At 36.8% G+C, this 50,955-nt stretch overlaps 2 protein-coding genes across 2 annotated transcripts; both read left to right on the top strand.

Annotated features, from left to right (window-relative positions):
- The first annotated feature begins 2,373 nt into the window (after positions 1-2,373).
- Positions 2,374-12,652, top strand: LOC121414375. Its single transcript, XM_041607535.1, has 3 exons — positions 2,374-2,517; positions 8,323-8,707; positions 10,645-12,652. The coding sequence occupies exons 1-3, from the start codon at positions 2,444-2,446 to the stop codon at positions 11,536-11,538; spliced, it is 1,353 nt and encodes a 450-aa protein (XP_041463469.1). The 5' UTR covers positions 2,374-2,443; the 3' UTR covers positions 11,539-12,652.
- Positions 12,653-18,543: 5,891 nt separating this feature from the next.
- On the top strand, positions 18,544-26,241 carry LOC121414386 (macrophage mannose receptor 1-like). Its single transcript, XM_041607546.1, has 6 exons — positions 18,544-18,648; positions 19,194-19,258; positions 20,314-20,495; positions 21,612-21,828; positions 24,298-24,503; positions 24,961-26,241. Exons 2-6 carry the CDS (start codon positions 19,198-19,200, stop codon positions 25,201-25,203), a joined length of 909 nt encoding a protein of 302 aa, XP_041463480.1. The 5' UTR covers positions 18,544-18,648; positions 19,194-19,197; the 3' UTR covers positions 25,204-26,241.
- The last annotated feature ends 24,714 nt before the right edge of the window (positions 26,242-50,955 follow it).

Raw genomic sequence — 50,955 nt, forward strand, 5'->3', positions numbered from 1 at the left:
TTGTTTTCCAGCTTAGCTTTTGGCTCATTCCATTACATTTCACACTTTTGTTTGCCATTTTGTCATCATATTTTAATTCATTTCCCTCCTTAATCTTAATATTTCGGATGGTTTGTTCTTTCTAACATGTTCTTCTTTCGATCCGTTTTCCATTTTTATGTTTTTCTTTCTTTTATTTCATTTTCACTTTTGTCTCTTTCCCTTTTTTCTTTCCTTCTTTCCACTTCCCCCTTTCCTTACCCTTTCCCTAACTTTCTCCCTCCCTTTTCTCTTTTTTTTTCAGGTGAAACCCGTCAAGGGGGAGGGGGCTGCCCCCGCCTATTACGCCACTGCACAATAATATTGTGGCAGAATAAGACTAGAAAATACGAGACTCATTACAAAAGGAATGCGAGGTTAAGGATATTCATTCGAAACAATCCATTTATTTTCAGTTTTATTCGTTCAATATACCGAATTTACAAAATGCATCCATACGATCCGACAATACAGTGAATCAACAGGATGGGCATTTATTTAAATAAATTTGAAAAAAAATAAGGAAAAATGTATGCTCTTTTTTTATTATTATTATTATTATTATTTTTTATCACGAAATCGGCGGAAATACATCAAATAATATAGAGGATCATAGTTTTTTTTTTTACATTTTCTTAAAGACTAGATATAGCCCGTTCATCTGGTATAGGTCCCATGCTGGAACACTCGATCTAACTCTTATTGTTTACGATCGAATCTACGACAAAATCCATCATGTCCATGAGAGATAAATTGCAAATTGTGGAAAATACTTATTTTGCTCAATGTTGGCCATTTTGGCCAGGTCAATGGTGGGGCGAGAGACCCGAAAATCTGTTCGAAATCGATTTTCTTTATTTCTTGTATATTAACCCACTTGGATTATTTTTTGGTTTATTGACCCATGCATTTGGATGCTAGAAGACCCCTGAGGGCGAAGACGGCTGGTTTTTGGAAAATTTATATTTTGCTTAACTTAAAGTTTGGCCAATTTGGCCATCAGGTCGCCGGTGGGGCGAGAGACCCGAAAATCTGTTCGAAATGGATTTTCTTTGCTTTTGTATATTAACCCACTTGGATGCTAAAAGACCCCTCGGGGCAAAGACGGCTGGTTTCGGGGGATTTAGGGGCAATTTTGGAATTTTTTTATTTTGCTCAATTTGGGCGAATTTGGCCAGGTCGCGGGTGGGGCGAGAGACCCGAAAATCTGTTCGGAATTGATTTTCTTTGATTTTGTATATTAACCCACTTGAATGCTTAAAGACCCCTCAGGGCAACGGCTGTTTTTTTTTTTTTGGGGGGGGGGGGTTGGGGCAATTTTGGAAAATACTTATTTTGCTGAATTTTAATGGCCAATTCGGCCAGCTAGGTCACGGGTGGGGCGAGAGACCCCAAAATTCGTTCAAAATCTTTTTTTTTTATTTCTTGTATATTAACCTATTTGGATGCTAGAAGACCTCTAGGAGCGAAGACGGCTGGTTGGGGGGGGGGGGGCATTGGCGGCGGAAGCCAAAAATTTTTTGACAAGCAAAAAAAAAAAAAAAAAGAAAGGTCATCAACAAATTTAGGGGTCCCCCCTCCTCAAATCTAGGGGGGGACACGTCCCCCCGCTTCCGCCGCCTATGGGGGGATTTCGGGGGCAATTTTGGAAAACCCATATTTTGCTCAATTGGTCAGGTCGGGCGAGAGACCTATTATAGCTGAAAATCCGTTTGAAAATTGATCTTCTTTATTTTTTTTATATACCCCCATTTGGATGCTAGAAGATCCCTCAGAGTGAAGACGGCTAGTTGGGGGCGTATGGGGCAATTTTGGAAAATCCATATTTTGCTCAATGTTTTGGCCCATTTGGCCAGGGCGGCGGGTGGGGATCCTCTTTTTTGTATATTGACCAATTTGGAAATATACCATTCAGTCCCTGAGGAGTTTTTTTTCCATATAGGTCAATATACAAAAAAAATGCACTGAGGGGTCTTTTTCCAAATGGGTCAATATAGGCCTACAATAGAAAAACAGAGGATCCATTCCATATAGATTTTGGTGTGTGTCTTTGCAAGGACCGTCTTTCGTGTCGCCCATCTTTTATGATGCGCCATGTGATACGCATTTTAAATAAATCATCTCCAAACATATTTCATTCGTCCTTTAAAATTAACAAAATATTTGTTTATAAAATGATATGATATATCATGAAATTGTATAAAATTTGATTTAAAAGCAAGCTAACAAATCTTATTCTTTATCATAAATTTCAGAAACACCCCGCTTACAGCGTATCATAAAAGATGGGCGACACGAAAGACGGTCCTTGGATGGAAAGACCCAGGGCCTATATATATATAGGCACCGTTTTACTGATCTGATTGCCGTCGATAAAGCCTGAGGCGTATTTTCGGAGTGACTGTACAATTGAGAATGCGTGAAGATGCCCAAATGCTGTGTTCCTATCTGCCCAAATCACACGGATCGTGCGGTTGTACCTGGAAGATCATGGCATAGGTAAATTTTACATTTTAAACCATGACTATCGAGTTTACTGTTACCAATTAACAGTTACAGCTGCACTACCATGCATGATTGATAGATCCATGTCATGTGCCGTAGTCCCATATATTATATAATATTGTGTTGTACGGTATGCATGGTATGTATAGTCATGTATTGTATCACCGGACACTATCATATTTCCGGACGCGCATATTACTGCGTACGAAATCAATTTCGTACAGTAAGACTTCCGCAGTTCAATTTTACAGATCAATTCAAAGAACAAGTTTGCGAAAAACAAGGAGAAAAAATCCAACTTTTACCTTATTTTTCTTTAAAAATTAAAATGACAGAAAATGCCTAAAATATCATTCATATAACATAGTTTTGCATTAACAAATGATTCAATTGATCTATTTTCTGATGGCAATAGGGACCTAATTTCGGGCCTGATTCGCCGAATTTCAATCTCGTCCGCTCCATCGATCAGATCGTCGACGGCTAGTTCTCAATACAAGGTATGTACTCCGGCCGTCCGTGCGCGAGGTAGATAGAGAGCCGTCAACGATCGTCTGTGCATCGATAGAACTTGACTGAGGGTCACGATATGTGAACGAGCATTAATACTGGAAAGTGCCATATTGAACACGCGATCAAAATTTTTTTTCAAAAATTAAATTCGTTAGCAAACACCAATTTATTACAAAGATCTGCTCAAAATCGATATAAGAAAGCAAACAAAACTTAGAATTTACTCATGAGATGATATATCATGAAAAAAATCACACCAACTCTTTCTTACATCTTATAATCAAGAATATTTTTACCCGTCCGGCGCCCGTCCGGAATTATGATGTAATTTGTCACGCACGAAAATAATTGTTTTGCGGAGGGGTATGCGGCAAGTGCAGTGCAAAGAAAACGGTTGGAAAATATAAAATATTTTCTTCATATTCATAATTTTCAGAATATTTGGAATAGCAAGGTATAATTTTTCTTCATTGTATTTCCTCTAGTTGTCATTTTTAAAGCACTGAAATAAAGGTGTCCGGCAATTGGATACACTGCCATACTCTTGAGAGCCGAGTTCCGGCCCGCAAAGCGGACCGGAGGCGCCCACGACTCGTCCGTGGAATACGAGGCAGACATGGGTAATCTCCAAAACAATAGGGTAGAATTGGGTTGCAATAGTAATCCTAATAAAAGGGGGAAAAATGAATTGAATTATGCACTTACCGGTCTTATCTTCAATGACTTCATCACTGGGCACAAACTGGAGACACACACATATCGCATTTTATCAGCAATCTATGAATCCATGGTTGGTTGGAAGATTTTCAAAAGAAATCTATTAATTGTTTGTGATGCGAAAGGGTGCAAAGTTTCTCACTGAACGGTGACTTATTTTGACCACACGTTTTCCCATTGACACAGTAAAAACTGACTGAGACACTTTTTTAAACGACAAAAATAGTCTTTCTCTTTTCTCTCCTGCACTCATTCAATGAACAAGGTTATAATATAACCTTGTTCTCAGTTATATCTCCATGTGTGGCAAAATAAGGGTGGCAATGTTTGGCTTATTTTCTCTTTTTCTTTGGGGCAAATGCTTGATTTTTTTACACTGACAGTTTCCATTACACCTATTATTCATACAACTTGGCTCTTATTTAAATTTGATTCTTTAAATCATTTTTTTCTTGATTAAAAATAGAGATCAAAAAATGAAAATTTTCTTGCCATATTACTTTCCACCAATAGAGGGCGTACACAAATATATGCCCAAAATTCAAGTTTTTGAGCGCTCTGGTGAATGAAAAAATTATTCCCAAGTTACTAATTAAAAATAAATTGCAACTGTATGGAAATTAGTAATTTTGGTCACAAAAGTGATATTTTAATGATTTTTTTAAAGTGTGTGCTCTGTACAACATTGGCATACCATAGTCCTACCTCTAGATTCCCCACAGGCAGGGTGGTAGCAGTAAACAAGTGCTCTCCTGTGGCTGTAGGCCCCTAGTTGAAGTTGATGAAACAAATCAAAAACACTAGGCCCTAAATGAAACAGAATTAACCAACACCATTTAACTGTTTAATTACTCCCCCTGATTGAGTGACTTTTTGAGTCCCTTTCCCATGTAAAACTTGTTACAGTAAAACATTTCCAGAGGAGAGGACTCGTACTCGGCCCGGGACTCTGATAACGAGTAATAGCAATTTCCCATAGGAGGGGACTCGGATAACAAGTAATAGCATATTGTTATCCGAGTCCCTTCTTATGGGAAATTGGCAGTCTCAACACGGAAAGAGGACTCAGACCACAAGGAGTAATAAGACAGTTAAATAGTGTTTTTAAAGTGATTTTCATTGATTTTAATGATTCTTATCGAAAATATTCATTCATCATCTCTATCAAACTGTTTATAAGTGGCAGAGTAGTTTTGAAGAGGAGGGAATTGAGAGGTAGATGAATATCAACGGGTTAATTGCCATTTTTTTGTCTCACCTGCATATAGCAGAGTGAGACTATTAATAGGCGCCACTTTTCCGACGGCGGCGGCTGCAGCGGCGTCAACTTCAAATCTTAACCTGAGGTTAAGTTTTTGAAATGACATCATAACTTAGAAAGTATATGGACCTAGTTCATAAAACTTGGCTATTAGGTTAATCAAGTATTACTGAACATCCTATTAGAGTTTCATGTCACATGACCAAGGTCAAAGGTCATTTAGGGTCAATGAACTTAGACCATGTTGGGGGAATCAACATCAAAATATTAACCTGAGGTTAAGTTTTTGAAATGTCATCATAACTTAGAAAATATATGGACCTAGTTCATTAAACTTGGACACAAGGTCAATCATGTATCACCAAACATCCTGCTTGAGTTTCAAGTCACATGACCAAGGTCAAAGGTCATTTAGGGTCAATGAAATTTGGCCGATTGGGGGTATCTGTTGAATTACAATCGAAAGTTTTTTATCTGATTCATGAAACTTGGACATAAGAGTAATCAAGTATCACTGAATATCCTGTGCAAGTTTCAGGTCACAGGATCAAGGTCAAAGGTCATGTGAGGTCAATGAATTTTGGCCACATTGGGGGTATTTGTTGAATTATCATCCTATCTCTGTAAGTGTATTGGTCTAGTTCATAAAACGGGGAAATAAGAGTAACCAAGTATCACTGAACATCTTGTGCGAGTCATAGTAGTTTTCAAAGTCAGCAATGCTGCTACATGTTGAATCGCGTGATGCAGGTGAGACGGCCAGAGGCATTCCACTTGTTTTGTTTTTAGGAGAGGGGACTTGGATCACGAGGAGAAGACAGTGAAATAGTGTTTTTAATGTGATTTTCATTAATTTTAATGATTCTTGTTATCGAAAACATTCATTTATCATCTCTAGGAAACTGTCTTAAAGTGGCCGAGTGGTTTTGAAGAGGAGGGAATTGAGAGATAGATGAATATGAACGGGTTAATTGCCGTATTGTGTTTTTATGAGAGGGGACTTGGATCACGAGTAATAGCAGAGATGCCAACCCTCCCGATTTCATCAGGAGGCTCCCGAAAATTCATCCCAACTCCCGCCCTTACGATTACCATCCTTATCCTCCCGAAATTACAATTTTTTTGCATTGATCAAATTGGATTGGAAGTACATGTATCGTCTGCTAACTTTAGCATGTATTAACTCCATTACGTTCGCTGTTACTAAATTCTGTGTGAAAGGCAGACAAATAAGGAGCAGCGAAAAGCTGGTGCATGTGATATGCCCAACAGGAATCCACTGTGCATGCACCAGGCCGGTAGGCCCAGCTAGCTTCATGAGGCATGTGCGCTCGCGGCCGCTGGATTTGTCGAGTCGTGCGGTGGAATATCGGTGTGTGATTTCGGCGTATTGATGGGTTGATTTTGACACGAAATGGTGGAAAATCAACAAAAGAAGACCAAGAAATGGGCTCAGAAGTATAAGACTGAATACAGTCTCCAGTACCCATGTATTCGGAAGTCGGAAAGAGAGATTTACCATGCATTTTGCACAATTTGCAGCGTGGACATTTCAGTTGAGCATGGACGTCGTGATGATAATTCAGAAGCACTTTGGAAGCAAACGGCATACGGACATTGCGAAGACAAGATCTTCGAGCTCCACTTAGTACCCTGTTGACTTATTTCACCAAGCAAGGGACCAACTGGCGCACATAATTTGGTGTCGGTTGCAAATCCTCCCTAATTCTGATTTCCAAAAGTTGGCATCTCTGGTAATAGTACTCCTCGTTATCCAAGCCCCCTCCTATGGGAAATTTGACATTTTTAACACGGCGAGGGGACTTGGATCACAAGGAGTAGACAGTTAAATAGTGTTTTTAATGTGATTTTCATTAATTTAAATCATTCTTATTATCAAAAATATTCATTTATCATTTCTAGGAAACTGTCTAAAAGTGGCATAGTGGTTTTGAAGAGGAGGGAAGTGAGGGTTAGATGAATATCAAGGGTTACCAGTAATTGCCGTTTTACTTGGGGACTTGGATCACAAGGAGTAATAAGAATAATGTTTTTAATGCTATCCTTTTGATTTTAATAATTATTATTATCGAAAATATCCATCTGTGCTGTGCTGGAAAACCGTTCTGAAAAAGTGTGACCTAACTTTGCAGACCAAAGTTTTTGTGGAGATTTAAAGTTAAACAAAAACTCAAGCTCAAAAGGTGAGATATTTATATCAGATTGACGACAAAATGCTATAGAATCAGCCGGTACCACATTGAACTCACATATTTGATGATATCGTGATGATTGTTTAGAATATCAGAATTCTTCGGAACGTGTCATGGTAGTTTTAACTGTGTCTAAATTTGTAATTCATTTATGCCTGATTCTTTGATTATTTCATAAAATATTGGCGCCAATTTATGCAAAACTTTCAAAAAGGTGATTGTAGATTATCATTGCTGATGATAGCACTACTTTCTAAAAAATATTTTCAAGAGACAAAATTTTTTTTTTTAAATAGTAAAATCGGTAGTACAAGCGTTTGTTCGTTTGTCAACAAATGGTATACCGAAGTCTATACAATGAAAAGATGGGATATTTTACCTACTTCACCTAACGCTTTGCATCGATTTGTGTTTTTAATCTAAGTGCCTAGTCTTTCTCTTGTAGTGTCTTAGATATAAATATAACTCGTGCACCCTCTTTGGGCGAAAAAATTCCTATAACCAAAGTGAATTTCAACCCTCGTCAACTTTTTTTGCAAATTTTTTTTTAATTTTGCACACAAAGCGAGAGAGGAACAGAAAGAAGTAGGGAAAGTATATCCTTCTGTGAGTTTCATAGAAAAAATAGCATGTTTCTTCCAGGTCATAGAATTTTTTTTTAATTGTAATAAGACATAAGCCCATGAAAGTGTTGCATGTGCTGTGCCTGTGATTTTCATGTGCATTGCACATGTAATGTTTCAATGGGTGAACCATACGTTGCATTAAATCTGACTACCAAAATACAAGCATTTAAATGATAATGCAGTTCTTGTATAGTGCATATTTCATGTACATAACGTCCCTGTGGCTTTGCGCCTTCAAAGGACTTTGATAATTATTATTACTCTGGCTTTAGCCCCACAGCCTTTTACAGTGCAAAGGCATTTCAAGGATTATTTTCCTGCCAAGTACCAATCCACCTCACCTGGGCTGAGTGCAGCACAATTTGGATGAATTTCTTGCCGCAGGAAATTGCGCCTCTGTTTCAAAGTCAGAAGACTAGTCCACTGGGCCATAACACTCCAAATTTATATGCTTTTTATTTCTTTTCAGACTGCCCTTACGTAAACCTGATTTGCTGAGTGTATGGCTTTCGCAGATCGGAAGAGAAAAAAATTGGATACCCACGGTTAGTAAAGTCATCTGCTCGGATCACTTTGAGGAAAGATGCTTTGACAGAACGGGGCAAACGACAAGGCTCCGGGAAAATGTAGTTCCAACAATTTTCAAGTGCGGTAGTTACCGAGCATCATCAGCAGTAGCACCTTCTGCAGGTCCCCAGTCTGAAGAAAAACAGTCTGAGAAGAAAATACAATCCAAGGAGGAAAAACAATCTGAGGATGAAGAGCAATCTATGGAGAAAAAACAAACTAAGGAGGAAAGGCAAAGTATGAAGGAAAAGCCAGCTAAGGAGGAAAGGCATACTAGAAATAAGAAGGTAATTCATTATTTGTTTTTTTTTAGGGGGGGCAACTCTCTCTGGGGGCCATTCCACATGAAAAAAAACATGGCATCCCTAAAAAAAGAGAGAGAAGATACATATTAACCCTAAATAGACTGGGCTTTTTCGACGCCTAAGAAGACGGGGGGGGGGGGGCTGATTCAGCCCTCCCCTTTTGATCTCGGCCGTCGACCGCTCGATCGTGACGAAAATTGGCATGGACGTTACCCATGGCATTATCTACAAAACTATAATATCAAATTCTGCAAAAAATCTCAGTGCTCATTAATTATGCTAATTTATGCGTAAAATCATAAGTTTGCTTTAATTAATAGAATGCCCCTAAAATGCTAATTTTTGTTTCACTTAATCTAAATAGGCATCTGATCAAATTTTTTTTTTTTTTAATTCAACATCACATTTATTCATATGCTGCAGTTGGAGGTCACATGGTAAGGTCATTTCAGTTCAACGTTGAAGTTTACATGCAAGACTCTCTTATGACACCTAACTCCGCAACTATAAGTCACTTTTCAACAAAGCTTGGATGGTAGATGTACTTGGGGACCTGCATATTAGGCTGCAGTCGGAGGTCACATTGTAAGGTCAAAAATCATTTCAGGCCAACATTAAAGTTAACATGCAAGGCTCTTATGACAATTGTTATTCCATCCCAGTCATTTCACAATGAAGTTTTGATACAATTCTGTTGCGTGCCCTCGCAAATCACAATATTTCTGGTTATTTTCATAAGTGGGCGAGACACAAAATCGCTATTTGCCTTGTTTTTGGTTGTCAACATTCCATTCAGCTTGAAACCCTCCCCCCTTTAAAGAATACTGCGTATGCTACTGATGGTCATTCTTTCATACCTCATGGCTCATAATATGTCGGAATTAAGATCTATATTTAGAGCCTCCCTCCATTTTTGTCTCACCTGCATAGCAGAGTGAGACTATAGGCGCCACTTTTCCGACGGCCGCGGCGTCAACATCAAATCTTAACCTAAGGTTAAGTTTTTGAAATGTCATCATAACTTAGAAAATATATGGACCTAGTTCATGAAACTTGGACATAAGGTCAATCAAGTATCACTGATTATCCCGCATGAGTTTCACGTCACATGACCAAGGTCAAAGGTCATTTACGGTTAATGAACTTTGGCCGAGTTGGGGGTATCTGTTATATTGCCATCATAACTCTGAATGTTTGTGGATCTGATTCATGACACTTGGACTTAATAGTAATCAAGTATCACTGAACATCCTGTGCAAGTTTCAGGTCACATGATCAAAGTCAAAGGTCATTTAGGGTCAATGAACTTTGGCTAAATTTGGGGTATTTGTTAAATTACCATCATAACTATGAAAGTATGTTGGTCTAGTTCATTAAACGTGGACATAAGAGTAATCAAGTATCTCTGAACATGCTGTGCACATTTTAGGTCACATGACCAAGGTCAGAGGTCAATAAAATTTGGCGATAATGGGGGTATCTGTTGAATTACCATCATAACTTTGAAAGTTTATGGATCTGACTCATGAAACTTGGACATAAGAGTAATCAGGTATCACTGAACATCCTGTGCAAGTTTCAGGTCTCATGATCAAGGTCATATGTCATGTTATAGGTCAATGAACTTTGGCCACGTTGAGGGTATTTTTTGAATTACCATCCTATCTCTGTAAGTGTATTGGTCTAGTTCATAAAACGTGGACATAAGAGTAACCAAGTATTACTGAACATCTTGTGTGAGTTAGAGTAGTTTTCAAAGTCAGCACTGCTCCTATATTGAATCGCGTGATGCAGGTGAGACCGCCAGAGGCATTCCACTTGTTAATACTTTCTCCTGAAGTTATTCACTCAGCAGTCATATTCTTGAATTTATTTCTAGTTACCACTGTCATGTTTTTTCCCCATTCTTATACTCACAGAAAAAAGAGATGATTGTGAAACTTCCTGTCAGAGCAAGAGGAAGAACCAGGAAGAAGCGGAAAGCTCCACCTACACCAGATAGTGAAGCAGACTGTACATCACATGACCATGACTACATTGGAAAAGACATAGCTGGTCAAAGTCTGCCGCCATCGTATAGGGATGATAGACGCCTTCCACCTAGAAGACGTAGATATGAACGACCTCCCACCTTGTTGCAAGCGCTAAACCTGTTGGGCAGCGGGACATTTTTTTCACGTTCTACCGGTCAAGACAATGCGCCAAGTGATGAGGAAGATAGCAACCTAAGTAGTGCTGTTGCTGGGGAACCTGAAGCAGGCAGCACTGAAAGGTCAGAGCTTCCGCAATGTGCAAGTCAAGCTCGTACAGAGTACAGTCCCCGAAGCAAGAAACAGGATGGAAGAGTGAAGCGTTCTAAACCTGTGGAAGATAAGGTGCAGCCAGTCCAGGTTGGCAAAACTGGGACATTGTCCAATAGTGAACTCCCAGATGAAGACACCAATATGGTGACATTACCTGATGGACAAGGCTTTATCAAAGATGGTTTCTTCCACTCTAAACATCCATCGCTGACTCCCGACCCCATCGCCATTGGTGAAAGAAGAAGGATGGTAAAAAGCAAAGAACACGATCACTCCTACAGTATCGCCGATAACCCTGTAGTGCTGAAGCACCGGATGGATGCTAGCTGTGCTAAGTTGACCGACCTTCAGAAGCGGTTGAAGACCAACCAGCAACGCAATAGGAGATTAGAGGGAAGAGTAAAGACACTGAGCAAGGAGGTTGAGGGACTCAGGCACAAAGATGTTGTCATGAAGGAAACCCTAAAGTTTCTGGAATCTCTCGATTATAGACCAGCACCTGACACGTGATGATGATAAACGCAGATGGGTATTGGTTCATTTTCTTTTGAAATTTGTTTATTATTCTCTGTGATAAAATCCATTCACCGTATGAAAAGCACATTGCATTCTAAAGGGGATAAAATAGAGAATATTAAGGGAAAGATCAATAAGGTGTTTGCCAAAATTAAAAAAAAAAACATTAAATATGTATTAAGTTTTACTTTTGAAACATCATGGGCAAGCTGCTCTAATGTACTGTGAATGAATAATATGAAATGCATTTTTATCTAGAAACCTATGCATTATCAGACAAAATTATAAGTGTATTTGGTACAACTGTTATTCCGTTCTTCAAAAAGAAACGTACATTACATGTACATGCATGTGTAAAACAGTCAACTCTGCATACATGTATGTTGACCTTTCAAGTTGAATATTTTGAGATCAGGGCCCCGTCTTACAAAGAGTTGCATTGATCTGATCAAACTCAACTATAGAAAGCCAGCTACATCCACATCTAACAATACATGTTTGTTCCAAAAAAAATTTTAGGTATGTTGTTTATTCATAAATTCATTGAATTCTTGACAATTTGGTGTGTTTGCATTTGTTCACAAAGGACATTTTGCAAATTTCCTGTATAAAAAATTATGACACCGATGGATTTCCATAGAGTTGCGATTGATTGGATCAAGCGTAACTCTTTGTTAGACGGAGCCCAGATTTTTTAAGCCACGATATTTACCTTTATTTAAGTAAAACATCTCTATGTTGTCCCAAGAGATTTGACTCGATTTTGTCTCAATATGGTAATAACAAATGCAACATATATTAACCCTTCAGTTAGGGAGGGGTCATATTGAAACCCCCCCCCCTACCTTGACAAACTATGTAACTTCACTGTTGTCTGACTCCTTTCGACCAAGCTGCTTGCTTTTAACTTTCTGGTCTTGTAGATCTCTCCCTACAGAGATTATTTCCGCGATGCCCTGGTATGCCATTTAAGAGAAGATAATGCAACATTATGAAATTGAGCATGACCCCTAATCGCTCCAAAACATGGTTTTATGTACAAAGTCAATACAGATGGAGTTTTCTCAGTTGAAATTATAATAATGCTTCTAAAAGGTTCTGCAGTATATTCGACAAAAAAAACAAACAAAGAAAAACAAAAGGTCCAAACACAAAGAAATGTATAAGAAATTTGTGAAACAATAAAATATATAAAAAACTGGTTTTGAAATTAAAATTTTATTATGACCCAATTTTGTTAGGAATGCTACAAAGAACATTTATACTAAAAATTAGCATTCTAGTAGTTTTATTAAGTGAAAAGTATGATTTATGCATAAAAGCCATAAATGAGCATAAATTCATATTGAAAATTTATGAAGATTAACCATGCATCCCTGTAGATTACATCACACATCTACTACTGTGTCAATATCTGCAGTGGCTAAGACATCCCCCCCCCCCCCCGGCTGGGGTTCAGATTTAAAAAAACAATTATGTCAAATGAGGAATCAATAAAAAGGAGCAACCAGCCTTATGTCTTTGACCTCCCTACATAGAAATAGTGTGGAACAGTTACACAGAATATCAATAAGCAAAACCTACACTGTATGGTCAGTGACGTCACACAATGCATCTTAATAGATTCATGAAACTGGATATGATGAGACTGATTTTATTTAACCTTGGTTAAAAAGCTGAAAAAGGTCAAAGACTGATTTCCATTGGGGCTGTGTAGAACATGGTACAATTGAAATAATAAACATTAAATTGGTGTTTAATGAACAGTATAAAATCAACCATTATGTTAACATGAACATATGAATCAATAGAATATTATAAAGGGATCGTAGAGAGATGAGGAAGAGGCAGACAAGAAGAAGAAGAAGGAGAGATGAGGAGAAGAAGAAGATTCCGTTTACAAAGACATCAACAATACAAAATGAAATATGGTTGCGTATCTATCACAATAATCAAGACCAACTTCTGACAGAACAGAATGTGAAAGGTTAAGTAACAGACGGCAAATGGAAATTATTGTAGATAAAACTACAGAAATATACCGGGTTTAACAAAAAAATAAGATATGTTGTCTTTTGATTGTGGCGATTCAAACTTGACTCAGACAAATAATTTGAACAATTGAACAGTGGTACATAAATAGGTTTATTAATGTAAACATAAAACAAAAACTATTGTCCTTGCATGAATATTTGTCAACCTTCTATTAATTTGTTTCTTTGATTTTTCTGATTATGTTAAAGGAAACCAAAACCCAAGAAGAGAAGTAATCTTATTGGAAAGAGTAAAATGAGAGGAACAATTTAAAAAAAGTTTCATCAAAATTGGTTATGAAATAAGCAAGTTGTGGGAGTTTGAAAACTCTTGTTTTACTTTCTATGGGCATCCTCAAATTGGCAAACGTGCTTCAAAATTGGTGATTTTATGGACAACTCTCCATTTGTTTTATACACAGGTTTTCATATTTTCCTCATTATCTTTCAAATTGCATCTTGCCTCCTGAGCACAACATATGTCATGGGAAAATATAATCCACAACATACATGTCAAGGTCAGGAGGAGATAATGTGAAATATGTAAAATAAAGGGGAAAATCTGAAAATATGTGTACAAAACAAATGGAGAGTTGTCCACAAAATCAGCCATTTTGAAACACGTTTGCCAATTTGAGGATCCACATAGTAAGTACAACAAGACTTTTTAATCGTCCATAACTTGCTTATTTCATAACCGATTTTGATGAAACTTTTTTTACATTGTTCCTCTCATTTTACTCTTTCCAAAAGATTGCTTCACTTCTTGGGTTTTGGTTTTCTTTAAATCCAACTGGTTTGTTTAGAAAAAGTTGACAAGCAAGAAAAAGCATGAAGAGGCCTTTTGTCACAAAATAAAGGACAAGTCCACCCAAACAAAAGTTGATTTGAATTAAAAGAGAAAAATCCAACAAACATAACACTGAAAATTTCATCAAAATAGGATGTAAAATAAAGTTATGACATCTTAAAGTTTCGCTTATTTTCACAAAACATTTACATGTATATGCACTTCCTGGTCGGTATGCGAATGAGGAGACTGATGACGTCATCCACTCACTATTTGTTTTGTATTTTATTACATGAAATATTCAAATTTTCTCGTTGTCAAGTGAAACAACGATTAATTCCTTCCTGAACATGTGGAATTAGCATTGTTTAATAGTATATGATTTAGTCAACTTGGTCTTCATTGTCAAGTCTGTAGAAAATGAAATATTGTAGAATTCAAACAATAATAAACAAAAGAAATAGTGAGTGATGGACATCATCGACTGACTCATTTGAATGACACTGAGTTGTGCATATCACTGTTTACTGAAAAATAAGCGAAACTTTAAAATGCCATAACTTTACATCTGATTTTGATGAAATTTTCAGCGTTATGCTAGTTTGATTTTTTCTCTATTTAATTCAAATCAACATTTTTCTGGGGTGGACTTTACCTTTAACAAGTAAAAAAAAAATCACTTCCGAATATTAAAGGGTTCCCTTTTCCCCCACTTCCCAGGGTCATGAGAGGAAAGGGAGGGAGGGAGGGGTGGTGTTAAAGTTCAAGAGTTGCTTTGATAAAATTCATTGAAATGTTTTTCCTAAAAAGTTATCTCTTCTATTGCATTTAAATGCTGTATTGTATATGTGTTTCTATTTGTTTTGTTTTTCTCTCATTTTACTTTTGATTTGTTATTTCCTGTTGCATTATTTTTTCATTAAATATCTCCAAAATGATTTCGTTTTTATTTTCTGTTCTCCCTGTGCGAGTATTTCATGTATTTGAAATATTTGTCTGAGGCCTATTTTATAAAGACTCACAATTAAGTACAGTAACTTTGCCATTGTTGTAACTACCATGGAAAACTTCATTGCAATTGGCTGCCAGTCTGCTGGGCAAACCCTTCAATTGAGTAAAGGGTCTGAATTGCAGCCTGCTCATGCCTTGTGTACTGAATGTGAAGGCCCTCTCGCTGAAGTGTTGTATGTGCTAGTCTTTGCGTGGAGACACACTTGTTGATCCAATTTTCAATCAGGGTTTGTGCCTGCAGACTAATTGGCTGCTGAGCCCTATTACCATGGTAGTTACCAGGTATTGTGACATAGTAGATGTAACTCTGTATATGAAGGTGCCCCTTATGTTGTCTGTTTTTTCCATACTGGACAAATTTAATGATATCTGATAGGAATGGGTGGCGCCATGAAATTTGATAGAGAGGGGTAGTGGGTAGCCAGAGTTGGTTTGATTTTTGTCTCGATTGAATTACAGCCCAATATAGACTTAACCAAAAATACCTCTTGTTATGCTCTACAATTTTTTTCATCTATTTCTCCCTTTCCCTGTTTTACCATGCTCATAGTAATAGGGGGACGGTGCCCCCTAGTGCCCCAGTTCATTAATTAATTGACTGATTGTATGGTAAATTGACTGAATCAATAGCACCATTATTGAATTGTGTTAATGATTCATTGGATGAGTTTTTATAGGATAATTGATTGCGTGGTTGGTTGATCGATTGAATGATCGGTTGATTGATTGATTGATTGAGTGAGTGACTGAGTGAATGAGGTGAGTGAGTGAGTGAATGAGGTGAGTGAGTGAACGAGGTGAGTGAGTGAGTGAATGAGGTGAGTGAGTGAGTGAATGAGGTGAGTGAGTTAGTGAATGAGTGAGTGAGTGATTGATTGAGTGAGTGAATGAGGTGAGTGAGTGAGTAACTGACTGATTTGATTGGTTGATGGGATGGATGATTGATTAGATGATATTGATTGAATTAATAATAGCATGATTGAATTGTTGTATTTGCTGAGTATAAATATAAGTAAAATTACAATCGATAGGATTAATTGTCGATTGATTTGATTGGATTATTGATTTATTAATGGATAGAAAGATTAATGGATGCATGATTGAGGAATGACAAGAGTGGATGATGGATTGAGGACACAATTGATAGATTATCTGATTGATATGATGATTTGTTCATTGATTGATAGATAGAATCATTGATTTATTAAATGAAAACCTATTTAATGAATTGTTGACTGATTTGTTGGTTCATTTATTATTGAACGGTTAACAGATTGATTAGGTAATTGATTAATTGGCTGATATGAAATGAGTATATAGCATTCATTCATTGATGGAGTGTATGTTAATGGATTTTATGTTTTCTGCCATTTTTCTTTCATCAATAAACAGTTGTATTTGATTTACAAAGCAGTGCGTACATAAGGGAGGGCCTTGGGGCCTATGACCCCTAACTTTTTCACCACCAATATAAAGGAGGGGGGGGGGAAGGAAAATGGTAAAATAAGATGTTATTGTCTAAATGTTACTTGAAAATCTGTTACAAAATTAGATTTTTTGTGTGAAAAATGTCAAATTTTTCGCTGGCAGCATTTTTTTTTTTTGGGGGGGGGTCCAGTGTGGCATATCTGGCCTCTCAAAAATTTGGGCTCATTACATCACTTTTAAGAATAATAGATATTTTCATTAGTCGACACAAAAGTAACCATGAGCACATTTTCTTGTTAAACTGCAGTGTCGGAATAAAATGTTCAAATATGTGACTTACACTAAAGAGTTTCCGGTAAAAATGCAACTTACTGCTTCAACCTATCTGGAGGAAATGACCATATGCGAGATTGTTTTTTCCTTGGGGGGTGGAGCAAGATACATTTTTTTATTAAAATAAACTTGAAAGCGAAGGAGCGAAGCGACCGAGCTGGTCAGGGAGCACTTTTTATATTGTAATGTGAAATTCAAGGATTCCGTGCATATTTTGCGAACATTTTCAATAAAAATTGTAGGTTTTTAATATTTATGGGAGGCTGCCCCCTCCCCGGTGCGTGTGGCCGCGCTTGAGGACTAGAATTCAAAATTACTTGTAATAGCCTATGTAACAGCTAGGCAACCAAAAAACGATCAATTGCCGCCCCCTCAGTATGTAAGTTGTGTTTACTTGTTTGATGATTTTGATGTGGTATCGGGTCTCAAATATTTGACTCGGTTGGCCACTACGAGGGAATTTCATCTGATATGGTATCATTAGCTAATTTCCAATAGCTAGCTGACATCACGATATATGTTGCCATTATTTGATTGAAGATCCTAATGTCTTATCTTGTCACAAATTACCATTGCGCTTAAGAATCATTCACTTAAAATTTAACCAGAATGTCTGAATTAAAAAAGCAAATCGTCAAGACATTCATTGGGATTCCAATAGATTTAGGAAACATGAAACAGTATTACACTCAATATAACTTAGCATGGTAAAACATAATGCTTTTGTTCCTTTAGACCTAATGGTGAACGGGGACTGGGCAATACGTATGAAAAACATCCGTTCCTCTTCACGAATGAAGATTAGAATGACTGTGAAATTATTGTATGCCCATCATACACATACTTGTAATCTCTTAATCTTTCAACAATAAAAAAAAAAACAAACGATTTATCAACCCACTCAGTAAGTAAGTGGCGCCAATTATGGATTCGCGCACAATAATGTAGCAGAAAACAGGTCAGTTTCCATTTTTAAAGGTCTTACTTTCTTGTCGAAATTCATTATTTTTTTCTTTATTGCACTTCACTGAGACTAAGAAAATCAGGAAAAGAAGTGCGTGGCTATGTTGGATGTTTGGAAATACATTTACGTAATCAAGAAACGTCATAATCATGTTTCAGTTAATAAAAGGCCATTAGAATAACTCAAGATTATAACTAATTCTAACTTCATTTGTTGACAATTTACAAGATCACCAAGAAATCATTCCTTTATTTACCAAACCACCAAGAAACATTCCACTTAAGTGCACTTCTGTTGACAATGTCTCCTCGATCTCCCTGGAAACACATAGCTGTAGCTGTTTCTCTGCAGTTAAGCTCAAGATAAACCTCTAATTATCTAGTTAGTACATAGACAAGACAAACATTTTATTCTTGAAATCTTGCTACCGTGAGGAGATTGGATCCACATCAGACATTAGAGAAGGCCGTCATTGCTGAGCTAGAGAACTTGGAGTTCGGTTATCTATATTTTCAGCTCCTGTGTTGGGAAGAAAAGAGGTTTAGGTAAGTCATCGAATTTCATTTCCATGTGATATTTATTCAGAAAAAAAAATAAACATAAAGTATATATTTTTAATATGATAATTTATACGAGCAATTTTACAAAGATTTTAATGGAATGTGATTGGGTCACAACAAGTTGAGAAAAATTGTACACAGTCCTGGTTCCGCTTAACAAAGACACAAGATGCTGTATTTTCATCCATTTTATGAATTTTACCAATTTCTCTTCCCTTAATTTTACATTCATTAACTTGAATTATTTATGATCCGATTCAACTTCCAGTTATTAATTCCCCGTACATGAATAGACATACTAGTGTTAAGGGTGGGAGGAAGACATTCAAGCAAGGTTTATTTAATGTACAACCATGATCGACTATCGCAATAATTAAAATGACAATACCCGGAGAATAACTTGGTAGAAGTGATTTTTTATAATTGATTTATTCATTTTTTATAGATATCAATTCAAGGAGTGATGTGAACATTTTGATGTTTTTGGTTGTCTCGATTCATCGGTTTTGCACTTCTTTTTCTTTTGGCAGTAAAATGACGAGACTGAATATTTTTATCTTGAGCCTTTTGGCGCTTATTAGTTCATCTTCAGCATGTAAGTATACCGATCCTCAGTGTGGACATTCTTCTTCAAAGTTCTAACAAATTGGATATACCACTGAATGATCAATGTATAAAGACCGTATTATTTTCCGTTTCCAGGGGCAGGTCCTAGATATGTAAAGGACAAGTCCACCTCAACAAAAAGTTGATTTGAAATGAAAGAGAAAAATCCAACAACCATAACACTGAAAATTTTATCAAAATCGGATGTAAAATGAGAAAGTTATGACATTTTAAAGTTTTGCTTAATTTCACAAAACAGTTATATGCATATATTGGTGGGTATGCAAATGAGGATACTGATGACGTCATCCATTCACTATTTCGTTTGTATTTTATTATATGAAATAAAGAATATTCAATTTTTCTCCTCATTGTCAAGTGAAATAACGATTAATTCCTCCTTGAACATGTGGAATAAGCACTGGTGCTTATTGTCAAATCTATAAAAAATCAAATATTATATTCAATATTATATTCAATTGAATTTAAACAATAAAAACCAAAAGAAATAGTGAGCGAGGGATATCAACGACTGTCTCATTTGAGTTGTGCATATCACTTTTTTGTGAAAAAAAGCAAAACTATAAAATGTCATAACTTTCTTATTTTAGTACCGATTTTGATGAAATTTTCAGCGTTTCGCTAGTTTGATTTTTCTCTTTTTATTCAAATCAACATTTTTATGGGGTAGACTTGACCTTTAAGTGGGAAGAAGCAAGCCGATTCCATTTTCCTTTCTGTGTTATATGAAAAAAATAAATATCATATCATCCCACCGTACAGTTCCCATTATTGATATTCATGTTTTTTCTTGATTTTTTTTCCATGTCCTCTTAAATAATCTATTATTTGTTCCATGGAAAAACATCTAGGTCTATGGGTGTGGTCATCGATGTGGTCAGGGTGGGGTTAAGGGTGTGCTCATAGGTGTGGTCACGCCCTTGGTGCTCCCCCCCCCCCCTCCTGAATCGCCGCCCTTTCATATTTACCTTGAATATGATTTCTTAAAGCAGTTGAACTTGCTTTTCATTACATTAATCTTAGATGTGACATGCCCCGAAGACTGGGTAAGACACGGGTTCTCCTGTTACTACTTCCGGTCATGTGACGTCACGTGGGATGATGGTGAGCGCGAATGTCTGGCTCTTGGCGGCCATCTTGTTTCCATAGACACCAGGGCGGAGCAGACCTTTGTTGAAAATCTGGTGGCAGGAGAAAAAGGACCGGTGAGAAAAATCCTGAAAAAACAGCCCCTTCCACTAGTTTTGATTAATATGAATTATAGTAAAAGTGCAGGGTGGAATGGATGGAATCTCTTGAATTTACTAGTTTGTCGGTAATTGGGCAGTACAAAACTATTCTCATTTGAACAATTTAGGGAAGATCAAAATAGTGCTTTATCTTAAAATCATTTAGTTTGTGTGGTATTTCCTCACGTTAAATACGAGACATTGTATACCATGTATACGGGAGTGCTATAAAATCATGGACATGAGACACCGAGCCGAGAACCCCTTTGTTTTGCAAATGTCAATGAACATAAATTGTTGCGAACATTATCAAATAATATTCATATAATATTCATGTAATTTGAATATTTCTATAGTACTGGATCAGCCTAATAAAATAACAAGTGCCACGAGGATCATTTATTCTTCACGGACACGAGACGGCTCAGCTAGTACCCCCCCCCCCTGGTTTGCTTATACGAACCCAGAATATTTTTTATTATCACCATTATAAACTAAACTAGGTTCCAAAGAAACTGATCAAACTTTACAGGGGTATTGCACAAATTCCGCTCAGAACATAAATAATATTTTGACGCAGGCTCGGCTGCAATAATCTGTAATACGCACATGTCAATTATCAAAAAGATATCGTTCCTCACAAAATGTCGGTTTCTTAATACAGAGTCACAAATTAGCAAAAGAAAGTCCAATGAAAATTAAATATGACAAGTATCTCGAGGGGATGTGGTTCTTCATGGACATGAGACGGATCTCTCCCAACGAACCCCAAGTTTTGCTCATTATCATATTTTTAACGATATGTTTTTATGTAATTTTTTTGGTAGTTCTGGATTGGTCTAAATGATAAGTTTTACGAGGGGGACTTTTTCACCGACATAATATCGTCATCATTATTAGTTACTTCTAATGCTAATTGAATATGTTTTTAGTTCTGAGTCGGTCTAAATGACAATTATCGCGAGTTCTTCACTGATACGAGGTGGCTCCGGCCCAGCAGGGATGGGACCTCTATTAATAGTCTGCCAGCGAACCCCAAAATTTCGTTTATTATCATCATTGATTTTTATGTAAATTTGAATATTTTTGTAGTTCTGGATCGGTCTAAACGACAAGTATCGAGAGGGGCAGTGGTTCTTCACGGACATGAGGCGACTCCGTCCCGAGCTGGGACCCCTTTGGTCCGCCAACGAACCCAACAATCATGGTGACGAAGATTGCGTCATGTTTCCCCATGGCAACGATAAGAAATGGAACGACGCCAAGTGTAATTTAAAGTACAGCTTCATCTGTGAGATTGAACATTTCGGTAAGATGATAATGATCTTAGTTAGTTAAAGGGATGCTCCGTGGTGTTGCGGTTCTGACTCTCGCCACTTGTAATCAGAGGGTCGTGTGTTCGAATCCCATGATGACCTAACTTCCTTCGGCAGGGCGTCAATCCACACTTTGCCACTCTCACCCAGGTGCTAATTGGGTACCGGTAGGAAACAACCGTCATTGTGTTTGCTTTAGCAAGTGTTCGCCTAACAGGCTGCTTGAAATGCTATGAATCCAGAGACCGGGTAATAATAATTGTGAAGAGCTTTGAGCAGTCGTAGATTGATAAAGCACTATATGAATGCCAATTGTTATTATTATTATTATTATTATTAAGGCAATATGATTTAAACAGAAAAAGAAAAATCAGACAAAAAGACACTGAAATTTTTATCAAAATCGGACAAGGAAAACAAAGGTATGGCATTTTAAAGATTTGTATTGTTCCGGTGAAACAGTTCTAGGCATGTCTTTATGAATGTTAACTGAGCAAATTGATGTCATATCTCCACTTGTTCTTTTGTATTTTATGATATGAAATAAGGTTCATTCAATTTTTTTCTACCAAGAACCGAACAAATTGGATTGACAACTGATTTAGTGCATTACATATTCATTAATATTGCTGCAAGTTATTTCATAGTAAAGGAGACACATTATTTACACATGTATGAAAATGTGAAATCGCTATGATTTCATGCAGTAACATAAGAAAAAGGAAAGTGGGGATGTGACATCATCAGCCAACCTAATGAATAATTCATGTCGTGCATATAACAATTTGAGAATTCAATAACTTTGTTATTTGTTGAAATTTTGATGAAATTTTAAGTATTTTGCTCTGTGAATTTAACTCTATTTATTTAGATACAAATATTTTCATCCCGGAGTAACCATTTAAGGGCGGGGAGACCAGGTGGGAGATTGGATAAATATAATTAGGTGCGAATGGTTATTTCATTCTCAATAAAAATTGAAATTAATAAAAAGGGGTATATGTTGCAACCAATTTGATCTTCAGTTTGCCATCAAATAGTCGAAAAATCTGACGGGACATGACCTGTCATCTAGTTCATTTGTTTTTTTAAATACCTTGCTATTGTGAGCTTTGAATACAGTATAAAAAAGCAAAGCAGGAAATCCGTTGCTATTTCAAATATATCAGCAAAGTTATCCTTTAAAAGTAATTGATAATAGATCCACAATGACTGTAAGAAAAATTGAAAATTCGTACAATATTAGTTCATGTATATAACATATTCACTCACACATTCATTACAACTGATTTTATTCCAGATTGTACTATTGATTTAAATAAGGTGTAGATGATATTTTGAGAGAGTCGCATACAATCTCTATCTTGTCCGTTTTTGCAATATCACCCTCAACGTCTCAATAATTATAACTCCCGAATTTTATTTCATTGCAATGATTTGTCGTATGGCAGTAACTTTCCGATGAATTGCAAAATGTAAGATTTTAAAGAATCTAATAAGGTACCGCGTTATTCTTCTGGAAAGCTGCAATACAACCCACTTATCTGTGTTCATCCATAAAGACCTCTTTCTAGATTATGAAAAGTGATTCTTGTAAATAGTGACTGTGTCGTGAATTTGATAGATCCCTATTTTTACTTAATGGATTATGAATAACGACATTTATGGTAAACGACCTTGATTTTACAGTATGAAATGCACCAATATTCGATGTAGCTTACAAAATAATGGCCCCTTAAAAGAAACCATTTATGGGACTCGTTTCATAAAATTTGTTATAACAATTACAAATTTGTAATCTTACAGTTTTAAAGCTATTGAAATAGGAGCTGGTAACCCGGATGATGATCCCTTTGTAACTGACCTAGCACCTAACAACAAGTCGTGCCTAACTTAAAGGGGAAGTTCATCCTGACAAAAACTTTATTGTAAAAATAGCAGAAAAAAAATCATAAAAAATATTGCCGAAGGTTTGAGAAAAATTCATCAAATAATTAAAAAGTTATTAGAATTTCAATTATTTGATTTGTGACATCATATGCGAGCAGCATTCCTACATAGCGAATGGTAAAAAATCAATGAAATGTCATTTTCTAAGAAAATTGAAAATGGTTTTCACTGTACCTTTTGTATATCAATAGACAAATCATTTCACACCCAATCATGAATAGAAAACAAAATTAAGTCATCAGGAACCATGCAAAATTTGAAATTCATGCATTTTATATTACATATCACATGGGGCAGCTGCTCGTTCATGACGTCACAAATCCAAAACTTTTAGCTCTAATAACTTTCTTACTCTTTAACGGATTTTCCTCAAACCTTCACCAATATTTTTTACTATTTTTTCTGCTATTTTTGCAACAAAGTTTTCTTCAGGGTGAACTTCCCCTTTAAGGAGTCGCTTTATAAAACACTACCCTAGATCTTCTAACCTTGCTCTTTCCTGCAACCTCCAGGTTGCCCGGACGGCTGGGCGGAGTACGGCGACTCCTGCTACCAGCGGATCGCATCCCCCAAGGCCCATCAGTTCGATGCCCAGACCCACTGTCAGACCATCCACCCGGACTGCAGCCTGGTCAAGATCGACGACCATGACGAACAGACCTTCCTGGAGTCGTTCATAGGAGGGAGCTGCGCAGACTGGATTGGTCTTATTGGAGATGTAAGGAAGAAGATACAACCGCGGGGGGGGGGTTCGGAATATGAAAGGGTGGGGTGTATGGCCCTGAAATCTTAAACCGTACCCTTGGGAACCGAAGTTGCTATGAAATGAGGGGCTCTAATAAGAAGTAGATGGCCCTCTGCAAATGGGGGTGCTCTGGAACTGGAATAGAGCATGAAACTCATTGTCAAAGGACGCGAGTGCTGCAGTAGGATTTGAACCCCAGACCTTACACTTATCTACTGGGCCACAACACTCAAAGTCTGCATCTTGCGGGCAATGAGAAGCCCCTTCCATCTCCACTCCTTTTGTAAAAAGCGCTTAGAGACATGCAACTTTGCTTATGTATTTTGCGCTATACAAAAACGTTTCATTATCATTATGGGATTTTTTTTTTCTGTCATTATACAGATTTATTGACTATTGTTGCAATTAATGTCGTTGCTCACATTTCCAGGTTGACCCAGATGCCAACGGCGCTTCCGCGGCGCACCACAACAGCGGCGAAGTTCTGATTCGCGACTACTTCTTCACCGACGGCCAACCGATGGTGCACGATTTCTGGAAGTCGGGCGAACCCAACTTCGACAAGGACAACGATCGCGTGTGTACCATCCAGAAGAACGCCGTGGGATGGAACGACTACGGGTGCAACCAGGACCAGAGCTACGTCTGTGAGCTAAAGAAACCAAGCTTCTAAATGATCGTAATAAAAAAGTCAAATGATTATGATAGCGTTATAAATGCAATCATGTGAAGAGATACCTGGTGCGTATAATTCGTACTAACGTCCTCTATATTGTGTATTATCCAGGATTTTTCAAAGGGGGGGGGGGGTCAAATTTTTCGGAGGTAAAATTTGACAAGCTCCCCCAAACAAGGTTTTTAACCACAAATTAATGATATTTCGTACCCAAAAAAATTGACTAGCAAAAAAAATAAAAGAAAGGTCTTCAATTTCAAAAGAGGTTGCACACCTCTGTTTAATGGCAATTTTACATTACAAATTTAATTTTGCTTCTCAAAAGTGGGGCATGTACCCCCTGTGCCCCCCATGTTATTTAAATACGATAGATGAAACCCATGCTGTTTACACTCTTCTCACGCTTGCATGAAGACTATTATGATAAAAGAAATCTACCAAGATTAACATATTAGAAGGGAGTTTCTGCACCGTGACGCACAACTCTTCCAAGAACACATACAATTATTTTCAAGTGCCTTTCAATTTCATGAAAAATCGAACAACCAAGAAGTCTTTGTAGAAAATTGGTGAATCAAAACTGCAGTTTCCTTCTAGCTTCTGGACAAACGACATATTCGCAATTGTTCTTCAGCTTAGAAACTTAGGTCGAAACTGCTTTACCGGTTCACCAATTTTCGACAAAGACCTCCCAGATGTTCATTGTGATATGACTCACATTTTCAATAAATTAACTATTTTTTTGTTAATTAGTTATGCGTCGCGCACAAAAACATACTAATGATTCGTTGAGACCGCAAATAGCAATGTGTCACTCTTATAGAGCGTTTTGAAGATAGAGTTGATCTATATTCCTGCAACAGTCAACATATAGGTCATAAAGTATTACCATCCGCGATTTAGTTGCCCCTTTTCTGTCTTCAAAATCTGTTTCTAATGATAATGGTATGATATGACATTTTTTACTATAATGAAATAATTGTTGCCTTTCAGTGCTAAAAGTTTGTAATAAAATGTAGTTATGATTTGTATTAATATCGATCAGATGTATATTTTCTGAGAGAAAATGTGTTTCTGTGAGCATGGTGAGTGTGGATTTGTTGAAGAGGCATGTGCGTGAGGTTTGGTTGCCAGTATCGGGAGTGGCGTAGGATACAGAGAAAATATTTGTGTTAAATATTTCGAAAATTTTGATATCTGTGATTTTCTGCTTTTTTTGTTCTACATTCTCTCTTTTTTTTGCCTGAAAATTGCGTTTTCCATGAAACTCCGTCAATCCCATGTTTTTTTTAAATATTATTTTGGCGCCTATATCCCATATCGCCGAACAGGTGGGGACATAATATTAATCCTACTTCCTTTCAAATATTTCCCTGCTCAGTTCTTTCTATCCCTTCTCTCCGTCCTCCCATCTCTTCCAAATAAAAAAAAACGAAAGAAAGAAAGTGAGAGAGAGGGGGGAGATGCAATATGGGGGCACAGGAATTTGATTTTTCACATTTTTCTTGGAGTGGGTCATGGGGGCACTCCCCGAGAAATAACTCGTCCAGACAGAATGCATTATATAAAAAATAAACTAACACCTTGTAGGAACAAAACTGTAAGGAAATATAACTAATTCTAATATTTGAACTAGATATCGACTGATAAGGGTAGCAGATATAGATATTAGCTATCATCATATGTACGTTAACGCACCTTTGTTCATAAAACAATGCACCCGACTTTGTGACGACAGTCGTGCTATCAGTAGTTGGGTATTTATCCAAGGAGGGGAGGGTGGGTTGGTGAGGTGGTGGGTAGGTTAAAGGTATGACAAAACTTTGTAGTATGTTGGCCTACGTGTAAAGTGAATAGGGAAAGTGTTTTTGACGAAATGAGAAGTATACCGTATAAATCCAATGCAAATACTTCTCTAGACGAAATGCATGTTACAAACTATATGAAAGGCGCCAAATGAACGATATATGTAATTACGCAACGTGTCTGGGGGCACCCAAACCCTTTTGTCGTAGACGCCCGTTAAACAGTAGTCTAAAGGGAAATGAAACCTTTGGAACAAGTAGGCTTGTGTCGAAGCAGAAAAATCAAAGAATAAGAACAAAGAAAGTTTGAGAAAAATCGGACAAAAAATGCATTTCGTCGAAAGTTATGAGCATTTGAATATTGCAATCACTAATGCTATGGAGATCCTCCCATTGGCAACGCGACAAGGATGTGTGATGTCGCATGGGAACAACTTTCCCTTTGATGGACTATAAAATACCCTCAAAATGTCTCTTTTTGCTTTTTCTTATGGTGATACAAACTTTATCCATGATGTATTCTTTAAATATCTGTATTACATGCCCTCTTTTAGAAAGAACACATGATCTACTGATAGATGTGATAGAAGAGGCATTTAAAATTGAAATATATACTAAGGTAATGGGGAGAGTTGTTCACAAGTGACATCACACATCTTTGTTGCATTGCCAATTTGAGGACCTTTATAGCATTAGTGATCGCAATATTCAAATGATCATAACTTTCTCATTATTTGTCTGATTTCTCTCAAACTCTTGTTGATCTGTTTCTTTGATTTTTCTGTTTTCACACAAGCTATCTTGTTCCAAAAGGTTTCATTCTCCTTTAAGTTACGGTAACTACTGCATCGTGGTTTTGATCGAAGCAAACTTTATTTTGTGACATTGAAGGCGCAAAGTGCCCTTATTATTGGCACATACTGTACTTTGTGACTTTGTGATATGAGAAGATAAAGAACGTGACAGTGTAATGCACGTACTTCATTGACCTCATAATTGTGCAAGAGCACATTGAACATATAGTTTTACCAATCCTACTCATGATTTGGACCCAGTGGTGATTTTAATTACCATCGTATGCTGTTCTGCACTGAGGATTTTGTTATTTGTGAAATCAAATTATTGCAATGAAATTGAAACGTTTTTAATATGGATTATGGAACGCTATTTTGGGTGAGTAATTGACTTATCATAGAATTTCACGCATTAATGGCAATCTCATGGGTAGAGGAGGGGTGATGGGAGCATCCCCCTCCCTAGACTATCGAATTTTGTACAGCAGCCTATTCGAAAGAGTCGTCTTGTCTCAATCTATAGTGACAAAAATTCTCAAGCAAACGCCGGACATGGAACCACCTATTTCGTCCTCCAGATAACTTCCAGCAGTTTCTAAAAACACACTTAACACTATCTTAATCTTATCACTTAGAGATATCATTCTATTACTTGAAAAGGTTTAGTGTATATCGATGGAATCTTTCAAATCCCCAAAATAATTGAAACGTGCTTTAACACCGATAACAACGATTTTAATGCTTGTGAATGTTTTTTGTAAACAGACTTATGGCAAGCAGGATAAGTGCCGATCAAGTTTTACTTTGGATTTTTATTCTCTTTCTAAAGTAAAGTCGGAAAACTTGAGTGAATTCTGAAGTGCACGAATTAATCTGCATTCAGCCAAAATGATTTAAGAATGGAGTCGCAACGAACAGTGAATTAATTCACACAGCTTCCCATTCTTACAGGTGTGGAATATAATACATAGGTGCACTGTAGTCTTGGATAGTGCATGATGTGTGATGCCGCAAGATTCACAGGAAAACTGGAAAGCCATTTGTTTAAAAAAAGATGAATGTGACATTTCTTTTCATTTTATTGCAAACCCTGGATAGTATCAAAGACGTATTGTCTTGAAACTTGGCTAAATATCTTGAAAAGTTTTAATATTTGAAAAGAGATCTTGCAAAATAATAGAGAATCTTTCAAACACTCGACGATCTTCCTTAGATCCTCAAACTCTACTCTAAACTCCTTAATAAGGGGGGGGGTGCCCCCTGCCCTCCGGTGGCGCCGATCATGGCAAGCCTCTCTCCCAACAACCCCCCCCCCTCCCCGTCAAATGTACAACATCACCTTCAAGATCATTTTCTCCTCCCACCCCCCCCCCCCCCTCTCTCTCTCTGTCTCCCTCTCTCTCATCCAATTGGCGTCGTTGGGGTAGAATATCCGCTCGATTGCCCAAACTGGAGCAATACAATCTCTTTAAGGAATACAATTCGTGGCAGATCATTTCTGCCTTGTAGCATAGCCGGTAATGGGTAGAAGAGGGCAAGCGATTGAAAGTGCAAGATGTGGGGGGGGGGCAAGGAATGTTTCGATGAGCAAAATGATTTTGACCAGGGTGGGGCGATGGGTCTTTAGGATTCTTATCATCGTCTCCTTATCCAACAAGAAAGCCATTAAATCCCATTTATTTTGCTGATATGAGGTGGTAAATTATTTTTAGTAACCCCAACATGAAGTACGTTGTGAGAGTGCAGCGCTTTGTAATCGAAAGAAAAAGGCGCTGTATAGTTTGAATGACCATTGGATCGGATCTTTTTTTTAACATCTCGATTTGTCATTTCAGTTGGATTATCAGACCCTTACAATTCTATAAATTAGGAGTGATGCCAATGTATTTTTTTAGAATGGAAAAGGAGAAAAAGGGGGTGGGGTGGGAGACAACCTATGTCATATGAATGTATGACGTAATGTTTTCTAAATTAAATTGTCTTCCAAAACATGGCCGTATCTTTTTCAATTTCACTTTTTTTCTTCTTCTATCTTACTTTTCTCTTCTTCCCATTCTATTGCTCGAAAATCATAGGGGTGATAGCCCCTGACCCCGTGGCGCCACCCCTGTGTGAAAAGTTTACCGACACTGAGCTGCAAGGTAAAGCTAGGATGAATGATGTTGAGATCCATTATACTGAGCATGGTGAAAGCCCGGGGCCTTGCGAGAGGTATGGCGTATACGGGTAGTGTATCTTGACTCGTTGTGCCCTTATGGCTGTCTCTGTATTCACGTAATTCTTTCCTTTTTTTATATAACCTCTCGTCTAATGTCCCTCCTACCTTTCAGCACCTTCATCTCTCCGTCTCTACATTTTATAGCAGTTCGTATTAGTAAATCTTATTCTATTCTTTGGAGCGTTGTGGTCTGGTGGGACTGACTCTCCTCTATGAAAGAGAGGGTCACTGGTTCGATTCCCAGCCATGGCCCGTAATATCGTTCCATCCACCAAGGTGGATTAAATTGGTACCGGCAGCAACGAAAGCCAGGATAACATGCAGTGCACCATTTAAATAGGCAGCTAGGTGAACGATGTCTCATAAATGATTATGTATTAATTTTCTCTATCCTTCATTGCCTCTCTCCTTGAATTCTCTTTACATGTATTTTTCTTGTTTTTATTCTGTCTTCTTCTTTTTATCATTATCATCATTATCAGTATTGTTATACATCTTCTTCTGCGTATACTCCTTCTAGTCTTTTCCTTCCTCGTATTCCTCATATTCATTTAGCATTGTTTCATGTCCCCATCCCTCCCTGTGCTCATTACGTAAGGCCTCCTTATCTGTTCATCCTCTTTGTACTTCGTTCCCTTTTCTAGTAAATTCTTTTACTTTAAAAAGGTTGGTTAATTTCTATTTTTCATTTCGTTGGGAGACTCCTTCTTTTCATTCACAACCACTTGATGTAGGCCAATATTTTCTATCCATATCTTTTCAAATAGCTCTTGCCTCAGATACCATACATTGTGTATACCAGAGGCGCGCATGCATGGCAAAATATCATCAGAATCTGATGGTTGCATGGCGTTTTTTTTTTCTCAGCGTGTGTTTGTACTGCCAGCAGGCGATTGAACCTAATGCGCGCTAATTCCCCTGTCTTCGAACACCCTTAACGGAATCACGTGTCGCAAAGAAACACGGTCGGTTTTCAAGAAGAAAATGTCATCTTCCCTTTTCCCGCCATCGCTCTCACTAACCCACCGTCTGCGCTCCACGAGCATGCTTAAAACCGTGCTTCGCTGGATCTGGGGATAGTTCACATTTTCTTGCCCTCGGATATTTTTTCGGATCATAACAATGATGCCAGCTTAAGGAATATTGTGCGCCTCCTTTATTCTGTCTGGTAGTGGGTCGACTAACTTCTAAATATACCCAGCGAATTTCCCGGCGGAGAAATTTCATCAATATAAGGGAGGCTCGAGCTCTGTGAAAGCCATGGTAGGTCCATGGTGAAAGCATGTATAGTAGCACAAGGTGAGTAGATACCGAAGTCATAAATGAATTTAGGTAATTTAGAGAAAGGGGGGGGGGGTCTTAGGAATGAGCTACAACTTGGGCAATTTATGCAGTACGCATTCATGCGTATGATGGTTCGTAACATTCCGCTTGTCTTTGAACTACCATGGGGCGCACCGTTCTTCTCCAGTGATTTTCGGAAGCCCGTATCAGTTTCGAATTCATTCATGTATCAGTTAAATTGTGTAAATTGTGAAGCTCCTGAATGGTTTGTGTTATAAATAGGGCACCAGACAGGTTCTCATTTTTTTAACAGGGTCGATAAAATGACAATGCTTACAAAAAAATAATCAATATTTGATTATGTTTCGATCATTTGCGCAGAGATGAGTGCATAACTTATCGGCGGTATCGAGCAAAGGGTCAAAGAAAATTAGCGTGATCTCGTTCATAACACCACCACCATGGAGGAACCATGTTTTTTTACCAGTGTTTATCCACTGCCATTACGCCAATTGATTTCATACGATTAGAGGACAAGTCCACCCAAACAAAAAGTTGATTTGAATAAAAAGAGAAAAACCCAAAAGGCATAACACTGAAAATTTCATCAAAATCGGATGTAAAATAAGAAAGGCTATGACATTTTTAAGTTTCGCTTAATTTCACAAAACAGTTATAAACACATCCTGGTTATCATGCAAATGAGGGAACTGATGACATCACTCACTCACTATTTCTTTGTATTTTATTATATGACATATAAAATATAATTTTCTCCTCTTTGTCCTGTGAAACAAAGTTTTATTTTTCCCTGAACATGTGGAATGACCATTGATTAACATTCTATTCGGTTCAGTCAAGTTGGTCCTTGGTCAAATCTGTAAAAAAAATGACATATTGTACCATTCAAGCAATAAAAAAAAAACCAAAGAAATAGTGAGTGAGGAACATCATCGATTCCCTCATTGAATGCTACTAAATTGTGCATATAACTATTTTGTAAAAAAAAATTGCGAAACTTCCTTATTTTACATCCGATTTTGATGAAATTTTTAGCATTATGCTTGTCTGATTTTTCTCTGTTGATTCAAATCGGCATTTTCTGTGGTTGACTTGCACTTTAACGACATCGTCAGTCTGAAGTTCGATCTGATATCGATACTTTAGACCTAAATCTCATTTCTGTCTCGATAGGTGTATATGGATGTATGTGATACAAAACGGCCCATGAAAATAATACTATCAGAAATGTTTGAGAATCACGATGCTGTATTAGCATGATACAGCCAAGCGCGGGTCCAAGGAAAATGCCCTCATTTTGTGGCCTTGTTATGGTCCTCCCTCCTTATATACTGAAGAGAGGAAAATTCCCTGACATATTTTTGAACGAAATTTTGTCAGCATTGGAAGTGATAGTACCTTTGTGCGCGTGTATTGGAGACATTGCAGGGTCTTTTCGGGAGTAAAAACCCTTTTCAGTTTCAATTCATACCCTGACATCGCAACATGCAGCCGGCTCATTGCAGGTAACGATAGTAGCCCTTATATGTTAAATCCAAGATTATGATATTAGATCCAAATAAAATCCTAGATGGTTGGCGAAGATTCCCTAAATTAAAGTTCAAAAATGACGGCGATGATGAAATTGATGTTGAAGCACGATGAATGACAAGAGTCACCGTAACGAGATGAAATGTCTGTGAACACGATGTTGATGATGATTAAACAGTCAATTTCAGCAATCCATGGGTTGTAAAGCGTTCGTTAAAACAGGTTGATGATCTCGATGAGAACTGAGAATTCCTCTCTCAAAATAACTGCAAACAGTTGATTGATGGCGTGCAAATAATTCCACAGAAGATAAACATGATAAACGTTGGAAATAAAATATGCTCTGACATATAGTCTGGCGTGAAACTCTGAGTTCTGATCTGATATGATGATGTCCTTGAAGGAACTGCCAGCTTATATACAAATTATTCACTATTCTGAAAGCTTCTTGAATGACCTCAGTGATATTAACAATGTAAACAACATAGATAATCCCGGAGCTAATCCTATTCTTCTTTTCACTGCATGCAGACTCTATTGTCTACATTCCAGAAATAACAAAGATTATTCAGCCTATTAAGTAACATGCCTAACAAAGCTCTGCTGATACATTCTGGAATATTCTTAATCATTCTTCTATGCTATGAATATTTTCAGAGGAAATTTATTTATTTATTTATTTATTTATTTATTAAAATATCTTTATACAGGATAGCAGGCTCAGATTAACTGTTTTTCAGCCTGGTCCTGTTAACATAAAAATAACAATACATACATAATAGATAAAAAAGTAACATTGGGTTCTGTAATGATTGAGTTCAATAACATTTAAAATTAGAATTATTACAAATACAAAATTGTTCAAAGATAACATACACTACCAGTCACAATTCCCAGACTTATCACTACCTGCCTCAGCCAAAATCCAGCCGAAACAGGCAATAGTGATTCGAAAGAATGGTGACTGGTATTGTATTCATTTTTTTTATTGATGAAATGGGAAAACTATCCTGTATACAATACGATAACGTTGATTTTAATATAATATGGTATCAATGGCATTGTAAAAACAAATAAAACAAATGAATGTAATTGCTCTTACAATTCTTATATATAACAATATATATATATAATTGTGTAAAGTTATACATGTACAACAGCTTTTGGCAACTCTTTTTTATTTAAATATTGTAAAGAAATGGATGAAGAGAACAATGGTAGGCGTAGCTTAAATCAAAGTTCCCCAGAGCTATCTACCCTTTGGAAAAATTGGTAATGCCGAAAACTGCCGGGAATCGAACCCGGGCCCCAGCTTTGAACGCCGGTGCCTTAACCACTAGACCACAGAGACGGGTTAGTGGCTAGGCCGAACCCAATCCGATTGACCGTCAGATAGACAGATTTTCGACACTATACCAATTATAATTTCCTTTGTCGGGTGAAGGTGGGTTTAGAACAATGACAAGCCGCCATGCCTCAGCTGGATCAAATATATATATATATATATATATATATATATATATATATATATATATATATATATATATATACATATATATATATATATAATAGAAATAATCTGCTTATATGGAATAAAATAATCATAAATGGTATAGTAAATGCCGTTGAAATAAAATCATAGATAAATATACATGTAATATATATGTTATTCTCAGATAATCTGATACCGCATTATGATTATCCCATTTGGTATCCACTACACTTAGCGCAATTCTCTTTTACTCTATATAGTGTCCAGATTGTCAAATTTACACTTCGTCTACTACGTTATTTGTACTTTGTCAAATGAAAGATTGATTCAGAATCATTTAATTTATAAATATGTAGACTAAACTGCTAAATGGTGGTAGGCCAAGTGGGTATGCCATACCCAGCTACGGAGCCTTTAAAGTGCCATCGACTCGACGACTTGGAGAGATACTTTATCTTGCCATGTCGACATAACCTTATTAAGTCGACATGGCGAGATACGTTATCTCGCCAAGTCGACTTATAAAAAATTACATGTCGACATGGCGAGATACGTTATCTTGCCAAGTTGACTTGTAAAACGTTATATGTCAACTAAGCGAGATATTTCATCTTGCCAAGTCGACTTATAAAGCATTATATGTCGACATGGCAAGATATGAAGCGTCGGGCCACAATATCTCGCCATGTCGACATGGCAAGATAAAGTATCTCGCCAAGTCGTCAAGTCGATGGCACTTTAAAGGCTCCGTACATACCTTAACTCGAAATCATTCCTGATGGATGTGCTAAATGGCAACTATACAAAAAATGGTTCGTAATTTATATATACAAACGTTTTGTAGACGCAGTGAGATGATACCATGTCGGATAAGACCAAACGAAATGTGGACTAACTGGTGTAGACCAATTGGCAATTTACTGTCTTGCCAACGTGTATTGAAAGACAGATCCATCGCGGGCGCGTCTATGTAACGATATCCATCGTGCATAAAGGTCTCGAGTATCGATATCGGAATGTTCAATGTCGTCTGGTCTTGAGACCATATGCACCGTTGATTGCCTGTGGTATGATGTTAAGATGCAGAAGTTCTGGTTCATCACTTTCTCCAGATTTATGTACCGTTTCATGGACTTTTAGCCCTAAAATATCCTATCGATTTACATCAGCCTCACTAAAATCCATCGATGAAGATTCCTCAATCTGCGAAATAGTATACCGTATCATAATGAGCACTCTCTTTCCCCACTCATCACCAAAGGCATTAGGCCTACATAGCGCTAAACCTGAGCATTTCGCTCGGCGGTGTGCTGGCTACAGCTTACCAATAATATTATACATCCAATAAAATACTTAAAAGTTTACGTCATGAACGAAAGTTCATGCAGTGGCTTGCCTTTTTATTATAAGCCTCCCCCCGCCCCCCCCCCCCCGCTGGCATGTATATGGGAGGTTTAGGGCACCGAAGCCCCCCCCCAAAAAAAAAAAAAATCCACGACAAAGGAAATTGGGACCTAAGGGGGAAAAAGAATGGAAAGGAAAAGAAAAGGTTAACTACGATATAATTTTCTCAAAATCTTTCACAAAACAACACTTTCATTTCAAGATTTCAAAACATTCACTCGTTTTGCTCGCTCGCAATCTTTAAGATCTTTTTGCCACAGATGCAATGATTTGCCCTTCAATACCTGGCTCATTACGCCACTGAAATGCCTCTACCGTCTGACAAACATTTTCCTGAAGTTACCTTATAATACTCAAGTCAGCTAAGACTGCAATCAAAATTTAAATCTGTTTTTTTTCCTGTTCAGTTAATTTCATTTAAAAAAATATAATTTAGTGCCTTCAGTCGATCTCCCTGACGCTGTACGCATCTGCTTGTGCTGTTGATCACATCACGCATAGAAATGCGATTTCAATAAGGTCATCGCCATTTCATGACATCCCGTCTTTATGTATCGCACTATATGCCTGGACGAGGATTATCAAATCATCATATTATCTCATCATCTGTATTCAAATGCCAACCCCTCCCTAGACTTTATTGGGATATTAGCAACTGCCATCGCTTGGCAGATGTGCCCACATAACACGCGTGGCCTACTTAAAGACAGTGCAGCAGTGAAAGGAGGGAAAATATTGGGGCACTTGCCCGAATATGAAATCACGTCTGACACAACAGAAAATCAATGAATTGGCTGTTGAAAATGTTTGCCACACACACACAGCAATAATAAACATAAGTAAAGTGTGCCGTTGTGATGATGACGATGATGTGGTAATAACTATAAATCCCGATACTATTAGACGGTATTATAATATTTATGTTACATTATTACAATATAATGTAATATAAGTAGTTTTTATTATGATTATTATATATTATCCACAGCATTTATGTATTATAAAAACACTCATAGGCGCAAGCTAATCCAATAAGTTTATTACTATACACATCTGCTGAATGTTATGTTATATGTATAGCCACATAAGATATAATCGTAATTATCATAATTGTGTACTCAATCAATACTTTACTACTACTGCTACTACTACTACTACTACTACTACTACTACTACTACTTCTACTACTACTACTTCACTAGTACTACTACTACTACTACCACTACTACTACTACCACTACTACTACTACTACTGCTACCACTACTACTACTACTACTACTGTTCTACTATACTACTACTAATACTAATACTATTACTACTACTACCACTACTACTACTACCACTACTACTACTACTACTACTACTACGACTACGACTACTACAACTACTACTACTACTACTACACTAGTACTACTACTACTACCACCACCACCACTACACTACAAATGATAATAATGACAATGATAAGTAAGCATAAGAATTGCAATAGCAGTAATATCAAATACAGTGGAATTATGACGATTGCAATTATGATTAGGGTACGTTAAAATATAATCTTGTTTTATATATCAGGTAGATTATTGTTTGCTTTAGATGTTTGCAAATTATTTGACTGATGGATATGTATTTTTTTAATACCATATTCCAGTACTTGTCGTTGTTTATACTTTTTGTAATGTTTTATACTAACTATACTGGACCCCATTGGAAATAAGCCTTTCGGCTTTCATGGGCTATCCTGTCAAGGTATTCTTCAATTTCATTGTAATCTCATGCGATATTCTTGACGAATAAAATCAATCAATCAATCAATCATGATAAAAATGCCAACCTAGACTGAAAATTACCATCGGAATATTACGATTTAAAACAACTTCTTTCAAGAAACCTAAAAGAAATATCAATTTTCTTCATAACACACGAGAAACAATATGAATATTTATATGGCTTCGGAAGTCATACAATTTTACTTAAATCCGTTTCATAACACTTAAAAATAGGCATTGCGATTCGCATAATTCTTAGCTTCACACGTGATCATTAGTTACCTCTTGTGTAAGACGATGAAATGTTTACTAATGCATAATAACAATTTATATGTCTAACGCATGTCTAAAAAAAAACACTCTGTATGATATAACATACTGTGTTTCATTCTATATCAAATATTACTCATAAAATTCCTTAGTCTAGACTGAGTTATGATAATTTTAGTGCTAAATTGAAATCCACATTATATTCACTTAACTTGATTAGAATTAGTCAAAGCATAGTTTCTAGACGAATCTTATAAGTATTATAAATATCCTGACATGACTATTTCATTGTAAAATAATATCGATTTGAAAGTCTGCAACACGGATAAAATTTAATATATAACTGAAACACGTGTAAAAGTTGTTGCCCGAATTTCAACAACTAATCGATTTGTGTTCGTGTTATGAACGATTACAAAATGATTGTACAAATCTCCACTGTAATATATTTTTTTATAACTTCAGCATGGTGATTCCATCATACTGATTGGCGAGGAAGATGTTAAGCGTATCAGTGCTCCTGAAATGATATGGCGAGTAAGATATACATGGACTTAAATAGAACAACGACTCAGCTTTTGACTCACATTTAATCTGGTGACAAATTAGAAGTTTGTGAACACTTTAAATTATTATCATAATTGATATTGTCCCATGCAAAAAATCTACTTCTTCCAAGAGACCCACCCCATCCCCCCCACACACAAAAACAGATTATGTGAAACTGTAATCATCTGGAGAATTTAGCACGTTGTGTATCACGATGCAAGATGATGTCTTTCATCAAACTTCTTCATCGCCATCTTCATTCTCGTCATCCAAAGAATTAACTCCCCCTTTATTTCTTCTAATATTGTTTTGTATAATGTTACGATACTGCAACAAAATAACAAGCAAAATTTAGGTTTAGATTTTCCTCTTTTTATCACAAGAAATAATTAAGTATATACACAAACAAATCATAAATGATAATGGTCTTACGTCTCTTGAAATCAGTTCTGGCAATAACGGTATTCTAAATTATAGTATCCAGATAAAAATCCAAATTGGCTGGCGAAAATTATGTAATTTGAAGTTCCCAATGATGGCGACGTTGAAACCGATGTTGAAGCACGATGAATAATAAGAGTCACTGGAACGAGTTGAAATGTCCGTGAAGACGATGTTGATGATGATTAACAGTTAATTTCAGCAATCTATGGGTTGAAAAGCGTTCATGAAAACAGGTTGATGATCTCGATGAGAACTGAGAATCCCTCTCTCAAAGTAACTGCAAACAGTTCATTGGTAGTGTGCAAATAATTCCAAAGAAGATAAATATTCCAGCTGGAAATAAAGTCTGGCGTGAAACTCTTAGCTCTGATCTGATATGATCTGATCTGATCTCATGAAGTGATCTGGTGTGATGTGAGGATCCTTGAAGAAACTGCCTAATCTAGAGGCTTCTAGTATTCACTCTTCTTGAAGCTTCTGGCATTGTCTTTAAAAAAATACATTCTCCTTTCTGGAGTAATCACATTCTGGAAGACTCTTGAATGACCTCAGTGAAATTAACATGTCATGCATGTGTCAAGAAAATAGCTAAGCCTATTGTTTATTTCCACTACCAAGAAGAATCTATTGTAAAGAAATCCCTATTGTTTAGTACTCTGTATTGTCTCTCTTGGGACATAGCAGATTATTCAAAGATTACTCATATGTAACAAAGCTGCACTATAGAGCCTTCTGGAACATTCTTAATCATTCAAAAATATCCTTAAAGGGGAAATAACTATATAAATTAATGTAATTGCTTTTACAATTCTTCTTATATATAACAATAACTTTACTTTTAATTTCTCGTCCCCATTCCTACCCCATCCCAAACGCACTAGGTACGTCAACCCCCCTTCAACCCGCCCTTTCAGTAAAAGCATGCATTCTATGTTATCCGGATGCAATCACGTGAAATAGTCCAGCGCGTGCAGGTGCACCGGCTGTATACCGTGTTAAAGGCTCACCGATGGAAACCTTGAACTTGTAAGAAAATCCACATCGCTTTCATCCCCCAGTGATTGCATAATTAGGTGATTGTCTCGCCTGATTTCATCAGCAATCATGGAATACAAGCCAAGCAGTCTCAATAGCTCCATTTCAAGTCCTCAACTTCTCAAATTTGGCCAGGTTTTATTACCCATAATGCAACACTCTGAAAAGTGTAGTCTTGTAATATAGACCATATCAACATAAATATCAAATTTAGATATCACTTTAGCGGTTTTGTGAAAAATGGTTTACAGAAGTGAGTAATAAAATTTGTTATTTAAGTCAATAACTTCACAAATATCAGAGCAACATGTAGTTAATAACTGGTGCATATACTCGAGCTTTTTATTTTTTTATAATCTAGTTTTGCTATGGGAAATGTTGATATTTAAAAAAAATCACCTTGGTCACTGTATTACAATAATCTTATAATTACTTTCACATAATTACGTCTGATGTGAGAGAAGCGTGATTATATTGGATATTATGATTGCATTTTTTGAATAAACCATTATCGCCGAGTAAAACCTTTAATCATTACCCAAAAGGGTGTCTCATCAAGTTTTCGTAAATAAACGAACAATTTATATAAAAACATTTCAAACAAATTAATTGGAGTTATAATAGATTAATTTACTTTTATTTTCATAACTATCATATGGAGTCAAAATAATCTTGATTAAAGTTTTTCTTAACTTAAGATTAGTCTTAATTTTACTGACATATTCATGAAACGATTGATTTATGAAAAGAGAAATGATGCAGACGCGAACCTCCGACCTCAGCATCTATTACTTCCCTAATGTTGCTCGGATTATAGCACAAGCCACAACGATGTTTCATTGCATTTAGCAAATCCGTCAAAATAGAAATGTTAATTCGTGACATTCAAAGTCGCGTGTTGTTAGGTTATTAGTACGTTTAATTTTCTTGTCAGAAAAATACATACTCTGGACTGTCGAAACTTTGACCCCATTCAAGTCATTTGAAAGTTGTTAATGACTCGTTATCTAATTTAAGTGTCACATTTATTATGCATGGGTACAAACATTTATTACAACTGATAATAAGTAGTTAGCTACAGTTGGGATATGTCTGAATGGCTGTTAAAGGTCAAGTCCACCTCAGAAAAATGTTGATTTGAATCAATAGAGAAAAATCAGACAAGCACAATGCTGAAAATTTCATCAAAGTCAGATGTAAAATAAGAAAGTTATGACATTTCAAAGTTTCGCTTATTTTTAACAAAACAGTTATATGAACGAGCCAGTTACATCCGAATGAGAGAGTCGATGATGTCACTCACTCACTATTTCTTTTGTTTTTTATTGTTTGAATTATACAATATTTCAATTTTTACGAATTTGACGATTAGGATATCCTTTCCTGAAGCACAAAATGTTAAAATAATGGAATTCCACGTGTTCAGGGAGGAATGAAACTTCATTTCACATGACAATGATGAGAAAATAAAAATATTTCATATTTCATATAATGAAATACAAAAGAAATAGTGAGTGAGTGATGTCATCAGTTCCTCATTTGCATACCGACCGAGATGTGCATATAACTGTTTTGTGAAATGAAGCGAAACATTAAAATGCAATAACTTTCTTATTTTACATCCGATTTTGATGAAATTTTCAGTGTTATGCTTGTTGAATTTTTCTCTTTTTATTCAAGTAAAGTTTTTGTTGGGGTGGACTTGTCCTTTAAGTTCTTTTGTTTATTAACCAGTCATGACAAAACACCGTGATTTATGAATGTGTGAGTTGTTGGTATTATTCGGGTCATACTTTTCGATTGTTTTTTTTTTTTTTGAATAATATTTTTATTTCTTCCTCTTTCAAATCAATAAGCTTATACAATCACAATTCATATAAATAATCTTTGCATGTATGCAATAAATAAACAATCAAACAAATAAATATATCAATATCAATGAGATTACAAATATTCTTAAAATGATCACAAATGAAGGTAAACTGCCAAATTTCTCTTCTATAACAATGTCAAAGCAAAGGGGAAAACCCATATCAATCGACAAAATAAAAAAAAACATACTTTGTAAAAGATGACCTTTTTTCCTTGAATAGAATAGAAAAAATCTCTTTTGAACATAGTAATTTTACAAGAATAAAAAAAGATAAAAGATTACTTTAAAGGTTACTTAGAGGTAGGTTATTATCCTAAAACGTCCCTACACAATCACCTTACCCCCATACCCTCTCTCCCCAGACACTCACACAAGCTCACTTCAACTCAACACCACCCACATCTCCCCCCCCCCCCCCCCGATTTCGATTGTTGTTTTTTTTGTTTTGAATAATGTTTTATTTTTTAGTTAGATCTTATTATTAAGGGCGCCATCTTAAGTCTGTAACATAACAGTGACAGGGATTTATATTTACAGGGATTTATATTCATCCATTCAATTTTTTTTTTGTTTGGAGGGGGGGGTACCGAGGGGGGGTACCGAAAAATTACGAGAGTAAGGTCAACTGACATGACTGATGGGTATTGCGAAAAGATAAATGACTTGCTTTCTCCAACGTTTCCTACTAATTCTCCACTTGGCCGTTTTCTTTCCTATTTAATCAATCAGTTTCAAGTAGCCGACAGTGTTAGTACTGACTTGCTAATGCTAACAAATTGACAAGACTCGAAGCAAAGTAAGTCACCGCCAATGTAATCTCTATAATTGTGTTATCAATTTCTCCAAAAGATATCAACATAAATCATATTCTAATCACCCATGTATGATATAATTCATGAAATTACGCTCTTAAACCATTTTAAATGCTACGTGCATGAACGACTAAAAAAAATCATTTCGTTACTTTACAACCGCCTTCCCGCGCGTCGCAATTTGACCTAAAAAATTGCAAAACACTCGAAGAAAAAAATCGCAAGACGCCCCCTCATTCTGACATGGCGCGCCATGTTGAATGCTTAGTGTATTCCGGGGGGGGGGGGCACTTACATTGACGGATGGATATCATGCGCAACCCCCAAAACACGTAAAAAGGATGTCTTTTTCAAGATAGGGCACGTTACGTACGTAACGTGATAAGGGTGTCAAAAACACAAGAAATAATAAAAAAGGGTATCTATTTCGCTAGGAAAACTACTTGTTTAGGGTCAAATTTGCGGGGATGATAAAACAAATTTAAAATGTTTTATAAAGGATGTCCTTTTTGCCCCAACCCTACGTGTTTGGAGTCCGGTTTGCGCGAGGTATGGAAGGTTGGGCCGTACTAAACCAAATGATATGTAAAGGTAAAACCGACGACCGACGGACCCGTGATATAAAAGCTAAATACTCCTGTACTTGTTTAGGGGTTTATTTCAGGGAATACTTGCCATGAGTATCGTTTTATCCCCAATCATTGGCGGCGGAAGCCAAAAATTTTAGGAGGGGACAACCAAAAAATTTTTGACAAGCAAAAAAAAAAGGGTTCTCAACCCAAAAATTTTAGGGGGGACGTAGTAAAATAAATTGACAAGCAAAAAAAAAAAGGGTCATCAACAACAAATTTAGGGGGGACCGTCCCCCCCCCCCTCCACAAATTTAGGGGGGCACATCCCCCCCCCCCCGCTTCCGCCGCCTATGTCTCCAATACTTGTTAAGGGTAGGGTTTCACACGCCAATACTTGTTAAGGGGTGCATTTTCAGAATATGGAAAATATGTAATTAGGGTGCTTTTCGAGACCCCATGGTCGCGCATGGTATCCACTCGTCAATGGAAGTGCCCCCCCCCCCCCCCGAGTGTATTACTTTCAGGGGGAAGGGGGGTCATAGCCCCTTTCCCGTAAAAGTAAGTGTTAAATTAGCCTTTTATATTCACTTCAATTGATATTTTGTATACACTTGCTCTTTATTGAAGCCCATATCCCTCTGAAATCATGCAATCAAGGCTCTTTTGGGCAACAACCATGGATACTAGCTCCTTGTAAGACAGTCTTTCTGTCATTCCAGTAATAGGTATGTCCTTGGTGTACTATTCACATTATCTTCCTGTCACCTTTTGAATTCTATTTGTAGAACCAATGACTCACAAGAGTGTTTACCTAATGTCTTTTGTAGTTTTTTATTACCTGGGTTCCGACCCGGGTACCTCTGTCTTAGCTCAGTAGAGACACCCCTGGTAGCGAAACATGAAAAGGGTCTATCGAATTTCCTCTTCGAAAAGATAACCTCCAGGCATGGCCAAGTGCGAATGATTCGACAACCATGTAGGCGATTGGGTGATTTCAGATCTCACAGGCGCCGTAAAGCAACACTGTAAAAATGCGATTAATATTTCAAGTACGTTGCTTAAGCCGTCACTTTAACCGCCATTGTTAAATTTTTTAAACAAGTTTTAAAAAAGTGTGAAACGTGTTTTTAAACAATTGTTATTTTGTTGTTATTTTGTTTTATTATATTATTTAATTAGCGAGTTTTCGCACCGGGACGCAGAATGAATTAAAAAACACAGTAAATGAATTGAGAATCAAAGTGGATAGGAGTCTTTATTGACAAAATGATGAACCGGAACAGGAGTTCGTCCTAAGTTTCGAACTGTAACTGAAAATTGTAACTTGTCCCGAGTCCAGTACGAATCTGCTGTTTTCAATATACCAATGTTCGACAAAGACTTCTTTGTATGCTCATCGTCATGAAGGGCATTTGAAAATACATATTCTAGGTTCTTGATAGCGTTCTGTGTAGCAGTGCCAAAACTTTTTATTATTGAATATGCAGATGTGTCATGTTTGAATCGCGATGAAATGAGAATAGATATTGATCCTTCCATATTTGATTGGCGATATTATTGTAGGCATTCAAAATGTAAATATGAAGATCAAATATGGAAATCCGATTTCCCAAGGACACCAGTTGTGTTCAAGATAGGCCTAGGCTCAATCAATGATTGGAAAGCACGATCTCAAGTTCGTGATGGTTGAACGTTTTAATGTGAATTTAATTGTCCTTTTTTCAAACAATGGACATGCTGGAGGTGGTGAAAGCTAAGAAGTCGTCTTTGTCTTGTCATCCTACGTGTACAAATGACCAACAAACGCCTGGACATTCCTTTCTGAACGGTGGGCTCTTTTCATGGTAATAGAGAATACCGCTCCACAACTCACGGCGGATTCAAGAACTAAGAAAATATATTGAAAATGCCCTTCAAACTGACAAAGAGCAACCAGAAGGCCTTTGTCGAAAATTGGTGAATCAAACCGGCAGTTTCGTCCTGATGGACTCGGGACAAACGACATTATTTGCAATTTTTCGTCAGCTCCGAAATTTAAGGCAAAACTGTTGTTCCGGTTCACCAATTTTCGACAAAGGCCTTCCAGCTGTTCTTTGTCATTAAGTGAGCACTTTCGATACATTTACTATTTTCTTGAATCTGTTTTGCGTCACGGTGGGAAAATTTTCAATCACTTCAACGGTAAAGCCGACTCCAGACCGATCAAAGCAATCATATTATTTCCGATGGTATACAATCGGTCGGTTTGTATGGAGTCGGTTTCATTGATGCGACTGTACGAGCATTGATAAGAAATCGAGTTTATTCACTTAAAGCAAATTTATGTAAAAGGGATGGTCCGGGCTGAAAATAGTTACATCGTAATACATAGAGTAGAATTTACTGCGCAAAATGCCGAAAATTTCATCAAAATCGCATAACAAATAATGAAGTTACTGACGTTTAAAGTTTAGCAATATTTTGCGAAAACAGTTGTCATGAATTTTCATTAGGTGGGCTGATGATGTCACATCTCCACTTTCCGTTTTCTTATGTTATTACATAAAACCCTTTTTTTATTATTTCATACTTGTGTGAATAATATGTCTCTCTTATAATGAAATAAGTTGCAGTAATGAATATCTAATGCATTAAATCAGTTGTCAATCCAATTTTTCTAGTTCTTGTAGGAAATTTTTTTGAATAAATCTAATTTCATATAATAAAATACAAAATAACAAGTGGGAATGTGACATCATCAGCCCTCCTGATGGATATTCATGACGATTGTTTTCAGAAAATATTGCTAGACTTTAAAAAAAGAGGAAGTTTCGATTTGTTAGAAAAGGTCTTCAACAATAAATGTTAATTATAAAAGTGATACATTAGTATCTACTGTAGATTTAGAGACACTATTTTGCTCAAAACCGTTCTGTGCATGCTGTTAGTAGTGAAATTGGGCACTTCAAGGGGGGGGGGCAAGTGGAAGGCAACACAAACTGTTGGGGGCGATGGTGAATGTTTTTTCTTCCTTTTTCGAAATTTCGGAGGACAAAATCTCTCCATTGATCATTTGTCATACAGTGTACTTCTAATAAACGATCAGAGAGATGTATCTAAAAATATATATAATCATACATAATACTCAGTGTATTTTCTTGACGATAAAACTATAAAAATATATCTGGTTAATTTTTATTGATATACTTAAGTAGATTTAGTACTCCATTCTTTGTCCGATCATCCGTCTTTTGTTCTCTATTTATTCAACGGGTTTCTATTATCTATACCATCCAACCTTCAGGTTTGAATTGAAGGGCTATATTTACATTTTAGGTGTTCCATTAAACAAAATTGTGTTGCGAATGTTGACAAGCTACCCATGCATGCAGCACACATTGGCATTAGAAGGCTCAATGAGACTGCGACTTGGAGTTTGCGATGGTCGATCAGCATTAATACAGTGCGTCCTACACAAAACGAAACTGAGAGTTATCGTTCATTAATCATAAATCAATCATAAATAAAATAGACAAATGACATATCATTGTAAATATTGACCTCTCTTATTTCATCTCGTGTAATTCATAATTCATTAAAGCATGAGTGAGTAAAAAAAACATTTGAAGAAGGCCAAATTACTTTTTGGTATCCTTTCTTCAAATCGTGTTTACTCACTAATGCCTTAATGAATTGTGAATTACACCAGGTGAAAGATAAGATTCCAAAATTTGCAGTGATACACTGCAAAAACTGTGGTGTTAAAACTGACACCAATTGGTGTTAATAGAGGACCACAATCTGAAGTGTTAAAATTACACCCTAGAGATTGAACATAACACCAAAGAGTGTAAACGTAACAACCAAATGTGTTGTAATAACACCTATATACGTTTTTAAAAACACATTTACTAGTACTTTGAAGTGTATCCAGTTTGAATCTCTTTATAAAATTCTTTATCATGTTACTTTGTATGCATTTTAGTGAAAAGTTGATGGAAAAAATTAATAAATGACTTTGTTCACAAAATAGAAGCCATCCACATATTTAGAGTACTATTTATGTTTTATAATATATTATTATTGTAATAGCTTTGATAGGTATGGGCGCCGTCCTTACAAAGAATTACGATTGATCAAATCAACCACGACTATGAAAAGCCAGCAACGTCAAGATAACATATTGTAGATGTTTGTTCAAAATATTTTCTTTATATAATGTACATTGATATATTCATATTTTTATGAAAATCTAGTGTGTTCCTCCTTGTTGACAAAGGACATCGTGCAAATTTCCTGAAGAAAAAAAATAACATTGATGGATTTACATATACTTGATGTTGATTTGATCAATCGTAACTCTAAGACGAGGCACTGGAGTCGGTGTGAATGTAGATGACATTAGAAATAAAACATGGGACAGAGGCGTAATGAGCCCCCGAAAAAATAAGGGGGATAACATTGCGCATGTGGGAATTATTCTTAAAAGATGCGAGTGAGCAAAGCGGGCGAGCAAAAATGTTGACCTTTTAATACAAAAGTGCCTTTTTTACATTTATTTTGACATTAGATTCAATAAGTGATATCATTTTAACCTTTCCCCCTTTCATTTTCTTTCTTGATCTCTTTCTTGTATCCTTTTTTTTACATGTTCGTGGACTTTTTTAGTGGGGTGGGGGGAGGAGCCCCCTCCCCAACCCACCTTTCCATCTGTACGCCAGTTTCATGGGAAAGGGTATACATAGAAAGGGGAACGCTATGAACCGATGGCAAGTGCAAAATAATATTAGAATTTCGTTCATTTCTGTGGAGAAAGGAGCACAATATATGAGAGGGGAAAGGATTTATGAAAATAAATTAATGAAAAAATTCCGAGGCCTCGAGATTTTTTGTCAGATCGATGTATATGGGGTAATACTGTTTTGCTAACATCATTCACTTAGCATCAGCAAAGGGATGTTATGACAAGCGCACATTACTGTATGCATATTCTGGAAAATACACAATTCCCATCCTCAGAAATAACAAACAGAAAATCATGAAATCTTCCCTGGAATTTCTTCATTTTGTCTGAACTATAATATCGTCACCAAATGCTTAATTCTAATACAGGTGTCAGATTACCCCACGAGTATACTTGGGCCATTCACACGCTTAGCCTAAAATCAACAACACTTTCTTAAATACAAAGGAATGGTCTCATCTTGTAATAACAACGAAAGAGGGGGCAGTACAATTAAATTCGACCCCTTTTCCTCGTCGAATAACGTCCATGATTAATCTGGAATGTTGACAAATTTAACAAGGCAACTCTACATTATAGAAAAGTCCGGTTTGGTATCGAAAGCAATCTGAGCAAACTGTTTTCTGTCGTTGAGCAGGTCCCTGTCGTCTGCTTGCACGTAATTTGTTGTCGCCTGTTTTCCCGCGCTTTGCTGAGTTTCGCTGGCTCGTCAAGGGAGTATGCACCTGCATGCTAACGTAGAATATAGAATACACGAGGGAGCAGTGGGCGAGATGGATTCGAATATTGTAGTTGTTAAGGATTGCTTTGCCAAATGAAGTTACAGCGATAGCAGGTAAGTCATGATATCTGTCAAATTATTTTTGCGTGCGTTGTTTACATCATTGGAGGAGTGGGGGTATCAGTAGGTGTATTCCCTTTAACGACCCAACCCTTTCGTTTTTATCCCTCCCTTTATAACACTATTTCCTTCCTTTGTGTTGCCTTTTTATCTTGCCTCCCGCCCCAATTACTTGAAAAATATATAGGAGCTATTGTACCCCCCCCCCCCTCTTCGGAACCACCCTGTGTCTAACAGGTCATCACCACTATTCCGATTTGGGAGCTGGTCTGGTCACAGGTTCGAAGGTGACCTCACAACAAGGGTAAATATTGCGCAGGAGGGATTCCTTTGTTACTATTATACAAAACCAATCAAAATATTGAGGGCAACGTTAGTGGCGATTAAAAAGCATTTTTATTGACTTTCACAGATTAACTGTCTACAAAGTTTAAATTCATCAAATGACATAAAGATTGACAAACATAATAGTCTAAATGTTGATTCAGTTCAGGGGCGGATCCAGGAGGGGGCCGAGCCGGCCCCGGCCCCCCCTATTTTTTGACAACCTGCAGAAAAAGTGTACTCTTTACCTTGATAGAAACTACGAAAAACAGAAAGAAAAGTAAGAAAGAGGTATTTTACCCATGATGTGTAATTTACAGCCTCGTAAGGGCCGGCCCGACCACGAAAGGAAACCAAAAAAAAGGTGAGGGGAAGAATTGGAAAATAGACTTGATATACAAATTACTCGCTCGCGCTTCGCGCTCGCATTGCCTGTGTAATGAATCCCATTCAAGAGGGTTAAATGACACTAATATATAACCAATATATATACATGTACAATATACAATGAGTTCTGATATCAATTTGCACACATTTTTTTAGCTCGCACATCAAGCTTTCATTATTTTGTTTGATTTACACAAATTGTTGATGTGTATCAAAATGTTCAGCTCGCGCTGCGCGCTCGTATTGTTTGATTTGTGAGAAACCTATGCTCTTTGGAAATTCTTACCAAAATTTGTCAAAATGCTCCTTTATCTCGCATTTTTTTAATTGTTTGAGACACACAGCTTGTTTATTTAAATAAAAACGCGCTAAGACTGTTCATTTTTTTTTCAGGTCGGAATATCAGAAATTTTGAACTCGCGCTTCGCACTCTCATTATTTGATTGGTGATACTTGTATCCTCTTCATTAATCACTAAAAACAGTTCCTAATTGAGTCACTTTTCACGTTATACCATGGTCACATTTGTTCTACGGCGGCCGTACGGCGAGTCGAAAACAGCCGTTTTATCAATTTTGATTCAAACCACCTATATGTAGTTGGACAAAAAATGTTAAAACGGCTGTTTTCGACTCGCCGTACGGCCGCCGTAGAACAAATGTGACCATGGCATACTATATGATAAAATTTCGGCTCGCGCTTCGCGCTCGCATTGTTTAGTTGGATACTTATCTTTGTTCATGATTATAAAAACTGCTCTGAATATTCAGTTCTAAGGATATAAAATATCAAAGATTTTTAGCTCGCGCTTCGCGCTCGCATTATATATTAAAACCACATGAGATACCGTATATTGTTTATAGCAATGAAAATTAACATATAATTAAAACTTCAGTCTTTAGTTAGTACTACCCCCTGAAAAACCAACAAAAAAAGCCAGATTGTAGCGGCCAATCGAGAAATATGTTGATCAAAATATTTTTCGGCCCCCCCCCTATTGGCGAAAGCTGGATCCGCCCCTGCAGTTGAAGCATGGACCAAAGTCAGAAGTACGTCCATGTTTAATGTTACATTGATTCTTATCATTCACTCTTCATGATTTTGATTTTTGTAACTATAGACTAGTGAACAAGTACTTCAGCACTGTTTTCAAAATGTTTCATGCAAAAAGAAATATGGACTTGTAATCCAAATCTGTTTTAAATGACATGCAAATGATATACGGTAATGACTTTCGAAAGGGATTGATGATAATCAACGCTCACTGCTTCTGACATTCTGAAACCATCGCCATCTATTAATTGATTAACGATTAGTTTTCCAAGGCACTACTCGACACGTCCTTTTTTATTAGAAAAAAACTTTGCAGGTAAGTCCTATATAATTGCTTTTGTGTATTTTCTAGACATGCTTAAATATATATATTTTAGCATTCTCAGCATCAATTCTAAAATTTAAAGATTCTCTAGTGGCGAACCATGGGGATGTTTGTAAAATCCACAACTGAAAAGAAATCCATTGCTCATACTAGAATGAACTTAGGCCTTTAGTTGATACACAAATCTTGCTTTATAGGTATTTGAGGGGGAAAATTTAATGAAACA

Source organism: Lytechinus variegatus, chromosome 1 (assembly GCF_018143015.1).
Source record: "Lytechinus variegatus isolate NC3 chromosome 1, Lvar_3.0, whole genome shotgun sequence".
Classification (NCBI taxonomy): Eukaryota; Metazoa; Echinodermata; class Echinoidea; order Temnopleuroida; family Toxopneustidae; genus Lytechinus; species Lytechinus variegatus.

Bases quoted from the DNA above. Each gene is read 5' to 3' on its own strand.
- LOC121414375 (XM_041607535.1), top strand. From the start codon at position 2,444: ATGCCCAAATGCTGTGTTCCTATCTGCCCAAATCACACGGATCGTGCG. The intron at 2,518-8,322 runs GTAAATTTTACA...ATTTCTTTTCAG, and splicing joins CCTGGAAGATCATGGCATAG to ACTGCCCTTACGTAAACCTG. The intron at 8,708-10,644 runs GTAATTCATTAT...TTATACTCACAG, and splicing joins GGCATACTAGAAATAAGAAG to AAAAAAGAGATGATTGTGAA.
- LOC121414386 (XM_041607546.1), top strand. From the start codon at position 19,198: ATGACGAGACTGAATATTTTTATCTTGAGCCTTTTGGCGCTTATTAGT. The intron at 20,496-21,611 runs GTGAGAAAAATC...ATATTTTTGTAG, and splicing joins TGGCAGGAGAAAAAGGACCG to TTCTGGATCGGTCTAAACGA. The intron at 24,504-24,960 runs GTAAGGAAGAAG...TCACATTTCCAG, and splicing joins GGATTGGTCTTATTGGAGAT to GTTGACCCAGATGCCAACGG.